The sequence below is a fragment of the Chroicocephalus ridibundus genome, chromosome Z, assembly GCF_963924245.1.
Source record: "Chroicocephalus ridibundus chromosome Z, bChrRid1.1, whole genome shotgun sequence".
Taxonomy (NCBI): Eukaryota; Metazoa; Chordata; class Aves; order Charadriiformes; family Laridae; genus Chroicocephalus; species Chroicocephalus ridibundus.
The window spans coordinates 83,266,347-83,327,294 of record NC_086316.1 but is presented as its reverse complement, the minus strand read 5'-3'; the positions used below and the strand labels follow the sequence as shown (position 1 = coordinate 83,327,294).

At 42.0% G+C, this 60,948-nt stretch overlaps 1 protein-coding gene across 2 annotated transcripts; it reads left to right on the top strand.

Moving 5' to 3' along the window:
- The first annotated feature begins 5,511 nt into the window (after positions 1 to 5,511).
- On the top strand, positions 5,512 to 58,321 carry SMAD2 (SMAD family member 2). 2 transcript variants are annotated; one of them, XM_063320335.1, is made up of 11 exons: positions 5,512 to 5,576; positions 17,138 to 17,430; positions 42,327 to 42,416; positions 43,587 to 43,780; positions 44,254 to 44,388; positions 48,045 to 48,119; positions 49,421 to 49,474; positions 50,568 to 50,780; positions 52,222 to 52,359; positions 52,523 to 52,667; positions 56,240 to 58,321. In XM_063320335.1, exons 2-11 carry the CDS (start codon positions 17,195 to 17,197, stop codon positions 56,361 to 56,363), a joined length of 1,404 nt encoding a protein of 467 aa, XP_063176405.1. In that variant the 5' UTR covers positions 5,512 to 5,576; positions 17,138 to 17,194; the 3' UTR covers positions 56,364 to 58,321. The 2 variants fall into 2 exon arrangements, with proteins under 2 accessions (XP_063176405.1, XP_063176406.1); XM_063320336.1 differs by lacking the exon at positions 42,327 to 42,416.
- The last annotated feature ends 2,627 nt before the right edge of the window (positions 58,322 to 60,948 follow it).

Genomic DNA, 60,948 nt, shown 5'->3' with positions numbered 1-60,948 from the left:
CTGCCCTGGGCAGGGACACCTCCCACCAAACCAGGTTGCTCCAAGCCCCAGCCAACCTGGCCTTGAACCCCTCCAGGGATGGGGCAGCCACAGCTTCTCTGGGAAACCTGGGCCAGGGGCTCACCACCCTCACAGCAAAGAATTTCTTCCCAATATCTCATCTCAATCTCCCCTCTTCCAGTTTAAAGCCGTTCCCCCTCGTCCCATGGCTCCCCTCCCTGCTCCAGAGTCCCTCCCCAGCTTTCCTGGAGCCCCTTGAGGGACTGGAAGGGGCTGGAAGGTCTCCGCGGAGCCTTCTCTTCTCCAGGCTGAACCCCCCAGCTCTCTCAGCCTGTCCTCCCAGCAGAGGGGCTCCAGCCCTCCCAGCATCTCCGGGGCCTCCTCTGGCCCCAGTCCAACAGGTCCATGTCCTTCCTGTGCTGCTCCTGCGAAACCATCTCGGAGGCTCCGCAGTCTGCTTAACTGCAACCTCCCCTGCCAGCCAAGCATAATTAAAAACTGTTTTGAGTTCAAGCAGTGTAGGACGTTACCGTTCCTTGGCGGGGGCTGACCACACCTAATGTTAGGCGTAAAACCGGGGCTTTGAAGCCGGGAGGCTGGTACGACATTGAGTTCACCGAGCTTACGTATAACATCCGTGATTGCATCTTGAGCTACCAAGCTCCCTAGATGGATCCCGGCCTCTGCCCGACTGCATGAAAGCTCCCGATCCATTTCAGCACGAAGTCAAGGCAGCAAAAGAATTCAAAATTCAAGTGTTTGACTACGCCAAAGTTGTCCCTCTCTCTCAACTCACTCTGCTTTCGGTTCCTCAGAGCGACTGGGTTTATGTGCAAATAGGCGCTGGGAATTAAGGTAGGTTAAGGCAGTTAAATCATTTACTCATCAGAATTACACAGCGTAAATGAGGAATGTGAGCAGATATATAGATCTTCGCATTGCACTGTGAATTTGTTACAGGAGATGTCACTTCTAAGGATTACTGCCTCTCTCCATTCCATCTGATAAATGGAAAGTACTTTGTAACGTAAACACCAACCAGTTTGTGCTATGATAGGTCAGAAAGGCACATCTTTGCTTTTAAGCACGTTATTTTGAATACTAGTTATTTCTTAAGTCCACTTTGACAAGGGTATAAGACAGACACAGCAGGCTTACATCAGGGACTGTCTTTTTTTTTTTGCACTGTGGGACTGTTTCCTTATTTTATTTTTTTTTTTTGCTTTGCTTTGAAATCTCCAAACAGCCCGGTCTTGAAAGGACAGTGATTTATGTAATATTGGAAACACACTTCTGCATTTCAGAAGAGGTAGGGAACAGATTTGAGTTTCAACATTTCAGCGCAATTTCGTTACCGAAAAGATAAACAGAAGAGCAGAAACATGAAATGCCTTTTTATGTATTTTACTGTTAACTCCCAGCCTTAAGTCGCGGCTTTTTTTTTTTCTTTTTTTTTTAAAGTTTGAGGAGTGCTTGGCCCTTTGCACGTATTTAATCTACTATATGCCGGTGTGACTGAGTAGAAGTTCCTATTAATTTTGGAGATTTTTATGCCTCATGCCATAGCTTCCTTTTCATTGATGATGTCAAAGCTCTTCTCTGGTCACTTTAACGTAATGCCTGTTGGGACAGTAGTTAGTTGTCTTGAAAATCAACAGGCTCTTCGTTATCTGATGGGAACAGCATAGTGTGGTGTCCTCTTTAACCCTCTTCCTGCCGCCACAAGAAGCGATAGAGTGTCAAGCTGCTTACAAACTCCATGTCATATAACGAGAAGCGGTTTAAGCCTGTATTTAACCTCCTGAGGCCGAGGGAGACACAATCTCGATCCTAGAGGAGTTGTTTCATGCTGTTACCTCCACGGGGGAAGTTTTTGCACGTGCTGCGGCGTTCCCCCCTGCAGCAGGCAGTCCTGCAATGCCAGGGAAAGGCTGCTTCCCTGCCATTTGGCTGTGAAGTAATGCGGCACGAAAGGGAATCTGTCCCCTCTCACAGTTTCCAGACCCGGCTCCTCTACGCGCCATTCTCTCTTTCATCATCTTTCGCAGATTTGTGGAAGATGAAAGCTACCTTCCTGTAAGTTTAGGGAGAAAATAACATGCTCAAATGGTATTTACAGTAAGCAGGGAAGCAGGACCGATGCAAGAGAAAGCACTTATGGAAGTATATGCTACTGCTTCAATAGAATGAGCTAAGAAATCTGGCAGCATTTAGCAGTGGGTCTCCATGGATTTATGGTCATTTTTGTCATATATTTTTTCCTGTCTTGAAGATGGTTGCTGATCTTTTTGTATCTCAACTCTGTTCAAAGCTCTTCCTTTTTTTTTTTTTTTTTTCGGTTTAACAGATCATTTTGACATACTGGCAATAATGACCTCAACACAAAAGCTATCTGCTCTGCCTCCAAGCCCTGCCTTCCTGGCATCGCACTTCACACTCGTCTCCACCTTCACACAGTGATATCTGATAGTGACGGGTCATTTAGAAATCCTGGGTGTCTTTGAAGTTATCTGATATTGGCGTTTATTTCTTTTACCTCTTAGGGGATTTGGTCACAGCCTTTGGGAAGTCAACACGTATTCTCTGTAGCGTAGTGCAGCCAGCTACCGTTTGTTTCATCATGTTTTCTTTAGATCTTAGATTATTTCCCCTGTTCTTTCTAGCAGACAGGTGACTCTGAAATACCACTGGGCTGTTTCTGTCTGTACCAGAACACCATTTGTGAGGATGTTGATTGCTCTGCCACACGTTAACGTACCTTGCGAGAGATGCTGATGCTCTTCCACTGCAGGTTCAAATCCAAATGGGACCGTCAACCATCTGTACCTCACCGCTAATGTCCAAAATATGCTGAGCTACACGGTTCAGTTAACAGTATCCAGCGTTGGAATCAGGGATTGAGTTTTGCTGTTCCTTTGTTTTTACCAAGCCAGGTACTATTTCTGCAGTTGCAGGTTTGTGGCTGGGAGCCCTTTCTGGAGCGGCGTTTAAGCACATCTCGCCTGGTTTCTCCACGGTAACCACGCTTCTCAGGTAACTTCTGGGCTCTGTGATTTCCAGCCCCGACGCCACCTTCTTCCATTTGCTTTATTTCTCCTGCCGCTTGCCATTTCCTCTCCTAAACAAAGGAGGTTTATGCAAATATTAGGGTTTTTTGTCAGAGTCCGCCAGTATCAGCTTGTAGACCTTCTGACCTATTTCAACCAAACCTAACAGAGACGCAGAGCTTTTGGAAATCCAAGGTCTGTCAAGTTTCACGGCAAACAACGGCTGTATTAGAAAAGAAAAACCTTGTTAGTGCTCCGCCGGGGAGAAAGGCAGCGAAAGCTCAGCCCTTATCAGCACTGTTTGGCTTCCTTGGCAGCAGAGCATCGGTGGGCAGCTGGCCAGCGAGCACACGCTTAGCCCTGAACCAGCCATAGCATGTGCTGCTCCGTGCCCAGATGGCAAGCCAATAAAAGTAGACTGGGGACATAGAAGGGAGCTTTGGATATATCAGGAGTCAGCCTCGGGGATAGAAGAGGAGAGGGGGCTGTGGATTTATTGCAGGTGAAGGTGAGGGGAATGTCTGACACCAATCCATAGAAGAACTGAGCTTAATTAACTCGCTATTCATAGAAAAAAATAAAAATCTCCCTGAATGCGGTGAAACCTCCATAAAGCAAGTGCTGCGCTGGCTGAATAGCCTGTGTCTGTTTCCAGGTACAACATGCCTGGAACACCTCCTTATCTTTCAAAAACATGATGGTAATCTGTTAGCAGCTCTGCATTGTCTGCAGCGGGTATCTTCTCCGTTTTGCATTAGTGTTTATTTTGTGACCGGCTTCAATCTCAAATTGATGGAATTGGGGGAAAAAAAATATAAAAAAATAACCGAATAAGCTGCATGTCTGCTTCAAGCTGGGAAAATCCAAGGACAGACGAGGCAAGAGGGAGATTTCTGCGAGTCCACATCTATCATTCCGTCAGAAGGGCGAAATGATGGGAGAGGTGCCTCACCTGGCTCCTGAGAATACCGAGCCTGTTGAGATGGGATACGTGCCCAAGCCGCTGAATCACAACACCGACATCACCGAGCGCAGAAACCGGCGTTTCAGTCTGGAAGAGGAGTGTGTCTCCGGAAAGCAAGCTGTCACGCTGGGGAGATGGGACCTCGGGTATAAGAAAAGTGGCCCGCGGTTGAGATATACGGGGATGGAATAAGGAAAAGTATCAAAAAGTGGAAGCAAAAAACGCCAGAGCATCTCCGACAGACTTCCAGCAAAGCGGGAACAGACCTTTTCACCCGAAAAAACCCCAACCCATTAAACTCCCATCTTGCGGCTTCCCACTCATGCTTCGGGGAACCTGCCGGGTATCACCTCGAGGATCTCCACAGACAAAGCAGCGATGGGTTTCGCACGCTGATGGTTCCCCAGTCACACAGTGGCAGGCAACAGGCTCTAATTTACCTGTGGTGAGCCCAGGCATTTGCTTAAGCGCAGGAATTCAGTTATATTACATCATTACCACACCACAGGTGGTTAAAGCTGTGAAGAGTCTACCGAAGGCAGTGGCTAAAAGAAACAAAACCAAAAAACAAACCAAAAAACAACATGAGGGGAAAACCACTCTTTTAAGAGGCAGTGACGATGAGGGGGGACCACTCTGGTGCCTTGAGGGGCCACCGGCAGCCCCAAGGCTGTTGCGGGCTTCAGGGAGGCTTTGTCTCGGAGTCACACCTGAGGGGACGGTGGGATGGCAGCCAGTCCCACGGCCTGAAGCTGTACGTCATGGCAGGAGACGAGGCCTCAGGCAGTTTAAATCTGTTTGGGGATGAGCAGAGGGGCCAGTGAGCAGGGCTGTGCCACCCCCGTGCCGTGACTATGGGGACCGAGGGGCGTCGTGCACCTGAAGGGCCGCTATGGCTCCCCCTTCACACCACCCCTCTAAGAGGAGAGGTTTCACCCTCCCGTGTCCAAACAGCATTTAAACTTCCATTGAATTACGGCTTTGCTGGCCGTTTGAGGGCAGCCGGTTCCTGAGGGAATTTCTGGCGGGAAGGAGCGCACTACTTTTTCTCAGCTCCCACCCGCACCCGGCGCGGAAGGTTACGGGACGCCGGTCTCGCTGCGCGCCCACGCCGCCAGTGCGGCTGCGCGCCTACGGCTCACCCAAACCCCCGCTCCAATTCGCCCTCCCCGATCAACCGCCCCCAGCGGGCGCCTGGGGCGAGGAGTGACAGCCGACGCTGCCAATGAGCGGCGCCTCCCCGCCCCCGCCGCGCGCGGCACGCAGCCCCGCCCACCCTCCGCCGCGCGTCCCTCGCCTTATTTTTTATTTTTTTTTTCCGCCGCCGGCATCCGATTGGCGGCTCGATCCGCCAATCGGCGGCTGGGGCCGGGCCGCAGCGCCCACCGCCCAATCCTCGCTCGATCTTTCTCAACTGACGGGCATCGCAGCCAATGAGATGCCCCCCTCCTCCCACCGGCGGGGGCGGGGGGCGGCGGCAGCCAATGGGTGCGGGGAGGGCGGGCGCGCAGGGGGGAAGGCAGCGCTGAGGGAGGAGGGCGGCCGCGCAGCTCGCCGAGGAAGAGGTTGGTCCCGGGGCGGTTTCGGCGGGCGGCCTGGCCGCGCCGCGGGGCAGCGGGGCCGGGGGAGGGGGGAACCGGGCGGCCGCTCGGCGGGAAGGGGGTGCCCCGTCGGGCCGTGTGCGGGGGGACACGGGGCCGGGCCTGGTGGCGGGGGCGCCTCCCCACGCCCTCCTCCCCCTTTGTTGTGGTGGGACGCTGCCGGCGATGAGGGCCCCGGCGGCGGGCCGGGGGTTGGGAAGGCCGCTCGCCCGGTCTCCGTGAGGGGAAGGTGAGGGGGGGGAAAGGTCGCTGTCACCCCTCCGTCGCCCACACGTCGGAATAGCCCCCCCCAAGGCGGGGCGGTGGAGTGTGGGAAGGGCTGGCTTGTGCCTCCCTGTGTGTGTCTGAGGTGGGGGGTGTGAGGGGAGGGGGAATAAAGTTCTGCTTCTCCTTCCTCGGCCCCATCCCTCTCTGCCCGGTCTTTTTTTCTTGCAGAGATCAGGTGTGCGAAACTCTGTGCCGGGGTGGTGGAGAAAGTTAGGAGCAAGTTGCAAAGCAGTTCCCCATCCCTGGAGGTGTTCAAGGCCAGGCTGGATGGGGCTTTGAGCCACCTGGTCTAGCGCGAGGTGTCCCTCCCGTGGCAGGGGGCTGGAACTGGGTGGTCTTGAAAGTCCCTTCCAACCCAGACCATTCTATGAAGCATTTAGGCTTGCAGACTTCACTTCAGCCAGTGCCCTTTTTTCTGTTCCTCTCCTAATCCAGAGCCTTGGATGTGAAATACACACTGGCTCCATGAGACACATGCAAGTGAGATGAGTGTTTTTGTTCACATCATTTGTTTTAATGCTGTAGCTGTCTAGGCATTGTAAGATATAAACAAGCATAGTCTTTTAAGTGTTTCGTCTACCTAGGTAAGCACATCGGAGAAATTGTGTTGTGATAAATGGCAGTAGCTGGTGTTACTGCAGGGTTGTAGAGTTCCTATTTGTAATTTTTTGTGGGGAGTGGAGGGGAAGAGAAAAAGTGTGACACAGTATGGTCTTTTAGTCTTCACTCTGGGGAAATAAAAGAAGGAAAAAAAAAAAAGTGGGTGGGTAAAGAGCCCTTGTGATAGTCTTGGAGAGCTGTTGAATTGAACAGCTGGGATTCAGGCTGCAGCCTAGTCTCATGTCTTTTTGGTTGTCCGTTACAGTTTTTGACTAACAAAACAAACAATGCCTGTGTGTTGTGCTCTTTTCAAATACTTTACAAACAAGCGGATAGCATTAAGAAAAAGTTTTGCTCATTGTGTTTACCAAACAACTGTTTCTGAAAATGCTGCTAGTGAATTCTGCAACCTGTGTATGTTGTGTGTAGAGCTCCTGTTATCACCGTTCCTGGTTATAAACGAGTCAGATTCCATCTGTAGCAAGAAGTTTATAATGACAGCTTATTAGGAGACCGCACATAACAGCAGGTTTGTCTGTTCTTAAGTGTTCCTCTCTTAGCCTGGAGAGCTGTACTTCCAAACTGATTCATGACATTATTTCTGTGGGGGCTGGACTCTGTAGTGAGAGACTGATTAGTCTTTGCTCTGTTCTCCAGCCTGGAAAAAAAAAAAACAACTCTCTTGTTGTTAAGGCTTCTATTAGCAGAACAAGGTTGCTGTTTAGACTTTCTTATGCTTTATCGCAATGTTGGAGCTTGCGTGGTGCATGAATAGATTTTTTTTTTTTTTGGGATGTGTGTGTGTTTGTTCTGAGGCGTAGCTTTAAAACTTTAGCGTTTACAAACTGTAGTGAATTAGAGGGGAATGACGATATAAATAGAAGGGGGGTTTTTGAAGTCCCTTCCCCCCCCATTTGTTTAGCACTATCATGATGAAAGATAGCAGTAGTTACAAATGCCTTTAAAAAGAGGAAGGGGAGGATCTCACTTAAGTTGGTTTAAACTTAACTCAAAGATGGATCTAAGCACATATTTAACAATATATTGGGCTGTTTAGTAAGTAGAGTAAGCTGGTATTTGATTGTTGTTCTACAGTTGTGTGGGGTAGACTCAGACTACACTGACAGTCACAGAAACAAAATTGTTTGAAGATCCATTTTTCTTTGTGGAAGAAGCTGTGTGTGTGTGTAATACAATTTTGGACAATAATTTGTCAACTTTCCTGAGGTTCTGTTTGGTGTTAAAAAGGAGAACACAATTCAAAAAATGAAGTTAAAAAAATTGGTTTCTTAACTGATCTCCTTTTCCTCCACCCAGAAGCTAGATTCACGAACGAAATCAAATCAGCTTGAATTACACAGTGAATCTCCAAATGAAAGGCCCTCCTGGGTCCTCCTCCATCTTCCTGTTCCACTTGATCTTTCAGAAGTGTTGAGCACCAGTTGATATAATTGAGTTTATTGGAGCTCAAAAAAAAAAAAATCTCTGCTACTGAGAGCAGCTTTAAAAAACAGAACTTGTTTCCATCTCTCTAATCCCTTTCCCACAAAAGTACTGGGAGAACAGGCTTTGTAGTAGGTTCTGGATAACAATGAGTGTGAGCTCTGCTTGAGACTGAAGAGAATTCCTAAGTTTTGTTTGTATAAAGAACAGTACGCAAAGTTTTAATTATTATAAAAAGTATTCTAGAGTTTTCAAATGTATTCAACGCTGCCTTAATGATTGTGCATGTAAATGCCCTGTAATTGAAAGCATCCATTTATGGGCCTGACTTGCTAAGTGAGCTGTAAATTCTGCTTTTCAGATTGGATTTAATGACTTTTATCATAAAGCCACAAACTGGTTGTGAACTGTGCCGAGAGGCAAACAATGCCTAAGCTTACTTTGCCAAAATATTTGTAATTGTTGATTTGTTAAACTGAATTGCTGCAGGTCATGCGATGGGATTAGTTTTTTTTGTAATGGAATGGAGAGTACAGGCAGCCCTGTGTTCAATACTCTCTGGGCTAGAAGAAATTGGCTACTGCAGAAAACCTTCCTAAACATTGCTCTCCACTTCCACTAGAGAAACTGTGTTGCAAACTGTAAGGCTTCATTCCAGATGACATTTTATTATGATTATATGTGTTTGACAGCCATAGTGTGAAGTAAGACCAAGAAGAGACTGTGAGAGAGCAGCTCCTGGGTCTCCTATCAGTTTAGTCTGGGCTGAAGCTTGATTTAATTACGCTGGAACAACACGAGCTTAACATAAGACGCTCTTTGGTGCAGAGTGAACTCTGCTTATCAAGGGGGTGGACGGCTGGCCTGTTCGAAGAACACTTGCATTAGAGCTGTTTTGAAAGCGAACTTGCATTAACTATTTGTTAAATGCAACTATTTATGGTTTAACAAAGTGGAGAAGCTGCTAAGTTATACAGTTAAAAAGTGAAACGGTACTTGGGTACCTGATAATCAGTTCTGTGGATATTCTCGTCCGGTTCAGCCCAGGAGTATTTATTTTCTGAAATAATGAAACACTTGCCTGTTACACCTGGAAAATTGTTAGTCAAAACAAATGAGGTGAGAAGAGTTTAAACTGCTTTGGTTTGGAGTGCTTATTCTGTGCTTTTGCAGGGCTATTAAGGCTTTTTAGTTTTAAGGAGAAATACTGTGAGGTTGTTAATAATACTAAGTAGTAGAAGTTTGCTGCTCTTCAGAGACAGGTGGATTGGCTGACTGCAGGTTGTGGTAATTTTCCTCTCTTGTAATTTTAGGAGAGTTGCTAAAATACATCAGTCCTATTAGTAGTTTAATCAGAGGTCAGTAAAATTAACCTCTCCTCTTTCTCGTGTCTCCAGTTGCGTGCAGTTTTAGCATACTATGAATGCATGTGTTAATACAGTGTGCTAATTTTCTAATAGCAATATAGCTTTTCATTATTACATTTGTCTGTAATTTGCAGTAATCCTTAGTAACAGAAGAAGCATTGAGCTTCTGAAGCTTTCATAGCATCTTGATCGTGCTTAGTTTAGCTCAGTGTATGAGAAACATGAGTTTTCTCATTTGATTCATAATCAAACTTCACGAAATGAGTGAGAGGAAGAAAGTCTACTTTCAAAGTAGGTGGGTAATTCTGTTTTCAATGAGCTATATAAAGATAATACAGTTATGCAGAGTTTCAAGATGCATTGCAATACTGGCATAATAAATATTAATGTGTAAATTGATTCTGTATATAGGCAGGTTACAAAATCCTCATTCTAAAGCTGACTCGGAGGAAGAATTTTCTCTGCTCCAGCCCTCCCAGATCAGAAGTAGCCTGCCTTGAACTTCATCGGCTGGTATCAAAGCTGAACTGGGACCTTGGCTTTACTTCTCGGAGCTTTGGCCTGCGATCTGGCCAGATGGAGCCCCCTGGGAGGGAGCTCTTCAGAGCCACTCCCCACTGCTGGCCTAATTGGCTGGAAAGCTGAACTGGGGGGTGGATCTGAGGATGTTGCTCAGCAGGGCTGGATTCCCCTTCCCCCAGCTCTCCACCCCCACCTTCCCCAAAACAAAAAAAATCCAGGCACCCCAAAAACAGTGAGGGAGTACTCAAAGCTGTCCTACTCTGACCTGAATGTGAGGAAAGAAGGGTGGGCGCCATCTGAATTTCTCGTGTTCTTCAGAAAAGTATGTATGTGGCAGTAGGTTTGAGCCTCGCCAGTTATGTCAAAACTGGGCATCTTTAATACGTGTTTGTAGGGGAAGAAGAATGAATTGGTCCTTCTGGAATCTGAAATGGCAGTTTTTGGAGGGGTTGTGGGTGCAATAGAAGAAGTGAAATGTCTTGTCTGTTCCACTGAGTGCGTTGACTAGAGCTTATTCTATCTGAAAGGGAAAAGACTGGCTTTGATTTTAGTTTGAACTTCATACGCAATTCAGGCTTCCTGCGAGTTGAGCTCATTAATACAGGGGAGAACTTTCTCAGATTCCGCTGAGAATAAACTGTCTCCTTGCTGTTTGGAATAACACAGCCTAAAGGATCCAGAAGCAGATCATAAATTAGTTTTGTTTTGCTTCTGTTCAATGAAAGATGAAATACTTGTTTTATCATTTCTGTGAGTCTTAATGACTTTGGGTAAATATGGGAGACATATGCGGTACTGCATAAGCTATGCCTTTTTAAACTTCAAGTCTCAATATTGTTTAGCCTAACAGTCTTGATACTGCCTTAAATAGACTGTGCTTCAATTAATGTTACTTTATTCTGAAGCCACTAATATTACAGGGATGCATGCGGAGGGAGAGGGTGGATATTCCCTCCTCTTCTAAAAGATGTGAAACATTGCGCCCTTGGTGAAATTGATACAGAATCTTGTCCAAATTCCGGGATTAATGAAAAAAAAAGCACCTTTTTAAAAAAAAAAGATAATCACAAAAATGAGACTTAAAATATAGGGAGGAAATGAACTTGTAGATTCTCTCAGATGCCACAAATTATTTTCCTCGATCTTCTTTCCTTGGGAGCTTAACTTCTGTCCTCTTTATTCCAGAAGAGCTCTTGCAAATGAAATTCCTCTAAGCCAGAATACTTCTAGTAAAAGCAGGAGAGATCAGATTTCTTTATTTCAAGTTTAAGATGAATAAGCAGACTGATATGAAATATGTTGCATAAGGCTTTAGAATAAATTAGCCAGAAATCACTTGATATTTTTGGTAGCACCAGTGTGTTTATAGTATGTTCCAGACACTCAGGAAAGGAAAATTTCCCTTGAAGATTTTAGTCTGCTAGCATGATGCCCTTAAGGTTTTCTTCATCTTTTATGCTTAGTTATTGCTGGGATCATGGGCTTAATATTTAATACTTGTTCCAGAGAACCACAGTAGAATGGAATAATAGCAGACATGACTCAAACTGGGACTTCAAAAGTTGCCAACTATGACACTGTTTGACCAACTATAGAAACATGTGTGCATCAGGAGGCAGAGATACACTATGGGGGCAGAGATGAAACAAATACCACCAAAATTAGGCAATTTGTAAATTTTCCAGTATTAATCTGTTGGGAATAACAACACGTGCTCACTATGTTCCAGCAATCCAAAGCAACACTTGTACCTCTCTGGTAAAAAGAGTGAGTATACTCCTCCAGTGTTCAAAGCTGCAGTTTTAAGGCACAATCCAGGGAATGTGGAAAGGGATAAAACAGCGGAAGTTTTCAGCTCTGTATCTCACTGCTGCCTTGATGCCAGTAGTTCAACTATAGTTGAGCTCAGAAAGGGGTCTCGAAAATCTCCCTGTGGTTACTCACAGAGTCCGAATATGTTGGTGTGTTGTAGTGGGAGTGGTACACAGGAAGGTAAATGATCAGATTTGATGTTCTTGAGGTTGTGACGTTGGGCCTCAGTAGAAGACAGTGATCCAAGGAGAGGCAGCGCAAAGAGTCAGCGATGGCAAAGCACATTTAAAGTCCTGAAAAGCAAAGGCCGTAAATGAATACTTAGTTTTTAGAGGTGGTTGGCTGTAAGCTACAAGGAAATCACAAAAACTATATCGCAAGGAAGAAGGGATGTTACATATTTAACGTATTTGATCTGCAGCCGTTTTAGCTGTGTGGAAATGTTTCTTGCAGCGTTGGTGAAGATTGTGCGTTTGGGGAAAAAGCATTTTATGTGTTTTTATAGATGAAGAAAGTGAACAAGGAAAAAGACCAGAGGAATGTTTTTAGCAAGAGGCTGCTGTCAACAGTGACAGTGTATGAGAGGATGGTTCTCGAGGAACAAAGATCAAAACTCCTTATATTACTGTATCAGTTTGAAGGCAAAAGTTACAGGTGATGAATTGAAATGGGATTTGCTGGTGAAAAATGAGCTGCAGCACTGACTCCTAAACCCATTAGTATAAACATGGTGTCTGAGACTGTCTAGGTGGATACAGTTAGAACACAACACAAATTAGGGCTCCTCATTTTTATTTGAGCTCCTGCTAGATGTTCAGCTGCAGACACGTGCTGTCTGCCTCCTATCTCCAAATTCCTCCGGTGTAGATTTCTGGGTTTGTACTTTTAATTAAGATGTTGAGAGCTTTAGGATAGTATGACCAAAGAGATAAGTGAAAAGATAACCATAGACTGATACAACTTTTCTGTGGTCTCTAGATCAGTCCTTATGTAGTGTCTTCGAGTACTTGTAATTTAATTGAAGGAGTAAAGCTCTTTTAGGGCTTGGCATCTGTCCAAAGGAACTTCCCAAACCGTATGAGCTGTGTTCAGATGCTTTGTTTGTGATAAAAGGCTGATAGTCTCTATTTGAGGGAGGGACGTGATTCAAGTGTACAGAATCATGAGGCTTGTGGACGAGATGAATGCAAACAGTTCTTAAGTGGAGCTTGCAGTGGTAGAACAAGGGCTGCTTTCTGATGGTAAGAAGAGATCAAATTAAAACAGCTAAAAGTACTTCTTTAGGCAGTGGGCAGTTAAACTCTGGTGCTGTCTGCCACAAGAGGTTGTGGAGGCAGGTTCAAAAAGTGGTTAGATGAGTTTTGTGGACAACAGGTCCATAAACGGCTCCTAAAAGGGAACAGGTAGGAATGTAGCCTTTAATTTCCTGCTGTAACAGTTTAAGATGCTGAAGGATTACGAGGAAAATGGGCTACATAAAACAGCCAGGCTCGTGTGCTTTCCTTGAGTAGCGTATCCTTTTGCTACCTTTGGAGACAGAGCGCTAGGCTAGATGCACTGACCCAGTAGGGTATTTCGTATTAATTTCTCTATTGCTTTTTCCTTGCCTAATTTGCGTTTATCAAAATTGCTCAGAATTCAGCTTTGCACTTTGCAGTGCCTCCTCTAGGCTTGGAGCAGAGTGCCACTTTTGCATAAATTAAACTGGCTGAAATATCCTCCTATGAGTACTCCTCGCAATCAGCTGAAACATTAAGCTGAATGAAGTCCTGTCCTACTTGTGTCACATTGTCTCTGCTCAGCCTTTGAAAGATCCGGGGCCGCTACTGGAATAACTTAATGAAATTCTTATTGATACTCCTGGCAAATCCCTGACATGGCAAAACAATGGCTAGAAGGAAGAAGTTTAAGCCTCCCAGACTCTTAGTCTGCAGCTGGGGTGCACGTTGTGTGGTTTTTTTAAATAGCTGCTAAGCTGTAATAATCGTTGTAATAAAGGGCTCTTTAAGCATGTTCCTTTGTGTGGTTTGGGTTTGTTTTTTGGTTTTTTACAGCTAATTTTCACAGGGGTAGCAGATCAACCTGTGCTACAGAAACTGTATGGGCAAACATCTTTAAGGGAACTGGTTAAAACTAAGTATAATGTCTGGAAACTTCTCATTAGTTAGGTCTGAGCTGACAGTCTTTTGGAAATGGGAAAAGAAAGATTTATTTTTTTTTTTTGGTTCTTGAGTATGTCAAAATAGTATGAGAGTTCAAATAAAAGGAATAACTGAAATGAATGGGGTTTCTAAATTCTTCCCTGCTGCAAGACTTAAATCGCTCAATGTGCATTTGAAGCAGAAAGGCAAATCTTAGTTTAAAAAAAACCCAAACAAACAACAAAGTACCAGAGCATACAGAAAATGATATATAGATCAGTGTTATGTCTTAAGGGAGAGAATAGTGCAAAATTGGACACCTCATCACGAGGGGTATTGTAAAGCTGAAAAATAAGATAAAAGCATGGAGAATGTTTAGAGGGCCTGGAAGAATAGGCAATTTACCTTCATGGTAAATGAGACCCTGCTGAAGTGTGTGTGTCTTATAAGGCTGACAATCAAAGGAGTATTCTGGGGCATAGAAAGGTGTCAGAATTGAAGCTAAAGAACAGGAAATACGTATATTATGTGTCAGTGAGCTCAGTAAACGGGAGAATTATTGGTGTGTGGATAAGCAACAATACTGGTACTTGGTTGCCTAAGTCTGTCAACGTTGAATTTAGTGTTCAGATATTACACCATCAATTGCTGGTGTTTAAAATGGGATCTTTGCAGCAAAATTGGCTATCTTTTTTGGTTGGTGAGTCTTTCTGAATTTTTTGCGTATGCCTCTGAAGCATCTAATGTTGGCCTTGCTCAAAACTTGAAGTCTTTTTTTTATAAAGCTCTGAGTGACTGCCATTCTCTGTTTCAGAAACCTAGTGTGAGCATTTCTTAAAACAGCAGAGGCTATGGAAGCCTCCTGTTTTATCCCTGGAGCTACTCACTCTTCTGCATAAGGGGTCTAATGTTTTCACTCCTGAAATAAATTAACTAAATTGAAGTATGTGCCCGGGTATGTACTTTTGTATGATGTTGACATCAAGTACTTACAGTTCTGTGTGTGTGCCACTGCAACTGGTTAACCTGAAAGAGAACTAACTCGGCAAAGAAAACAAACCGTTGATCAGTTTTTATTTGGTTATCCAAATAAAGGATTGCTTTCTCTAAAGAATAATGCTCTGTGGAAAGGTATTAGTGGTGGTGCCACAGGAAAGAAAGGAAGGAGACCTGGGCTTCCTGTGGCAGGAAGCTGTTACATTGGCTTGGTTCCCTCTGAAACCGTACCCCAAGTGTCCTATTCAGTGTTTAATTTGAAAAAATGTTGGATATTGAGTTTATTTTTCTTGTGTTTGCTGCAGCCAGCGTGCCAGTGCAATGCTTTTGCAGCCTGCAGAACCTGCAGCCTGAAATAGTGGGGACAATTCTGTAATAATTTAATATTACTGAAAGAATGAAAGTTCTTTTCACATTATAGTCTTGTGTGAAAATGAATGCTTTGACTTTTTACCGAGGCTTCTACTGACAGGACGAGGGGCAGTGGTTTTAAATTGAAAGATAGTAGATTTAGATTGGATATAAGGAAGAAATTTTATATGATGAGGGTGGTGAGACACTGGCACAGGTTGCCCAGAGAAGTTGTAGATGGCCCATCGTTGGAAATGTTGAAGGTCAGGTTGGATGGGGCTTTGAGCAACCTGGTCTAGTGGAAGGTGTCCCTGCCCATCGCCGGGGAACTGAAATTCGATGATCTTTAAGGTCCTTTCCAACACAAACCATCCTATGATTCTCTGATTTAGGATACGTTATTTTGAATCACTTGCATAAAGTTACCAATGTTAAACTTGAGTCCTTGTTAATTGGAACTTCTGCCTCCTTGACCCCAGAAGACTACAATTCTTGCTTCAGTCATATTTTTAGGTGCTCGCAGAAGCTGCTTCATGGAGGTATAATTTAGTTGAAACTGAAATGTCATTCCTACTGAATGTTGTGTTTTGTGGAAGTTGAAAAGCTATGATTTAAAGTTACCTGTAGAATATAATTTAGTGTTTGTTGACTTGTTGGTCCTCACTGAAACCGCAAAGACATGACAAGGCATAAATTAGCCATGAATAGTGTAGCCTGAAGTATCCCAAATCAGCCATGCTGTTTTGCAGATGGGAAATTTCAGTAAGATGAAGTTGATATATTTTGGATAGAAGTGAGGAGTGCGCCTGTACGGAATGGAGAGGCGTCTAAGCTGTCTTTGAAAGCTCAAATTGAGTAGCCTGAAGGTAATGTTAGCTCTTAGCTAAAACCAGGTATTTTCCATTGATTGAGCTAACTTGTACAGCTTGGAAATAAGGTGACTTTCTGCAGTTCAAATACCCATTTGCTGCCTGGAAATAAGGTGTGTTTTGACTTCAGTGCCATGCTTCTAGCCATAGGACCATTATGTCCTCAAGCAGTTTCTAACAGCTGTCTGCCTGAAAAAACATGGTTGATTTGGGGCTTATGCTTTAATACCTAAAACTAGCCTAATAGAACTTGCAAAAACAAGGTGTTTTGTTTTTTTTTTTTCCTAAATGGCTATAATTTCTCTTTTAAATGATTTGAAGTGCAAATTGCAGTGAATGCTAAACATAGCCTAAGTTTCAGCATCACTTCTAATCTTTCATTTTTATATAAACATCCTGATCAGGTAGTTGACACTGAATGAAAGACTATCAAAATTGAAAGCAGACAGGTCTACTACTCGGGTGCCTGCAAACTAAGATTTTAATTATCCTTCCATGAAGTTTGAAAGACTTGATGATTTTAAGTACTGCCAGTTGAGAAGATTCCTTATCTGTAGGCCATTGAACTAGAAAGACGGGAATAAGCTTATTACCAAACTTATGACTGAATTTCAAATCTGTGCCCCCAGAGGAACCAAATTGGTAGTTATTAAAAACATGACAAACAAAATGAGAAAAGGCTTGTGAAATGGCTGGCTGTTGGAAGACTTCTGTCAAGCTGTAATGACTAAATGACATTCCAAACACAATTTTGCTTGCTAAATTAATTTGGAGACGGGCAGAACGTGTGTATATGTGTATGCAATTTGTCAATCACTTGTGGAAAATTTTAATAAATGACTAAAACCAGCCAGCCTAGGTGCAAAGCTAGGCTCGAGTTAACTTCTGTGTTTTCTGGAGTTGACTTGAGGAAAAATTAAATGTCTGATCCAACAGTAACCTTAGTGCGTGCTATCTGTTGAAGGCTCTGCAGCAAACTTGCTTTTTAACTTTATGGATGAAGTAGCTAACCGTAATGGAGACTACTTCTGAACTATTATCTCTCTTATTTTGGGATGCGGTGTCCTATGGCATTTGGTAATGAGAGATCCTAAGCAAAATTTTTGTTTCGTGTGAAACCTCAGTGCTAATGTGTCTGTTTTGGTTTGTGTTTTTAGGGATCAGACGGGAATCTCTAATTTATTACTTGCTGAGTGTTCTGTCTGGTGAAAGTCATGTCATCCATATTGCCATTCACTCCACCAGTTGTGAAGAGACTTCTGGGGTGGAAAAAATCTGCTGGTGGCTCTGGAGGGGCTGGTGGTGGTGAGCAGAATGGTCAGGAGGAAAAGTGGTGTGAAAAAGCAGTGAAAAGCTTGGTCAAGAAGCTAAAGAAAACAGGACAGCTGGATGAGCTTGAGAAGGCAATTACCACTCAGAATTGCAATACAAAATGTGTGACGATACCAAGGTAAGTGCTGTTGTGTTTGAAATCGTTGCAACCATGTAAGAAATGACTAAATGGATGTTTAGGCTGTCCTGTGAACAAGTGACTAAAAAATATCAGTTGCATGCTTTTGATTCTTTAAAAATTCTTTAAAACCTGTTTTGGTTTTGTATGGTGCTTGCTTACAACTGAATCACATGCTTTAAGTCACAATTGCTAATAATAACTTCACATTTCAATTTTCATTACTACGTGGATTCCAATTTGTACATATTCCGGTGGTGCCTAGAGCAGCTCTTAGTTTGTAGCACTGCCTTATGCTTTTATTTAATAACCCTGTCTATAATTGGAGGGGCATACTTGAACCTACATTTCCACTTAAAAAACCAAAAAAGACTAGTTTTTCCTTGGTCAACACTTCAGTCATCTATTTGCAATTGTATACGGTAGTTTCATTTAAGTTGTGCAAGCTGCATCCAGTCTCCCTTTCAAAGGGAAATTTTATCTTTGGAGACAGGGTGTCTGAAGACCAGTTTATTTACTGTAATTATTATTTGTTAATGAAAGTGCTTTTTGTTTGATAAACTGGAGTACTTCTAGAACTGCTCTTCTGCTCCTGATGCGTATATACATTTAGGTGAATGACTTGCATTCTACCCCTTTGACTTTCTCAACTTAATTCATAGCAACTGCTGTGCGAGAGGCAAGGGTTATGTTTGTAAGTATAATGCAGTATGCTCTCAATTCGTGTCGTACGGAGTTCCCATTAAGGTGCATGTGTAAGCTCATTATGTGAGACATAAGTATCAAAATCACTTCACAGGTGTGTTTTTTCTATGAAAAAGGTAGAGAATATGATGGCACGGGAATATTCTGGGCACTTAGCCCCTCGTACTTAAAATAACTTCTAGGGGAGAGAAACCGCATCTGGTTTATGACCTTAATTTCTGTATTAGAGCGTTCATCCCAGCTACTTTTAAGCTTTGTATTAATCATAGCACAAACTAGTTTTGACTGGTGTCAGTAATGATTTCCACATACCAAATGTGTTATAGTTGTTATCTGATAATGGTTTTAGTATTCTCTTTTAGATTTGACACAGCTTTCTGGGAAAATCATGAGTATGCTCTGAAAGAATGACTACTCTAATTCTGTTTTTTCTATTCGCACTTTATTTCTAATGCTGCCCTCTGCTTGTGTTTTCTTCCCCAGAGCAGTCCCCAAATTCTCTGGGTTTCCCTTCTGCTTTCTCCCTTTTGCCAGATGGAAAACAATAAGAAATAAAATACTAGTACTTTCTTGTCTTTGTGTATTTTGGTAGACTAAGACTGGAACCTGCAGGGATAAGTATTTCTTGACTTGACGTGAGATGACTGTATGTGTTTAGGAAGTCTTCACCATGACAAAGACAAAATGCTTAATTGGAAGGCGTTTCATATGACAAAAGCTAAATATGCCACACACAGATTCACTTGGTATAAAATGAGTATCTAACTTTTAGAGCTCTTAGAGAGACTTTCTAAAGCTGTCCTGCCAGGTTTAACATTGCTGCTTCAGAAGAATAGCTGTTCAAATTTAATTTTGAAGATGATGTTAGAAGATACAAACAGTATGCGCGTTTATCATTGTTATCCTAGTCTACTAGTCATCTGTATTTGAGTATCTCCTCCTGCTTGGGTGACCTTTTATGTTCAAGTAGGCATAGTAAATAACTCTTTACAACAGAATACGAAGCTCTGTCAGACTCTGTATAGCCTTTGTGTTGTGACCAGAGGTTCTTGCTGGGCTGTGATGTGCTGTTCTCATCCATCCTTCAGTCAGCTGTAAAAAGGATGGGACGCAGGTTTCACTGAATTACCTTAGGAGTAAGCTTGTAGCTAGAGAGCTCTTCGAGTGGCGTTGTCTATTACACAAGGTTTAAAATTAAACTAAGAAATGGCTTGCTGTTAAGGGGTGAGATGATATCAGGGTTGCCGGCAGTGCTACACAGAATTCTTGAGTTTCATAGTTGGCTTTTGGACTGTTGATATTATTTCACTTTGACAGCAGTAGTCTGGGTTCCCAAGAAAGAACAAATGTCAACTCAGTACTGTAATGACTTCTGGAGATTCTTGTTCTTGGATTTAGTAAGTTAATGAAAGTGCTGCTTGAGACCCACTTTAGTGAATGTCTTAAAGATCTGCAAATCAGCAGGGTTAAATAATAAAATGCTGAATTTGAAACTTTCTTTTTTCTTCGGAGTCAGCAGGAAGTTTGAGGTGCCAAGCTGCTGAGATGCAGTTCTGATGTGACAGCTGGGCCAACTTTCCAAATGTTCTTTTGCGTGCAGGGAGGGGTTTTGTGTTTGGGTTTCTGTGGTGTATTTTTCTTTTTTTTTTTTTAAACTATCTTTAGATTTAAATTCTTTTTAACTCGGTGTAGATATTTATGCGCGTTGTGGGATGCTTCTGTTGACAACTGTGGCCATTATTCCTTCAACAGAAGTTTCAGTCGTGGCTCCACAAGTTTCTGGTCCCCTTGGAGATTTCCAGAGAGTTTGCTACTACTCCAGAGAGTATATTTTTCACCGAAGCAACTAAACACCTACAAACTTTTCTCAAATCTGAGAGCAGCTTGGACAAAAGTGGAATTCAGTTGCCTCTTCAGAAATCTGCGTGTACTTCATGTCATTGATAATCCTGCCGCGATTAGGATTGCTCTGTTTCTGTGCTGTTTGTCAAGGTGACTACATACTGAGTGAGGCCGATACTGCGTGTGCTATGCAAAAGCTGCTCATGTGGTAATTAACAGAACTTCTTACGCAGACTTATAGAGGTTCCGAGAAAGCAGAAGCAAACAGATGGAGTGGGTGTTGGCATCGCACAGCAGGGATGCTTAGCTCTTCATAAGTGGGTCAGTAATCTAGAGCAGAGGCTAAATAAGTACAGAGGTCCTTTTGACACTAGCCCGCTAAGTAATTTGTAGTTATCTTGCTGAATCCTCCCAGCAAGCCAGTGGGATTCTAATCGCATAATCCCTGTGTATCCTGAAACTAAATGTTGGCACGTGAGTTCACTTTTCTAAAATACGGACTGAATTCGGTAGAATTAAAGATTCTGTCTTTATGCTTTCCCTTGCAGTTCTGACGCAAAGGGAGCACAAGAGGCAGTCAGTGAAGAAAGAGAGCACGAGCATCCGTTTATATAAGTCGTCTTCTAATGGAGCAGTTTCTTTCTTACTAGCATGGATCCTTCTGTCGAAATGAATACTTCGTAACTAGTGATAGCTGAAACCCAAGCCTTTAACAAACCAAACCATGCCATGTAATGAATAGTCAACCGGCAAATTCATAGTGTCTCTTCATTATTTAAAAAAAATCACTCTGGTGGTGACAGTACAGAATATTGGAATCCAAAGTAGGGAAACACAAATCAGTAGTTTCAGTGTTGCTCTGTTTGGTGTGATCAGCTGTGTGGTTTTTCTGTCTTAAAAGGCGTATAGATGTGCTTCATGCTTTCCTCTTGCTTCTTTTAAATAAGACTCGCCAAAATGCATCTGCTTTTCTAAAATCCCTGATAATGTACAACTAATAACAGAGTTTAGTTGTGGCAGGTTTGGGATAATGTTGACCTGGACTGTTGTAGCTCCTATATTTTTAAAATTAAAAAAAAAAAAAAGGAGCATTGAGTTTAGACCTCGTCATGATATCTTATGTTCCTCTAGAGCATACATGTCTGAAAACCAATGCAGAACCATGTCCTTCATGAGCTGTAACTGGGTACATCTGTATCACGTGTGGAATTCTGCTTCCATGCCAAAGCTTGGGTAACGTGACAACTATAATAGGGTCTGGCCTTATATGAAGGATGAGTAGTATTGGAGATGACCTGCCTGTAAGGAGTGCTCCCCAGGTACAGCTGTAGTCCTCATTTGTTGCATGTTGTAACCCATTTGCTCTTCCCCAGGAGATTCCATCTTGCAGCATGCCTGTTGCTGAACCCGCAGAGCACTGCTGTATCTCATCACCTTGCTGGCAGCTTCCCTGTTCCACTGCTGCAACAGTCTGCACAACGCAGTGCTGAGCTGAGCCATATCACAGAATGGTCAGGGTTGGAAGGGACCTCTGGAGATCATCTCGCCCAACTCCCTGCCAAAGCAGGGTCACCCAGAGCAGGCTGGACAGGAATGCATCCAGGAGGGTTTTCAATATAATATCTCTCGAGAAGAAGACTCCACAGCCTCTCTGGGCAGCCTCTTCCAGGGCTCTGGCACTCTCAAAGGAAAGAAATTTTTCCTCATGTTCAGATGGAATTTCCCGTGTTCCAGTTTGTGCCTGTTGCCCCTTGTCCTGTCCCTGGGCACCACTGAGAAGAGCCTGGCCCCAGCTTCTTGACGCCCACCCTTTAGATACTGATAAGCATTGGTGAGGTCCCCTCTCAGTCTTCTCTCAGCCATTCCTCATCAGAGAGGTGCACCAGTCCCTGGATCATCTTCGCAGCCCTCTGCTGGACTCTCTCCAGCAGTTTCCTGTCCTCCTTGAACTGGGGAGCCCAGAACAGGACCCAGTGCTCCAGCTGTGGCCTCCCCAGAGCAGAGGGGGAGGATGACCTCCCTCGACCTGCTGGCCATGCTCTTTTTAATGCCTCCCAGGAGACCGTTGGCCTTCTTGGCCACAAGGGTGCATTGCTGGCTCCTGGGCAACTTCTTGTCCACCAGGACTCCCAGGTCCCTTTCTGCAGAGCTGCTTTCCAGCAGGTCAGCCTCTAGCTCAATGTATAGGTGCATCTATTTTTCTCTTCCCCTAGATGCAGGAGGATAAAGAAGAGACAGGTGGCTCCCATCAGTCTCAGCATCTCTAGTTTTTGTTCATTTTATGTTTGCATAGTGAATATAGTTTTCGTGAGTGCCCTGACAAAGGCTATTCATAGCTGGGAGGAAGGGGGCAACTAAAAGATGCGTCCGTAACAGTATACCTCTATTGTCTCTTTCCAGTTGTTTGTGTACTCATCTTGGGACTGTAAAAGGGTTTGATACAGTGTCAAACAACTTCCTGATTGATAACTTAAACCTTTCATCTCGAACAGATAAAACTTTTCTTGACGTTAATAGTAGTGGTTATATTACAGTTATTACGTAAATTTGCATTTGATACTATGCGTGGAACAGTACTTAACGCTTGAACCTTAGCTTTCATAGGTGTTCCTGAGTTTCTGCAGAGGAGGTAAATTTTATCACTGCTTTATAGTGGAGGAAACTACAGCGCAAAAGCAAAGCGGTGTTGCACGTTGATGAAAGGTGATCTGGCAGATTACTGGCTGAAGTAAGGTATTAAGACCAACTTCCTTAAATCCCAATTCAGAGATTCTTTGCGGGGTTGCTAGTACCGTGCAAGTGCTTTTGAGTCTTAAACGAAATGCAGCAGTTGCTTCCAGAGAGAGAAGGGTAATATTGCGGTCAAACCCTTCCTTTCCAGCCTGCTGTGCTGTTTGAGTTTCAGAAGGTACTATCTGAAAAATGGCTTTTCTTACTAAACAGTCCGAATGTATGTAGAAAATGTAGTCTTATTTGTGCCCTCTGCCCTTCTTGCTTAACACGAGCGTAGCATCCCCCTGCTGTGTTTCCTGGTTTCCAGAAGCTTATTTCTGCTTTGTTTTCGGCAGCCTCCAACTTCTGACTTAAGCAAGAGGGGCTCAAATCCTGCTGTTGTTTGATGAAGAGTGTAGCTGATTGGTGGAATTCGCAGTCAATAATTAGGCTTCTGAATCACCTGGCTTCTGCTTCAAATATGAGATGAATTCTGCATTTTTATTTTTATTTTTTTACCATCCAGAGGCAAAGCAGAAACCCTACAATGGGTTCCAGGGTTTGGGGAATACGGAGGATTGTGGGAGTGCTGGGAATGCAAAGCAGATAACTGTAAGTGAAGTAGTTGATTAACATTGAAATTAGGAGCGAGTTACTTACCAACTTCACGAACACTGGTGTCTCTTTGAGCTTATTAGGGTGCAACAGTAGTATTTTAAAGCCATACCTGTTGCATATCTTTCACATCAGCCAATAGTGAAGGTTGGAACCTGTTTAAACTGCTGTCATGGAACCAATCACACCTTCATTCTCCCAAGGAAATAGCACGGTGGTGATATTTAATCATTGCATTCAGAATACCTTTTTAATATTTTTTTTTTCCCCTTAAGAGCGTAAAAATGTAATAGTATTTATTGACTGCTTCTGAAGGCTGTACTGTTTTGGGAATTTTTTTCTGTATAGCAAAAATCTACATATCCCTGAGTTTGATGTTAAGGCTGCTTTTGATGTTAAAGTGACTAATGCTATTGACACTTGATTTATCGTCTTTTACGTGCTTAACAATGTACAGGAAATAAATCCAGCACATCTTAATTTTGTTGTGTTTCCCGTGTATTCTGCAAGGATTCAGATACTTAAAACTGCAGAATCTGGTGAAAGTTCGTCAAACAGGTGAAGGCAAGACCATTCGACAAGGTTAAAATTCTCTAAAGAAACTATGAATTTCTCTGTTATGCTGATGTTATTCCTTCTCTTCCTTTCCTGCAGCTCTTCATTCCCTGCAGTGAGTTAGCACTACAGATAAGATAAGCAGCCTAGGCATAGCTTATGGCACACTTTAAAATTGCGTTCTGAAGGCTGTCTCTCTTAGTTAATACGTGCTTCCATACTTGGAATTTATTGGTGCTGCTAGGAGTTAACAGCAGAAGTAAACTGGGCAAAGACAAGACCTGTATAGAGATGGGACAGCTGGCTTGGAACCAGTGTTTGAGAGGAAACAAATCTTTTAAAACGATGACATCTTCACACCTCTTTCTTCATATAACTGAGTAAAAAGTAATTTCTAATTTAGGTGTAAAGGACACAGTTGTTCTTGAGCATAACCTGTGCTATGTTAGCATGTCTTTTTGAATTCTTTGGGAATATTTGTCAGAAAAGTGATTACATAGCTGCGTGCAGTAACCTAGTTTTAGGGATGCTTTTGATCACCCCTAGAGCAGAGTTGTCAAGCTAATGTGGCTTCTGGAATAGATTGTTTTCAAGCTTTAAGATCTATCCCCAAAATAGGTTACTTACCAGAGGATGGTAATACAGAAATCCCTTTGTTCCTTCTCCGGTTAGAGCCATACGAGAAGGGTGACTTCAGCAGTTACGCTGCAGGTGGGAGGTTCCTCTGGACACTGGTTTAGGAGAGTTCCCAACGTCTGCTGCTAAGCTACGAGTGAGGTAGCTCAGAGGATCACAGCAGGCAGTTGGATTGGCACACTAGATCCTGAAATAACATTGTTATCCGGACAGAGGTGAAGTCTGTTTTCCCAGAAATGGAACTTGGCACTGTCTGTATAATTCACTATATAAGATGGGGATGGACATCGATTCTTAATCATAGCTCAGAAGTTGAGAACTGCTACGTATAAAGAACATCCTCAGACCATATACCGTGTGTTTCAATCTGGATGTGTTCACTTAGATGTAAATTGGTTCTATAAATGTTTCAAGACTATCGCTGAACGTCTTAAGCTTTCTAAAATAAGTATAGATATTTAAGACAGTACATCAGAATACACTAAAGCACTGTTTTTATTGCTGAGATTACAGGAAAAGCGTGCTTGTAAATTGTTTGTTGATAAGCTGAATCCTTTTCCTCATGACAGGATTATTGAGGATGAAGCAGAGCCCCCTCTGCTTTTCTCTTGTTGGAATTTCAATAAAAATAATGCTTTAGAACACAGCCAAAGAGATCTTTCCTGGAAGTATGGCAAGAGACGGCTGAGATTTTTGGGGAGTATTGGCCAAGATTTGCTTCAAAATCCCCCTGATCTTCCTTGTGATAGCTGTGTGCTGTGAAGACTTTGGATGTGTTCACTGGAAAGGTGTAGCAGGAGCATCAAATTGCCCTTGCTCTTCTCAGGCCCGTAATTATGGTGGGACTTGAATGTTTCGTCTCTACATTCTCTGTAAAAGACTACAGGAAGTTTTTTGGCGCTTTCTAAAGCGTGTGGCACCAGGCTCTGGCGTCTGCGGGGCAGCGAGGGCAGAATGCTGCTGTGCTTTGCGGTGGCTTGCTGTCGTGTGCGCGACATCTCTTCATCTCAGAACTGGCCCCGTGCGTACATACTGCGTAGCTTCCTGGCTTCCTCTTAGTTAATGGTGGTGTGCAGTCTGAATATCAGGCACCTGTTTGCCAGGCGAATGGAGTCCACCTGCATAGCCTGAGCACAAAATGTGAAAGCGTGATCCTACAAGAGAAACAGCCTGGTTTTGCTGAAAGTGGTGAGTTCAAAGCAGTCGACTTTTGGGGTGTGTCTTCTAACACTTTGCACTGTCTTCTAATCTGCGTTGAGAGTTTCTTTCAATTTTATGATGACAGATATCACCTGGTCCCCGTTCTGTGGTGCTGTATTGTACACAGAGAGAACGAGAGTCTTCTGAGAGATTGCACTAACTTCCTTGGGGTCTTTCTCAGAGCTGGGGTGGCAGAAACTGGCACCTGGTTTTCCAAGACCATCTCCTGCCCAAAAATAAACGGGTCCAGCCCTTCTTAGTTTCCAAATGTTGAGGACGGTGTCATTGTAGACAGAAGGATGCTGGCCCTAATTACATATATGTAAAGTGACATGCTTAAATGCTAGGTTGCAGAACACTTGTAGATGCTGCATGAACTTATAATGGGAAATAAAAATTTGTGTCAAGTTTGGCTTCAAGTCTCTATAGTTAGAAATTTAATTTCTAATCTTGAGGTAAGCAATCAGTAGGATAGTGTTGGTGACACTGCCTTCATCTGTTTGAAACATACTCTTATGCATTTCTGATCTGGTTGAAGGTGTCCCTGCTCATTGCAGGAGGGTTGGACTAGATGGACCTTTAAAAGTCCCTTCCAACCCAAATGATTCTATGATTTCCTTTAACTACAAAACTATCTTAAATCATAGCCTCCAGTTACATTTTGCTTGCTTTCTCCTGTTTGATTCATAGCATCAGTGTATTTGATGTATAGGGTAGGATTCAGGATTAATATGAACCTAAGAGAGGGCGCTTTTTTTTTTTCTAACAGCATATTTTTCCTCTACCAGCACTCCTACTTGAGTGGCCACTTAGCAGCAAGACCTTATTCTTAATATCTGTATGCAGAAGAACATGTATGTGTCAGTAGGGCACTCTGTATTACAGCAGTCAGGGCCTTGCTGTAGCGTAGGTAAGTTATTCTTTAGAAGATTCATTTGAAAACTCAAGTTTTCAAGCCTTTTAACACAGTGTTAACTGAAAGTGGAGTAGTGTCTGCATTCAAGTAGAATTGAGTGAGGTTTTATTTAAAATACTGAAATGTAACTTGGTTCGTTGCACAGCTGTGGCTGATGTTGAGGACTGAGTTGCCATAACTAAGATTAAGCTTTAGTGTAGCCATATAGTTCAGGTTGCAGCATCTTACAATATTGATGTCATCCCGAAGAAGGAAGTCTGAGAGTATTAAACAAAGAAACTTCGGGCTGCCAGTTTTAAGCTCGTGCAATTCAGGAAGCCACGTGACTTACCCACAGAATTTGTTACAGAGTTGGTATGCCAAGCAGAAAGTATTGGCATGTCATTTGAGGTAGGTCAACATGTAAAAATATAAGTGTGGAAGACGCTTAGCCAGAGCAAAGTGCTGTGTAGGTCAAAGGAGCTTGCCTCTTGAGTCAGGAGAAAAAACTGTTGGATTTTGGAGACTGTATTGTATACTAACTGGAACACTGGGAAAAAAGGCTTGGGGGATGTGGATTCTGGCCTTGGTTTTGCTGCATTTACCAGGTAACCTTTAAGTTTTTAACTTGCTGTGATTTTTCAGTCTATACATTGAGATGAATTTTGGTAAGATGTATGATAACGCCACCTCTTCACCTCTCTGGTGTAAGCTGAATTATTTGGTTAGGGAGTGGAAGTTTAAGGCATTGCTCCCATTGGAGCATCAGTGATATGCAAAGCAAATTTAGGGGTGAATAGTTGTTGGAATTTGTGGAGGTTCTTTAGTTTCCAGATACTGTGGCTTCTCATTAGGATTGCCTTAATGGTAAGAAGCAGGAAGAGTCTGAATCAAAACTAAGGGTTACAGCTTGTTTGATTGTTATATGCCATTAACGGTTTGGCAGGTTAACAACTGATGCTGGGGCTGTTGAATTTTAAGGACATGAAAAATAGCTACTTGTGATTACTTTAGCGACATACCTGCCCTGGATCATGGTACAAAGCTCTAATTAGGAAGGAGAATATCTACATCTGACACGTCATGTTACTGTTAAGACGCCATGTTAGTCACTCGAGAAAAATATGTTGACTGTGCTTTATTGTTGATATTGAGCCCCAAGTTATCTCATAGATAGTACTTATATTTCCCCAATAAAGGAATTGGGGCTTTACTCAGCCCAAGTCAATGCTAAACTACTCTCTGGTTTACTGTGGTAATTAGTGTCTTTAAATCAAGCCAGCTATTCAGTGTGGCAAAGATTCCTCTCATTATATTCTTCTTTTTGTAGAAGTCAGCCAATTTAGTTTTCTTGGTACTGTAACAAAACACCCGAGCGCTGTTTTTACTAATGTGAATGTTTTATGACAACCAGAGCAATTTTACGGGGGGGGGGGGGGGGGGGGGGGGGGGGAACTTCCCAATTGTGGAGCTCGGGCCGTTAGTCTAGGAAGAATTTATAGAGTAAACAACATACTGCTGTTCTTTTACTGCTGCACCTTTCAACGCAAATAGCTAGTTAGCGGGTTCCCTACTGATTTAATCCTGCTTGTAATCTACACCTGCTAATTTAATAAAAGGAGTGTCCCGTGTCTTGTTTACTACTTGTTTCTGTTCACTTACTCTGACTTGGTTGCAGTGCTGATTGGTGGAAAACTTCTAAAATTTACTATATACAATGCCGTAGTCTCATCACGACCAGCTTTCGTTGGCTTCTGTCATGCTGCATTGTTTGAAGCAGACCGGCAGGATAGCAGAGAACAATCGGGAGCTGGAGAAAATTCGCATCTCGCTGCATATGCTTCAAAATTGGCAGAAGAACAATGAGTTTGGGGAAATCCCCTTGGACAAGTGCTGCGCAGTAATCTGACTTCAGCCTTTGTTCAGAAAAGATCCCCCAAATTGTGGCTTTTTGTATTCCAGAACGTACAAGCGAGTTTCAGTAGGGCAAGAATTGAAAGTTTTCGTTTAGTCTTTGCCTATAGTTGTAGGTAAACTGACCATTTCTTTAGATGCTTGGGTTTTTTTTTCTTAAGTATTGGATAGAGAAAAGCCTAATGGAAAAGAAGCAAACTCTGTGTTTTGCTTAAATACAGAATTTCAAAGTTACTGCTTAGTTGAATTGGCGAGTTACATCCCAGAACTGGTCTTCACTTCCTCTTAGTTTTGTGGGAGGCTTCGGGTCAAGTTCCTCTGCTGATACTTGAAATAATTTCGACTCGTGCTGTAGTTCTGAAATTTTGAGCGAAGAACGTGGAATCTTTCGGCTTCGTGGCATGGAAAATGGTGTTTGAAGTGATGTTTGACTCTCAGGTGCTTGGTTGAAAGTCTTTTTTTTTTCTTCAGTAGGTAACTCAAATGTTGATTTCATGGACTCCAACTGCAATTCCCAGAAACACCTTCTGAACTTTGCTGTGTTTGTGTAAGCCTACAGCAGTGCACCAGAGCTTATTGACAGGTCTTTACATCTTTTTGTAATAAATCTCCTCTTCTGTTATGGTGGGGGGGGCGGAACTCAGGTGTGTCCATTCGGATGAATTCTGCAAAGCTAATAATGAAAATAGCTTTCTGGTTCATTTGTGTCTAAATTTTGAGTGTCTGATGTTTTGCATATGTCCCATGTGCCTGTCTTGCAGACTGGTGCCTTGACTAAGCACAGTAAGGAACTAAAAATCAGTGTTTTGCTGTCCCCTGTGCATTTCGATGAGATGAATGTAGTTGGAAGACAGCAGTGTTTGTGCCTGTTGCAAGCTGCATTGGTGGAGCTGTTTTAAAAATGCTGTAATAGTCTGCTCAATGACGGGAAGACGCTTTTACTGGAGTTCCGTGTCGGTGTGTGCGTTCATCATTTCCATGTTTTGACCACAGACATTCCAAGGAGGATTTAAGTAGTTCTCCTTGCAGCGAGAAGCCACATAACTGTTTACTTGAATGCTGACTTTTCTTAAACTGCAAGAGGGTAGATTTAGATATTAGGAAGAAATTGTTTGCTGTGAGGGTGGTGAGCCCCTGGCCCAGGTTGCCCAGAGAAGCTGTGGCTGCCCCATCCCTGGAGGGGTTCAAGGCCAGGTTGGCCGGGGCTTGGAGCAACCTGGGCTGGTGGGAGGTGTCCCTGCCCAGGGCAGGGGGGTGGAACTACATGATTTTGAGGTCCCTTCCAACCCAAATCATTCTATGATTCTGGTATTCTTCAAGCAATTGAAACTCTCATCTTTTTGGCTGCAGTAGGACGAAGAGAGCAGGGCAACTGCCACCTCACCAGAGGGCAGAAGGTGGTAGATAAGGGTTAGGTGGAGTGAGGAAAAGAAACTGTTGGGTGTCCTGGGAAAGTGCTTTAACTGTGAAGCAATTGCATGTGAGGCAAGAGCGGTTGTGGGCATCAGCTTCAGATGCGTGTTCTGGGTGTGGGTCGTGAGCAAGATGCCGAAGAGTTCAGGACTTGTCTGTGATCTTAACGCTTACTTTCTGTCTAGCTCTAGGCAGCAAAGCTCAGGAAATAGATTGTGATTCTTGTCATAAGGGTGTCCCCTGCATACTCAGGTTTTTCTGTCAATAGTATGTAATATGGGGTCCCATATTGAGTTCTGGGCCTGAGGAGAGCAGAGGCTTGTAGTTAGGCTCCTCGGCTATTAAGTCGCTTTCTTGATTTTTGCCTTTGCTAGGCACGTAAGGCAATATAATATCTCAGCAAACACGCAAAGTTCATCTTAAAAATAAAATACTAGGGGTTTTTTTTGTATCTGAACACTGAAACTCTTCAAACTTTTCTATGGCTTCCTTGCTAATTGTGGGTTTTCTTCAATGTTGCTCATAAAATGTGGGCATTGCTGTGATGGCAACGTCGTTGTCTGACTTAATTTTTGTATTTAATGATGTAACAGTCACAGCACAAGTACTACTCGCTCTCTTTCCCTATATGTTGTTTGGGGAAACTTCCTCTGTGGCTCAAACCTTAACTTGAAATATCTTTATAGGAAACACTGCATACCTTAGATATCTAATACTTGCTGCTGTTTCTTTGAATTTTCATATCCCTCATTTTTAGAGATAGTCTCTTGTTAGGATATAGATCAATTGTATTCTCCGTTTCACTGATATTTTTTTTTTTTGCTAGGTATACGTGGCTTGGGCTGCAACGGGGGTCGTTCTAGGTGTAGTGGCATCCCTGCATTGAGCTCTTTACTTTATGTATCTTGTGTTCGTTTGTCTTCCTGCGTTTCTCGAGATTGGCGTGTAATTCATAGGGGAAGCTGCCCAGTTTGGAATGAGGTATTAAAAGATCCTGTAACTGTTGTTCTAAGAGTAATCTTTTTGCCAAGTTATCATATTTTTTCAAGGAACACGGACAAGATAAATGTCTTGCAGAGCTAATCCCTCCCCCTCACTACCCCAAATACCCACTAGTTTGAGAAGGTTAATCAAAATGTCACATCTCTTTTTCAGCTGTCCATCAGTTGCAAAACAGCCCACTCATGCGGTAGCATCAGCCGCTCACCCACTTGGAGGATGACAGACTACTTGAGAAAAAATTATTTGACTTAGCCCTTGGTAGCTGTACCTGTTAGCTTGTGGGAAAAGCTTTCACTGCACCTACTATGACTAACCGTGGTTACAGAACTGGAGATAAAGGTCATTTTTTAATGTCTGTCTGGTGCTAGTCCTGAAATGTGTATGGCGAGCTCTGTTTATGTCTATTTGAGAGTATGATCTTCTCTGAGATTGCTATCTTCTGTTAACAAACCAATTTGTTGTGGATAGATCAGCCAGTATTGTGATGGATATGCCTTTATAGAAAGATACTTTGTCCTTTGATGCTCCTCATTCTGTTTAGGTCTGTCAGGGATGATACAGCATGTTAATCTGCGAAACTGCATTGGGTGTCATCTTAACCCACTGCATGGCATTACTTACTCATACAAAAAAGAAAAAAAGTAACCGCATGTGGTGTGAAATGAAATTAAGATGAATCCGTTATTCATTCCTTATGTAACTGGTAAGTAAGAGGAAGGTATTTAACAGCTTGACACTGCTCCCGGTCTGGAAGACCGTGCTAGTCATCTGTCTCTAGTTGCAGCATTTCAGTGGTAATTTAAATATTAGAAAGGAATTGCTTTGATCAACTGTTTTCATAGGCATGGCATAATGAGTGTGGAGGACAGACAGCGATTTCTCGGCTAGACGGAGTTGCTGAACATACTTGCTTCATAGCTGCACGCTACATGATGTGGTGCAACATCTCACTACCCAGAGCTCTGCTTCTTTCCCTAAATGGACGTTTTTGGAGTCTGTCTTCCTGGTTAGGCTTCCTTTCCTCTGATAGAGTTTTGATTCTTTATCAGAAGGTCGTGGTTTTGTGTTCTCTGGAAAGCTTTTGTCAGAAAGTCTGAAGATGTTTTCAGGCGTGATGTTCTCAGATGAAATGCAGATAACTTATCTTTAATGTGAGTTCACTCAGACACGTAATGAACGCGGTACTCTCGGCTATGGGAATGTCAAACTTGCAAATTTTTATCCCCGTTGAAGTGCTGTATTTATGTTTCTGAAGGTACTGTGATATAGTGCAAGATAATATAGCAATCAGAAAACCTTTATTGGGTATAATAGCTTAACAAATGAAAGCAGTGTAGGAATTCCAAGTTATCATTTCAAGAATGTCATGTTAAAGTACAAACACCCACATCCTCCGAGCTTGTGGGTCCACATGGTACTCTCTTTTTTGTTTTTAATTTGTTGGGGTTTTTTGTGGTTTGTTTTATTTTTGCATTCTGCCTCGTTAGTCTCTGAGGAGCTGCTGTTGTGAATGCTGTTGAATACTTGTTGCCCTCACTGGATGCAGGGGCGTCTAGAAGTCACTGATTTTGATGGCTTTTTTTTGAGGGGAGTAAATCTGTGTTGTGGTTCATTTTATCTCCCGTAAGATTGCTTCAGAGTTTGTGAGATACAAACTGCAGCTGCTGAAAGCTGTGATGTTATGTCGAGAGCGGGGAACTTCTAGGGCAAGTTTCCCAGCAAAAGCTGTTAGCTCATGATTTCCATAGGCTGCTTTTGCACGCTCCCTGTCTTCAGTCTTTTTAGCGTAAGACTTGTGGCCAACTCCCTGCTGACTCTTGAGTGAGGCCGAGCTTTATTTCGTGCCTTTTATTTCTCCGTCCTGAACACCATCTCATCGCTGCTTGACCTTGCCATTTAGAAGCTTACAAGTTTGCAAGCTGCTCCCCCCCCTGACTTTGAACAGGGCGTAAAGACTCCTTGATAGGATCTGCATCTGAACAGACCATATGGACAACAAGAAAAGAAATAAATATTTTACTTCTGCTTGGTTTCCATGGCATCCCGGAAAAATTGCTCTTGAACTTTGAGGTGCTATCCTTCTGGCATCTCCTAGCATCGAGAGAAAAATAAAGGTAACGCTGATTGTTGTTGGCTGCTTTATTTTGTCTGACAGCACTGGGCTGGCATGTCAGGATTTGGGAGAAGGGAGGAGGGTGAAGTGCTTTGAAGAGGCCTGCCTTATATCTGTATTTTTGCCTTTGTAGGCAGTTTGTTGCACATGTGACCGGGAAGAAGTGTGCCTTTAGAAAAGGCAACAGAAGCATATACTGTTCATCACGATGACTTGCTGGCCTGGCACGCTGCAAAACTGGAAGAAACTAGCTACTGGCCCTGAAATGAGCAATGGGCAGCTCAGATGTTAGGCTATAACAGAGTATCTTTTGTACCTCACGTTCCACTTGTGCGTCCCCTGTGGACATCCTTAAAGTTTAAGCTGAAGTAAATAGGAGTTGTTCAATGACTTTTTTTTTTTTCTTTTCCCACAGTGTTAGAGAGGTTAATTGTATCCTGTGCCTCCTGCTTTTCTGGCTGTTTTGATGTGTTAATTTTTTAGCATACATCCATTTATAAGGAAGGTTACTTAAGTAATTTTCTTCAGTTCAGATGCTGCTTTTAGTATTTGATGTAATGATTCTGCATGTGTTGTATAAAATTCTATGTAAACTTTATTCGTAAAAGGGTTCTGATTATGAGAAGTTGTGTAATGGTTCCTGGTTTATATTCCACTAAATACATACATACATAAACATTTCTTTCTTGGATGCAGTGTGGCCTGAATATGGTGGGGGGGCAGGGAGGGAGGGAGAGAAGGTAGAGCTACTGTTTTGAGCAAGTAATCTTTCTGTGTTGCATATGCTTGAAGGAAAAAAAGAAAAAGGAAAAAAAAGCTTTTGGATTCTGGGGGAGAGGGAAAACCAAGCTCTCTCTGCTGTGTATATAAGACCGATTGCTTAAAGAAAAGTAGATTTAAGGGGTTGGAGATACTTGTGGAAGAACTGTGAGAGCTGAGTGCCTCACTTGCCAGTTTTACTGTTCTTTTGTTGAGTTTGTAAGGAGAGATAAACCTGTGCTTTCAGTTCTGTAAGAGCTTTCTTTTCTGGAGCCCAGGGCTCCTTTTAGACATGACTTAATACCTTTTTCTTAGACTTAACAGGTTCCGTTTCTCCTTTGAAGCATGGGAGAATCTGTTAGCAAACTAACTGCCCACCTGTACTTAATACTGTGCGAGTATCCATTTATTCTGGTTGCTGATACTGCCCTTTAACAGGACTTTCCTAGGGGTCTGCTTTTCTACCCAAACGGTCTCCATGGAAGCCTCCTCCTAAGGATGAGTGCCACTGCGATCTGTGTAAATTGTTCTTTAAGAATTCACGCTTGTGCTTAGTCTTTGGCATTGGTCAAGGTATTAGCTCATCCCTCTAGCAGGTGCCTAGGAGAAAAATCATTATTTCGTACTGAATTACTGAATCTTTACACTTCCTGATGCAAGAAAATGAGATCAGGACCTCTGTGTTGCTTCACATCACTCACAAGCAGGAATGAACTGCTGTAGCTTTGAGTCGTGCCATTTGATGAATGTGGACGCCTGGTTATATACATTTAAGCGAGTAGATGACATTTTGTCACCGTAATACGGGATGATGGAGGTGCAAGTAAAAAGATTGGTCAATTCTGCAGGGACGCAAAATGATGTAAGATTCAAAGAGGAGTAGGGTAGATAACTCATGAGAGTAACTTAACATTTGCATTGTTATTGCAGATCTCTCTAAAGTTTTTGAAGTGAGCAGAGGGCAAATAACCTTTTCCCTGCCACCCCCAGCATGGGGAAAAGAAACCACAAGCAGCGTTCATTTCAGTAGTTGAGACAACGAAGGCTGGCCAAACTACATTTTACAGTAAGCTTTTGTTCAGACAGCTGGCTATGCAGCTAGTTTGCAAAGACAGGCAATATAATTAGCATTGCTACTGCCTGGTACATAGACATTTTGGGCTGTAATAGGGAGAAATGCTAATTGCCTGTATATAGAAAGGACTGTCAGGTCAGAGTATAAAAGCAGCTGCACAGATTTTCATTTGAAACCCAGAATTGAGGAAATCATGACCAGGTAGACTTGGTAGCAACTGTTGTCTGTGCTGAATACCGTACTGTATGTAAGCCATGAACTCTCTTAATTGCTGATTTTGATCCATCTATATTATCCCTACGCCTTTCAAATCAGTCTTTCCTGTGACTGTTGTCTTTGAGACCCTCTCTGAGCTAGTTCCAAAGATTTGGTAGGTCTCCATCCCAGCTTTATGGCTTCTTGAACCCCAGTTGCATCAGGAAGAAGATAACTGGTATGAGAGGAAGGATTCTACTCTTTCATCCATCAGTTGATCCTTTTCTCAAAGTCACTATCAGTGGAGTGTAAGGGGCAGTGTCTTCATACGAGTGCAAGTTCAATCCAGCTACACCAGTGATGAACCAGAGCCTAAGTCGATGTAGCGGTGTTCCTGCCTTAGTTTCCTGCTTGGTATGTTGCTGCATAAAGTGTAGGATCTGAGAGCTTGCATAGCAAGATCTTAAAAATCAAAACAACAAAAAAAATGCCCCAAAAGTTAATATGCAAGGTACAGATCTTTAGTCTCTATAGACTGTAACCTGTTTTCTCAGGCAGATTTTTACAAAAGCAGCCATGAGCAAAGTTAAAGCAATGGCGTTTGTCCGTTTGTTATGAGAAAATGAGATTCCATAAATCTAGTGACCACTTCTTACTGCTGTAACTCCATTTTGGATAGCCTGGTGTAGCTCTTCAAGCAAATTCTGCACCTCTTTTCTGCCCCCTTGACAAAATATCTGTTGAGGTAGTAAGTCCTGTCAATTTTGGGCTCGTATAAAGCTGTGTGCCTGTGCTAAGTGACTTCTCTGGTTCTGATCTTTTCTCTTATTCCATTTTTCTTATTTAGTCTTTGAGTGAAAACGTGCTTGAGTGAAAGGCTTGTGATTATAAGATGCAGGAGCAAAACAAATGGAGAAGATTGCCTTGAACATGGACTTGCAAACTTGTTAGTGACTGGGGATTCTGAAAGATGTGAAAGATTCAAGAAAAAGGTTGGGGGTTCGGTGTAATACTTCACAAAGAAGCAAGTTTAAGTGGCCAAGACCATTCTGTAATGATTCCTGTATAATACGGGCTTTGACTAGTGAGATGCAATTTGCATTTCAGGTTTCATTTGCCATCTTTCTAGTGCTACCACTTCAGGTAAAGAGGAGGCTGTCAGCTGAACTCTGTGCCCTTTTAGAGCTGTTCTACTTCTTTGCAAGACTTTGAAGAAGAAAGTGGAATTGTAGTTATGTATGAATTGTGACAGTATTTAACAGCTTCTGTATAGAGTTTCTGGTACTTTGTATGTAAATATTTTTGAAGTGGTTCTGCCTACTTTCATCTGATGTCGTACTTTGTTGCAAGCACTTCATTTAGTACAAAAAGTATCTCGAGCGTGCAGCATTGCCAATGCTGTAGATAGTGTTAGTGGTAGGAAAGTTGCTTTGTTCATTCTGTCTCTCTAAAAGTTGGTAATAAATTCATAGTAGCAACAACCTGCAATATACAGACACCAGCCTAAGCATGCGTGTAACAGTTCTGGTGCATATAGGGTGCTGCTTAAAACTCTGCTACCCTCAGGTTCTTTCAGCTATAGCCTCAAATAAAACAGCATCTCTATAAAGCAGAGTATTATTGATGAGACCTACCACCTTTATTCCTAGTTGTATCTTCTGTTTTGCAAATGCACTTGGGGGAAAAAATAGAGAGACATCCTGGAGTGTGTGCAGTGCCGTGTGTAGGCAGCAGCTTGTTTGATGCTGTGGTCATGACTGCTTGGACAGTAATTGCACACGCTTGCGTGGATCTGTAAATCTGTGCTTCGTATTTGGCATTTTTGCTTTTAACTGTACATCTGGCTTTTAACTGGGCTGAGAAACTGAACCTAATTAAGCGGCCTGGGTTGAGTACCAACCTGAGGTGGCGTTATTAGTTGGCATCTGGATATCAGTGAGGGGGCTGCGGGTTGTTCTGTGTAGCTGCATCTCCAACTACTGAAGTTTCTAGTTCAGAATTACTGCCACCACAAACCAGGATGCGAATGGCTTTCTGTGCTCACTAGGAAGAGATCTTACTGGTTGGCAATGATCGTCTTCTCCTGTTCAGCCTTATCTTGTTCCTTTTTTCACCTAGATGGGTCAACATCCTTTGCTGCCTAGCCATGTTGCAAAGAGAAGAATCTGGTTTTGGGCAGTGTGTTCTAGTTGAGATGATGTCCATCTATATTTTTTGGACTCTTGAATGTTGCTATAGTGTTTTACTTTAGACTGTTTCATCCCAGGCAATTTATATCTGGTTATTACGGATTTTGATACAGACTTCGATTCCTTCAATAGGGATATAATATATTAAAGCAAGCCATCATATCGCTTATGTGCGTGGCACAAATCACGTCCATGTTCACCCTTCATGGTAGATCAATAATTCATCTGAATTTGAACTGGGACTTGATAGTCCACTTTTGTAGTAGACTTACAGGTACTATTGTTCCACTAAGACAGTTTGCACTGTTGATGCTGATTGGGAGCATCATCTGTGATATGGAGACTGGGCAATACAAATACTTTTTGATTATCTTTGCTTCGGTTTTTCCTGCGTCCACATTTTTCTTGTCTGTGTCAGTATTTTCTGTCTTGCTAAAGCAAGGCAGTTTTGGCACTTTGTCTCAAAATTGCGAAGCATTGCTACAGCTCTTTGCTGTTTAGGTAATTTCTTGCCCAGAGTAGGGTTTTTTTGGAACTCAGATTTTCCTGTTAAAGGAAATGATGAAATGGAAGAAGTGAAGGCATACTGTGTGCTGTTGCATGCTGATAGCCACATTAAAGATTCTTCTTGCCAGAATTGTACTATATCATCTGAGATGCTGTTCCTTATAAGCAGATGAAAAGACAGGTTCAAATGCCAACTCTTGCAACCCTTTGCACTTGGGGAGAGGCACTGACGGAGGTAGCTCTAATTCCATCCAGTAGTAACTTGTCTCCCCCTTTTTTCACCACATCAGTCCTCTGGCCAGTCCTGAGATAAGAATTGCGAGACTGAGTTGTCGCAGGTTTTGTGTGTAGCAGCTTAACCAGATGTCTGCAAGACTTTGACTTTTCCCTAAAAAATCCGTGGGTCTCAGATTAGTTGTTATTCCTTGTAAGTATCCTCTGAGCGTTTCTCCTTTCTCTAGGAAATGGTTTTCTTTTGTTAGAACTTCAAAACACCTGGGAGTCTGAGCCCGTGTGATGCTTTATGTCCCTAAAGTCCCTTATAACAAATTCACTTATTTTGTGGGGTCTGCAAAAGCAGCAAAGCAGTACGCAAGCAAGCTTGCCCTGGGAGTGCTAGAGGCCACGGAACATGGTGATTTGCTAATCTAAGCTAGCGTTGAAAAGATAAAAATATTAGCTTTTGTGTAGTTGACCTCGTTTCTGTCAACAGACAAATTGTTTTGAGAACAGCAGTGAAAATGCTCCTTGGAATGAAAGTGTCTGGTCTGGTGGGAGGAAGTATATTAGCTTTAAGCTTGTATTCTGGAGTGTATTTAAGTGCTGTCTACACAGGAAAGATTGAAGTACAGCTTGGATGCAGGAGCCAAATTATATTTGGGAAACAGTGATGGCTTACCAGCGCCGCAGTGTACAGCGAGTTCAAAACCAAAAAGCCCTGTTTGGTAAAACATGAAGCTTCAGGCGTGCTTCTGGACTCCAGTTTGAGGGCAGTCTGCTTTCTAAAGGTGAAATGGTGATATGTCTTGGCTGCCTCCCTCCTAATAAATTAAACGTGCCTGGGAATGTTCCCAGGCACCGCGGCCAACTGGCTCAGGACTGCATTGTCCATACTCTTAAACTCTTAGCTACCAGGGCAGGGTGGCTACATCTGAGCTGCCCAGTACGACTGGTCCCCGTGGTGTGACGACTCACAAACCTGGGAATTGTGTGGGAGATTGCTAACTGGCACGGCCCAGTGCTGGGGAATGTCCTAGCCGCTTTCTAGCGTACATGATCGTGTTCCAGGGCCTGGGAATGTTTCCAGACAAGACTTAATTTATGAGTACAGATGTTAGTCCTTGACTCTTGCAAATTCTTTATGGACTAAGGCATAGAAGGTCTCTTCACATCACAAGGGGTTTAGGATGCTTTGGAAAGGTAGGTTTAGGAGAGAATGCGTCCTATATATTTTGGGGTAATAATTCTGTACTACTAAAAAGTCTGTGCCTCCTCTCTCCCTTTTAGATGGTTTTACTGGTTGTTTAACTATATTTTAGAACGCGGACACCTTCTTTCCAGCCACTACCGCTGGTAGAGTAGACGTGTCTGCCCTCCGTCAGGCTTTCGCTTGTGTATGAATGAACATACTGTGGCCTTTCATGGAAGCGCTGTGTATGAATTATGCTCTTTATGGTTGTGAGGAGTTTCATTCTGATTTGGTGTGCGTGTGTGTGAATATTAAGAGCCGTAGTTTTTCTGTCTGGGTGAAGTGGCGGGGGGCCGGTCTTGCATCTTCTAGGCAGTGGGTCTTTTATGTGAGCAGGGGAGTGGGGAGACCATTTGTTTCTTCTCGTGAACAATAAAAGCTGTGTTGGGCTGACTTTATTGATCGTACAGGATGACTTCCTGCAGGCTCTTCAGTGCTTGATTGTGGATTATTGGAATCGGAGTATAGTCCTAGTGTAGATGAGCCAGTAAAATGTGGATATTAATCGTAACTCTAAGCAGACATCCATCCTGGAAGACAGCATATCATGTAAGCCGCTGAACATTGAAGCGCTTCTGCTCTAACTGAGGACTTTTTCTGTACCCCCTGGCCTGCCCTCCCTCCATGGTGTTTCATTGCCAACTATGGCTCAGTCATACAGTCGCTTCAGGATGCTGTTTGTCTTTCTGTAGGTTATGGAATATGCTATCAGCTTTGGTAGTTTGAATATTTATAGAGAGAAGAGGTTAGCAATACAAAAGACCGTTCCTGTTCATTGGGCTTTGTCAAGGGCTATGAAATTTTACTTTTGCATGTGTTGTCTTAAAAGTCTTGTGAAGCAAATGTGTGGCGTGTCATGCTTACACCAGTGATGCGCCCCGCAATTTTGGGAACGTGTAATCTGTGTGACAGCATCGGCTTTGGAGCGCTGCTTTGTATGAAGGATCCATTACTCAAAGGTAGTAAGCTGTCAGAGCTGACTGTCAATTAATATGCAGCAGGCTTTGTGTCTGCTGATTGTTCTTCTAATTTAATGTGCGTGATGATCTGTCTTACCAGCAGTAGTGGCGCATATTTAAGGACACAGTGCAGTGCAGGGAAGCTCCCTGGTGTCCCGCAGGCTGCCTGTGTGTCTTCAGGGCAGCTGTTTCAGTCCTCACACAGCTTCTTGCCGCCCACCATCCAGAAGGCATCTTAGGAATATGAAAAAGAGAAGTTGCAGGCTCTACTGATGCAGTGATGGTCAGTATCCCTCTTTTGCCCACTCTGTTTCTGCGATGCTGCCTGTGTCCGAGACGGATGTAACTGGATGGACGGATGTTCAGGACAGTTGGCTTTTTTTGAAGAGCTGGGTATGTCAGAGGAGGGACCTTCACGTGTGGCTCCGCTGCTCCCTCCTAGACAAAAAGACATCTAGTACAAAGTTTTACTTGTGTCCATAATCAGTAAAATGTCAAAGGCTGTACTTTATTTAACGTTTTCGTTCGTGATAAATGTAGGCTGCTGCCAAAAATTGCGCTCTCCGTCCTCCTTTGTGTAGCGCTTGGGTGGCTCCACAGTGAATAGAAGAACTGATCTGGCTGAAAAGTAACTCTGAAAACATTAATTTTCATCCACGTGTTCTATGGTCAGATGGCCAGTTCATTGATTGGGGCTGTTGCGCAATTGCATGGACTTCTCAACCTCCCTGGGATGGCGTTAGAAATGAGGAATGTGGGACAGGCAAGAGGACTTTTTCCTTCCCATTGCCAGTAGCCCACACTTAGGTTTTCTTAAAATCACCGTGCAATTTAGGTGGTGGTCAGGCCTGAAAGTGGTTTTAAGTATGGTCCTGTGCTGTCTCCTCTCTTGTTTCATAACACTAATGACTTGTCTCTGTGTAGGGGTGAGAAATTAAAAATACCTGCCTCAGTTTCCTTCCCTTGAACGCTTAAGCCAAACTTGTGAGTGTATCGGCTAAGTTTGGGAGCGTAAATTTATATAGCAAAGCCTATATTTAAAACCAGGAGTCTGGTGAGCTTGGATTCTTTTCTTTTTGTTACAACTTTTCAGAGGCTATTAACTTTAAAGGTGATATAGCAGCCAGTCAATCTTCAGGCTTCGTAATTAGGGAGTGGAGTTGTAAGTTGCTCACCAGCCACATTATCTTGATTTCTGAGGTGTGATGTCTGGTTGTGTGTTACTTATGTAAAATAAACTGTCTTCAGTGGTGACCGAGCAAGTCTGCGATAGAGCTTGATTTATGCTTCTGAAAACGTGCTGCGCTTCTCTTGCTTTACTTAAATCTGCCGCTGCTTTTAGTTCGTGTCTACCACCGGACGGTCTTTTTTTTCTTTACTGTTGCGCTCTTGTCATTGACCCAGTTTGGTAAAGAATTAGTTCTCTTTCCTTTCCTCCTGCTTCATTTAGCAATTAAAGTTTTGTTGTTCTATAGTTAAGTCTTAAAATACAATACTGTAAAACTGCATTTAACGTTCTGTGTTTTGTATACGGTGGAAAAGAGTATGTAGCTCTCTATTCAAGGAGAGTACAGAGAACAGTGAGAAGTATCAGCTACAATGTGCTTTTTTTCGGAGTCTGAATTTTACCGGTTTGGGAAAAGCAGCAAATTAGTACGTGCGTGGAAGAGGAGATTAATGCTAAAGTGGTGGTACCTGAAAGTTAGATTGTGATGTTCGGTTTTAGATACACATGGCCTTTGTTTGAAGTCTTAGGGAAGCTCATGTTTACAAGCAAACAAAAACAAAAAACCCAAGCCAGAAACTACCCTGGAAAACTGAATTTTGTTAAGAGCTAGGCTGAGGAAGTTTTGCCTGTTTTAAGGAACATTGCAACTGTATTGACTACTTAAAACCAGAGAACTTGTTCACCTTTTAAAAACATTATCATTTACCTTGAATCACGTGTTCCATTTTGATAGCCTCCTTCATATAGAAAATATAGCATGAGATGTCAGTTTAAGTGCAAGTCTAACGGTGCTCTATCTTCTATGTGAAAGGAAGTATTCTGTACATTTTTCCATGTTTGACATCATGGTGTTTTGAATAACCATGTTCCATATTCATATCAATTTTTTGTTTTTGTTTTCAATTTATGCACAGCACTTGCTCTGAAATTTGGGGACTGAGTACACCAAACACGATAGATCAGTGGGATACAACAGGCCTTTACAGCTTCTCTGAACAAACCAGGTGAATATTCTGCCCTCTCTCGCATCATAGAAGTCTTGTGGGAGGGATTGGCTTTGGAGGGTCTGTAATGGGATGCTTTAGCTGTGAAATAGACTAAAATGCTTCCTAGGCCTCTCATGGTACAGCATTTTAAAAATATTTGCTTGCCAGTGTAGAAATCCGAGTGTTCTCAGCTGATGTTTTGACCAATGAAACTCTAATTCTGGAATATTCCTTTTTCACGCCAGTGCCACTGAAAGAATGGGAAGACTTGTTAAAAGCAAGCTCTAATGTGATCTGGTATTTATATTAACAAAGTTGGGATACTTAATTCTTTAGACCTAATCTTACAAAGTGTTTAACCTGCTTTGTATGCCACAAGCTTTCAGTTAAATCTTGCTAATTGGCTCGGGTAGGAGCTACTAAAGAATTGTTTGTAAATTCTGCAGTAGTTAACGGTGGGCAAATTCTAAACCAGGGTCTTTATTTTTTTTTTCATGTCACATTACTTGATTTGTGTATTGAGGTTTGTCTCCCATCCCATAACAATCACAAACATCTGCATTTGTGTAAGCATATGCAGTCTGTCTTAAAACTAGCAAAACGTTTTCAGCTGGTAGCGAGGCAGATGAAGGCGAGAAGATAAACTGTGCAGCCCTTACAAGATGTGCATTCATGCTTTTTTGCATTACAGTTATACTGCCATGTGGATCACTTGGGCAGCTGACTGCTTATAGGCTTATTTGCAGTCCTGTGGGAATTCTTATGCTTAAAGCCATAAAGCATCCATGCCACAGCAAAGCCTTGAGGTTTAGCAGCGGAAGGGACTATTAAGTGTGTGATTATTTTTTTTCTCTTTATTTTTTTTTAACAACTGTCTTCTGCATTTAAAAAAAAAAAAAGTATATGAAGCAATCATCCTAAATACTTGGTTGGAGGTAAAGTGGCTTTTAATGAACTCTAAATTCACTGGCAATAATTTGAGCAGCTCAAAACTAAGTTAAGACACTGCTTGATACCATCCTTTTTTATCACATTTGAAGCCTTTTAACAAGAGTATAAATGTCACTAACAGTGTCAGTCCACTGAATTCTGAGAATAAATACTCATCCCATGTGTGTACACTGTTGCTTGAGTGATTACGAGACAGTATTCAGTCTGTAAATACTTCTCAACGTCTTTCCCGTATAGATCTCTCGATGGCCGTCTACAGGTATCTCATCGTAAAGGATTACCGCATGTTATTTACTGTCGTTTGTGGCGCTGGCCAGATCTTCACAGTCACCATGAACTTAAAGCAATTGAAAACTGTGAATATGCTTTTAATCTTAAAAAGGATGAAGTATGTGTAAACCCTTACCACTACCAGAGAGTGGAGACACCAGGTAGGAAGACTGCTTCTGACTTTCTCTAGCAGCGTCTGTACGTACTTGTTCAGCATAATGTTTTAAATGGAAAAATAAAAGAAAGATGATGCTTTGTCTTGCCAGGAGCACAAGATTTCTTAGAGATACAGCTTTTGAGAATAGCATCCCCTGGAAGTTTTTAATAATAAAGATACTGAAAAATCTTTACAAACGCGTTAAATACCCCCGATGAACACTTCCAGTACCGCTAGCAGTTTCCAGCTGGCTAAGTACGGTCCGGACTGAAAAGGAGAATAGGGATGATTTAACTTTGCTAATACGGAATAGTTTTACTCAAAAGATACCTCAGGAATCTGATTCCTCTAGTAACTAGTAGTACAATTGAATTGCAGTATTACCAGTAGTGAAGAGTCAGAAAACTTCAAAACACATTAAGAAATTGTTAGATGGTTTTGAGGCTCTTACTAATGCTTTGAATTTTGCTCTTCCAGTCTTGCCTCCTGTACTAGTGCCGCGGCACACCGAGATTCTAACGGAGCTTCCGCCTCTCGATGACTATACCCATTCCATTCCTGAAAACACTAACTTTCCAGCTGGAATTGAACCACAGAGCAATTACATACCAGGTATTTCCTTAACTCCCTCTGTAAACGCTTAACGTTGTGCCACTGGAACAAAGATGGGAATTTTGTCCTGCTGAGGGATCGAATTAATTGAAAGATGCACCAATAAATTAAATCTAGTTGGTGTTGTGTATTAATTCCAGTGGAAATACCTGAACGCTGTTGTTTGCAGAACGCGGTCCTGTGTGAAACCACATTGCTGTGGTTTCACAGTAGCTTACTTGATTTTAATAACTTATTTAAGACTCATAATGCTAATGAGTACAAAGTAGACCTTCGCCTTATGCTTTAAGACTGTTTTACCGACACACAGATGTTGCCAAATGCTGTTTATTGGAGATCGAGTAGTGAACTGCGTCTCAATCTCACCATGTGTAGTATGTGGAGAAAATTTTAAGTTGCGAAACAGTGACTTGAAAAGTATTTTGATTTGTAGTTTATAATTGATCAGCGACTGCTTTGTGTATTTGTTAACTATTGTGTGCATACAGTTTTGCCTTTCTAGTGTGAAAGAAGAACCTAACGATACGGAACGCTTCAAGAATTCCTCCTCCCCCTCTTTGCCTCTTCCCCACCCCAAAACAAATACCAAGACTAATCTGCCAGAGTGCACCCGAAAGCCTGTACCCTTATTGAAACATAAAATCGGTGACCTTTGTTTCCTGCCCCAGCTTCCTGTTTCCTGTCTCTTCAGGAAGTTGCCTGGAGTGTAAAACCAAGCAAAACTGAAGTTTTCTCATAAATGTTTAACGCGGCTATGTTACGAACAGGCTGAAAATTCAGAGCTGGGTTCTCCTGAAGAACAAGCTGCCTTGAAACTCAAATGTGTGCAATGTATAAATTGTATCTGCGTGCCTTAAACAGGATGTTACTTGTGTTTTCTTTAAATATATTTAAAGAACTGAAATGGCACCAAAAAACTTTCAGTGAATTCGATCTCATCTGTTTAATTTGTGCCACTTTTGTTGCCACCTAGGGACAGCAGATCTTTAAAGAGCAATTTTAAGGTGCTAGAAGTTGGTGTTGCTTTCTTAACTTAATGTATACTTTTTTTGACTCAATCTGAGGGCTTTTGATAGCATTTGCAAAGAACTTGCTGGAAAAGCCACAATTTGAAAATCCAGTGCTAGGGAAAGGAGCTAAAGCGACTCTAGGTACTTATTTGCAGGAAGTTTTGTTCAAGGTGATTGTGGGTATTCACGTGATACTCAAATGTTTATACAGCTCACCAAACCTTGCCTCCTTGTCACTGCCACCCTTCTGTTGTCTTCATATCATGGCGTCTTACTTCACTTGACTTTGCCAACTTTATCTTGAATACTTAGCAAGGTCATGATAACTCTTGTGTGTCTTGAGAACCTGCTTCAGAGAACAGTTTTGTTTAGCGGTAAACCAGACTAACAACCATGGTGGTTTTGCATCGCAGTGGTGTCTTGGTACTTGGTCTACGGAGAGCTTGGTTTCACCTACGGCTGGGAATCATAAAATCATAGAATTGTCTAGGTAGGAAGGGACCTTTCAGATCATCGAGTCCAACCATCAACCTGACACTGACAAAAACCATGTCCCTCAGCACCACGTCTGCCCGGCTTTTAAGTACCTCCAAGGATGGTGACTTCACCACTGCCCTGGGCAGCCTGTTCCAATACTTGATAACGCTTTCAGTGAAGAAATTTTTCCTAATATCTAATCTAAACTTCCCCTGGTGCAACTTGAGGCCCTTTCCTCTTGTCCCATCGCCTGTTCCTTTGGAGAAGAGACCGACCCCCCCTGGCTACCCCCTCCTTTCAGGGAGCTGTAGAGAGCGAGAAGGTCTCCCCTCAGCCCCTTTTCTCCAGGCTGAACACCCCCAGCTCCCTCAGCTGCTCCTCACCAGACTTGTGCTCCAGACCCCTCACCAGCTCCGTTGCCCTTCTCTGGACACGCTCCAGCACCTCAAGGTCTTTTTTTGTGGTGAGGGGCCCAAAACTGGACACAGCACTTGAGGGAAGAAGGTGATCATGAAGGTGCAGGTTGGCCTTTGGGGCTGTATCTTCCCTTTCAGGTTACGGATGCCCTGAGCTGCGTTGTCCAAACTTCTGGCCGCGTTCAAGCTCTGTTAAGAATTTTTAATGCCGCACTTGAGTATTTATTTCCAGCTGTGGTGGTGCTCAACCTCTGACCCTAAATCAGTATTAATAGTACTAGGTGGAGGAAATCTTCTCTCTTCAGAGACTAGATATGGAAAGTAATCTCTGCCAAAGAGCCCAGATTAGCAACTGGAAACAGGAGGTGTGTGTCGGATTTGAAGTGGTTACTGACCTTTTACCGTGGCTGTGGGTTTAGCTATAACAAATGATATTGGAGATGGGTGGAGTCCACTTTATGACAATGAATTCTATAAAAATGTTCAAAACAAGTATGACTTTTGTCGTCTTTACTTTGCTACTAAAGATTTCCCTGAACCTTGCTGTTAAATTCTCTCTTGAATTTTGTCCCGTCTATATTTAACACACTAATTTTACAGAATGAACCAAAGATATAATTCTTTTTGGTTCATTTTTATTTAATCAGCTGACTCCAGTTTCCTCTCGCTGACGTCCTTCTGGTCTTAGTATTTCGCTGTAAATCTCAGACGTGATATTGGATATAATTTGACTTTAATTCTTAAGCAAAAGGCTTTATCTTTAAATTTCTGCTGTTTGGTAATAATGTAATTAAATAAGTTTAATCTCTCAGATGTCTCGGAGACAATTCTAAGGCGATTGTAGAGATAGCTTCAAACACTTTCGCTAAACAAATCCAGGTTTTGCCTTTAATATATAGGAAAAGACACTTGCCCAGTTCAAAGAAAAATTATTTCCTGAAAGGCAGTTGGTTAGCTCATTATCTGGATTACAAAGTACGTTTTGAATGGAGGAAAGGAACAACCCTACTCTCCTGGGTTTTGAAGATATTTCTGTGGAATTAGACACAGTTTCTATTATCGGAATGCTTCAAACTTGTTACTTTGAGATGACTTCGGTCTGTGAAACTCCATCTTTAAAGAAAGCGAGTTACAAGAATAGCCGATTGTTTTAACAGGGCTTGGAGGTAATAATTATAATAGAGCTTGTGCAGTATAACTCGTTAGATAATATAGTTATTGCATTAATGAGTAAAATCAACTGTTGGGTATTGGATTTGGGGACTGAACTGAAAAATAACCTTTAAATCTAGCAACTTCTGTAAGGCGTGGGAGGGCATCTGATCTGATGGTTACGCTACATAAAGACAGCTCACTTTTTTTTTAATCACCAGATGGTTTTTTTTTCATTTGTAATTCTACTAAACGTGAAAGCTGTTGATCACAATTGCAAAATTGTTACTCATTGTAGTGAAAGTATCTTGTATAAAATGGAACAAACAAGGATTATCTGTTAAATATGCAACGTATTTGAGCAATTGACCGCCGTACAAGAGATGATACGTTTTCACATAGACAATAAGGCAGGTAATGCCTTTGAAGTCCTACTGGAAGGAAAAAGGGACAGCAAAATGAAATTCCAATTCAGTATTGAGGTATCGTTTGGAGCTTGTGAAGACTTGAGGACAAAAACCCCAAAATGCTAAATCTTATAAATTTCCCTAGTCATTGAATCTATTGAGGTGGATTTTTTTTTAATATTTTTTTTTGACAGAAACACCACCTCCAGGATATATTAGTGAAGATGGAGAAACGAGTGACCAGCAGTTGAACCAAAGCATGGATACAGGTAACGCTTATTTTTTTTTTTTCCACTACTTTCAAGGACTTGGGATGACTAGTCGTGATCCCTCTGCGTAGTGGCATCAATTCAGCCTGAACGACGATGGCAGGAACCCTCTGTACAACCTGGAGTTTTCTATTTAACATATCACGTGCAGTCTTGTGTGAAAAAATAATTTTTTGCTAGAGGAATGCTTTTAAAACATTACAATAAGTACATTTCATTTGTTTTGTAACAAAAGCATACAGGTCTAATTAAGCCTTCATCAGAAAGCCTTAAAATACATCTTAATAGTTGGCTGGTTTCAACTTACCCCTAACTTTACCTTCTGGAAACAGGTTCATTGAAGCAAAATGTCTGTTGGCCTAAACAAGTTATAGAAACGCTGCTTTTTTTGAGAACCTGTCTCTTAACTCCGACAGCCTTATCACTTCTGCCACGTTTCAAATTAATTCTTGTATGGAAGGCTCTATTGAAAGAGTAGAAGAAACATTAAGCATTTGTGCCTTCGTAGGAACGGGTTTCTGGATAATCTGGTTGGCCTTAGGCTTGGACAAAGCACAGTGATTGCGCTGGATAAGAACCTCCTGCTACGTGCTGGTGGACTTGAGTGTGTTTGGTTGGCTAATGATAGCAACCTTTTGCAGTTAAGTGGAATCGACTGCACTAGTTTCTGGAAGAACTGCAATATTTTTCTGCTGTGTGACAATAGGTACCTTTAATTAAAAAAGCCCGACATCGGTAGTCATTGTAGGAACGTTTCTGTGTAAAGCCTCTCTGTATTTTGCCCTACCAGCGCACAAATTGTGTTGGAGAGGTCGTGGTTTTCTCAGTTTTTGCCTTCCTCCTTCCAGGAAAGAATAATTTCCTCAAATGAGGAAATCCAGCTTGTTCTTTTCTAGAGATAAACCCTCTCCTTTGAGAATAGAGAGGTAATATCTTGATCATCTCGTCCGCTTTTGCCTAGATTTTTTTTTTTCCACTGAATCTGAGAAGAAGTCACCTTCTCACTGGAGAAATGCGTAAATAAAGTTATGTTCGCAGAGCGTGCGTGAAGTGAGAGCTCTGCCAAACGCAACGCTAAGATGTTAATCGAGTTTTTACGAGGAGGGGTAGGCTCCCAGGAGTCCGGAAAACTAAATGTAATCTTAATTCAGAATAAGCATGTGACATGCTGGAAAACCGGTTGTAGGATTTCTGAGCTTTCTTATTCCAAAGGATTTTAATGTAAAACTGTGTCTAGGTAATAGATACGTCTGAACTGACAAGAATCGTTTGCAATGAAACAATCTGTGTTGCTTCCACAGGATCTCCAGCAGAGCTGTCTCCTAGTACTCTCTCCCCGGTTAATCATAGCCTGGGTAAGCTGGAAATACTTTTAATTGTTTCTCCGTGTGTGATGACTCTTCTTTATATATATATATATATAATCACATTAAAAATGATGATGTAATTTAAGAAAATAAGAGCCGGTATTAGGAGGAGACTGTTGGGTTGGCTTCCTGATGATAAACATAATAGGGCTGGGTTAATAACTTGTTAATGACTACTCTGTTTCTGTATACTGTTGAGCTTCTAGCAAAGAGAAAGAACAATATGGCGCTATGTGCAAGAATAGCATTTATAAAATAAATAGTTTAAAGGACGCTAGCGTATCCGTAGTGCTGCCCAGACTGGCTGTCTCCCTTGTGTGTGTGTGTTCTGCCGCTCTTCTCATGGACTCTGTCGCCTGTGACCGCAATTGTTGTTGCCGCATGAGTTGCCCACCTGCTTTGACGAGGTGCCGTCACTGTGTGTCTGTGTTAACGCCTCGGGAAGATCAGATTCCCTTGGGTTGGTTTGAGGCATGGTGACAGGATGTGACAGGAAAATGCTGTTCGGAACGCTGAGTAAGTAATTAGGGTAGGTAAAAAGGGGAAGCGGCGCAGGAAAAGCTGAAGATGCACAGGAAAGATACTGAGCTCTAGTAGGGGAGAGTAAAAGGAGCTTAGAACTGCTTTTAGATGAAGAGACAGTAAAAGCTATAGTGTAATACAAGGGAACATCGTTTTCCTATTCTTTTTCTTTTGTGTGGTTCAGTGTTTGATAGTTTAATCTTTTCTTTAACGTTGCCAAAACGTCGGCGAGTTATAGAAAGGCAACAGAAATGTCTCAGCGTCTGGCACTCGCAGCAGCGTTACCTTAATCGTTTTACCGAGCGAAATGCAAGTACCAAACTACATGAGCTGTGGTCAGATTAGATCACCCCTTCTTCCACTCCTCCTTCCCTTGCGTGGAATATTGAATTCCATTCTGTTTACTGGGGTAGGTAAAAATGACAGTAAGCAAAATAAAATTTGAGTAGTTTGAGGAGACTACCGCTGTCGTTTCTGGAAGAGACGAATAGCAGGGCAGATAGATTTCTTTTCAGCCAAATTCTATCTTAAGCTTATTTTTTGACTTTTTTTTTTTTAGACTTGCAACCAGTTACTTACTCGGAGCCTGCGTTTTGGTGTTCAATAGCGTATTATGAATTGAATCAAAGAGTGGGAGAAACCTTCCATGCATCACAGCCTTCCCTGACCGTAGATGGCTTTACAGATCCATCAAATTCAGAACGATTTTGTCTAGGTCTGCTTTCCAATGTAAACAGAAATGCTACAGTGGAAATGACAAGGCGACACATAGGTAAAAATCTCCGATTTCTTTTTTTTTTAAACTATTTAATTTCATTTTAGTCATTAAATTCTCTGGAATGATCCGGGTAGGCTGGGCAGATCTGTGTTGGGATCCTTCCATCCTTGTGCAGCCAGCCGTTGAACTTGTTATATTCAGAGTTGCTTACGACTGAAATTTAAGCTTTAATTACAGAATATTAATGTGTTGCTTAGTTTACCCTAATTTATAAAATGCAGAATGGACATGGGTAGTACTTCTTGAATTCTTTTCTGAGATGGGAAAAGCTACCATTGAGATAACACGCTGTTTCGACATGATCAAGATTTTTTTTTTTAACGGTTAGTGAAGAATATTGTTTTCCACGATGCTGCATCTTGGATTTAAGTTTTTCATTAAACTACTTTTTTTCCATTTTTTTCTGGATTCTTTTATTTAGCAACACTCACAAGATTTTTTTTTTTGTTTTTACTTTTATTAAAAAAGTTCCACCTCTTTAATAGAACCTTCTGACTCCCTCTACTCCAAATCCAAATGTTTGTCTAATAAAATTGTAGATGTGCAGAAACCCAGGCAATGCCTGTGCTGACTGATCAAAATGGTCAATGATGAGGAAAAGCAAAAATGTAAGGATCTCTCCCTTTTTTTTTTTTGGAGAGCAGCTCACTTTTTTTTTTTTTTGAAAAATAATTTTAAAGGAAAAGGGGAAGAGAAACTATGTCCTTTAAAGGACCTGTTAATTATAAATAGTTTTCTTTGGGAGATCAGTTGTACATTATTTCTCTTGTGCTAGAAATAACCCAAACAGGTTGGTTTTTTTTCCTCACTCAGAGAATACAATCGTAATTTCAAAGTGAACAATAGGATTTCTTACGGGTATTTTTTTTTTTTAATAGGGCTAAACAAAAGTCTCGTTGGTTTTGTCCGGATAGTACAGAGAAGGGGCATGCAGTGGGTTGTAAAATAGTGTGGGTGCATGTAAACAGATAGTGTTGAAGTTGTGTACTTGTGTTCTTTTTTTTTTTCCGCCAGTGACCTATGCCACTTCACATACAACCCTTTAATATTAGCCCAAGTTTTAATTCTGTCGCATTTAATCTTTTTATTTCGATTTTGGTATTCCTTGAAGTGAAAACGTTATTTGGTAATGAACACAGCTGCCTCCCTTGGATTTGGTTACAAGCCGTTAACGTGGCTAGAAAATTCTATCTCGCTCTTGACCAAAACTTATTCTGCTTCTCCATCGAATATTGTGTGTTCGTGGGAGAAAAATGCAAGTTAATTGTGTTCTGCTCCTGCCACAGCTGTCAGCTCAGCAGTGTGGTCCTGTAGATAATTGATTTCTGTTTTGTTGTCAAGAAAAACCTTGGCCTTTTCTAAAACAAAATACTCTCTTGTTTGTTAATCGGCTTGCATCATATCATAACTAGAGTTCCTTTGAATTTTCCTACAGGAAGGGGAGTACGTCTCTATTACATCGGTGGAGAAGTTTTTGCTGAGTGCCTAAGCGATAGCGCGATTTTTGTTCAGAGCCCCAACTGTAATCAAAGATATGGCTGGCATCCTGCAACTGTGTGCAAAATTCCACCAGGTTAGTAGCTGACCAAAGGTCTCGTGCAAAAATATCCAGTGAATGTATTCACTGGGTGACATTTGCGTTCCTTTTGAGAGTTTCTTCATAGTTTTGGGCTTTTGTGTAGCAAACACAACTATTCATTGTTTGTACCCTTCGGACTTTTTCTTTTTCTTTATAGGATGCAATCTAAAAATCTTTAATAACCAAGAATTTGCTGCTCTTCTGGCTCAATCTGTGAATCAGGGTTTTGAAGCAGTTTATCAGCTTACTAGAATGTGTACCATAAGAATGAGTTTTGTTAAAGGATGGGGAGCTGAATACAGGTAAGAAAAAAAAAAAAACAAACCCAAACAACTTTGCTTTTAAACTTAAAGGTTTATCATCTTCCACTAATACACTACTTGTGGCTTGAAAGCCATATGCACAGGCTTCTTACTGCTAGTGTTGATAATGCTGTCTGCAAGTTAAACCCATATTTTTTTCCTTTTTCTCCCCCCCCCATCCCTCAGCTATGGAGCTCCTGTCCTAAAGAACAGTAAACCGATTTTAGTATCGCATTGAAGTCGGCTGTTGAGCAAGGAACGTCCTCAAAGTTCCGTTTCCTCGCTCGGTCCTGCTTGCTTATTGTGGTGAAATGACTGACAGCATCTAGAAGTGTCTCAGTTTGTGCTATGGGATTATTTGCTGCTTGTTCGACTTTCAATCATTTTGGTCTCTGTCCCGTTCTGGGCGGAATATAATGAGTTTGTTAGGTTGTGGTGCGGGATGCAGTTGATAGGACCCAACGGAAAGAATTGGAGTCACTTGGAGTGCATTCCGCAGACTAGAACAGCTGGAGAACACGCATTTAAGGGATGGCAAATATTTTTGGAACTTGTAGTGGAAAAAACTTTGCAGGAGTAAGATGACTGTGTTTATGTAGTGAAACTGCTAAAAACAGTTTTTTTGAGTGGAAAAACCAGTCTTTTATCTGCTTTTGAATAGATGCCAATTGTATTTTGTATTCTCTATTAGCACAAACTACGAGCTATGGTTGAGGACAGTGCCTGTTTTTAATGTAGTATGGGAATTCTGGAAGAAAAGGAATTGACTTCTAACTGAGCGGTATTAAAGATTTAATTATTTTGGAGAGCTAGAGGTGTGGCTTAAAACAAACCCCTTAAATCTCTCTAGAAACGGTCCGCTGAAAGAGTGAAGTCTGACATATCAGTACCCTCTTGCAATACATAATGATTTTATGTTTTTTGTTTTTTTAAATCCATATCATTTCTAAAGTTGAGTAATCGCATGCAGGTTCCACTTTGAATCATGGGCTTTTGGTTCTTTTATCTGCTCTTGAAATATATACGTGTAAATAGCAGTGCCAGTATGTGGGGGAGGCTTCTCGGCTAAATGAAGCCAATTTTGTGAAGGCCTAATTAGGTGAAATGAGAAATTTGAGTAATGGAATAAATTGGTGCCTCTTTGTTAGCAAGAGGTACACAAGAAAGAATCTGGCTCAAGTTTAAAGAACTGCTGGATTTCGCTCAAAAGGAATATGTATACACTTAAGCGTAATTAAACACAACATTCAAATCAGAGCAGAAGAAAGGCTTAATCAGTCAGATTATATGGAGACAACTTGAAGTGAATGGAGTGGAAGCGCTGGGTTGGAGCAGTGGGGAGGCTTTTGGTAAAGTTATTTTTAAAGAGGGAGAATGTTGGTTGTTAGTAGTCTATAAACCCGTCAGAGATCATAGGGTTGAAAAAGCTCTGCTGGAAACGCTGCCAGAACAGCGCAGAAACTGATTCCTGACATAATGCTGAACTAGTTTCTTTGCGTCTCTCTTCAAGATGGTGCTAATAAATTACTGATGCACAAAACTTGTAAGTTATGCTGCAGTTGTGATTAGATCAAGAGGATGTTGCTCCTGCAAACACCATCTTGAATTTAAATGCGTAGTCTGAATTGTCGAAGTAGACCGGGAAGCACTGGAAAATCCATCATTCTTGTTAAAACTTCTGTGCTTCGTTATTATGTCAAAAATGTTTCTCATAGAACAGGCTTTGGCAAAGCCAAAGCATTACTTAATTTTAGGCATATGTGCATAAACGTGCCGAATACAGCAAGGTGGTAGATTTTAGAAGCTCGGTGGACAAAATAGCTTGTAGCTTTTTGCTCGATACATGTTGGCTGGAATCGAGGATGGTGGTAGAAGGTCAGATCGGCGGTCGAGTGTTCGTGCTAGCACAGGAACTACCCAGGCCTAGGATTATCTTCGGAAGAAAGTTAAGTAGAGGTAATTACAGCAAAGAGACTTAGCGATATGTGAACTGGAAATCCATGGGTAGAAGAAGCTGAGTTTTTGCTTCGAGGTGGCTGCTAAGTCACTATTTTATCGACTTTTGCCAGTGGAGTGGAAAGCCAGGGCTGTCGAACAAAACCAGTTATAAAATTTTGAGGAAGCGTGTTGTGGAACACATTGTAAGGGAGTTGACAGCGGTGGAATAATGAACTTCCTTCTTTGGGAGAGGATTGGAGACTAAATGGAATTATATTTCCTGTGGTTTAGATTGTTCTTTTATTGGATCACTTTGTTTTGGCATAGGCATTTGGGGCTGAGATAACGATGTTTTTTAGAGTGCTGAGAGAGCGCAGACCCCGCTGCTTTCTTCTCCTAGAAAATGCGAAACCACAGACAACTTTTGAAATCCATCCTCTGCCTGCCTTAATCTTCCTGCCTTTTCAGTTCCTCTGTTTATATAAACAGATTTCCTTTAAAGCGAAGGGTTGCAGGGCCGGCAGTGAAAACGAAGGGGCTGGGGCTGTGTCTGACTAATCTGCTGCCTTTGAATCTTAATGCCTCCTTGCTTTGACTTTGGGATAGCTGGAATTACTAGGGAAAAACTGGCTTAGCAACGGTAGTCTTGCCAGTCTAGCTTGGGAAGACTCCCATGCCTGGAGTGGGTACAACGAAATAACAGGATTTCTCAGGCAGAGTGTGTCCAAGGCTGGCTTCTCTGCTTTGGAGATGAGAAGGAAGATTTTTGAATAACAGGTCTCTAAAACAAGGATATATGGGAGAGTAAATGAAGCTTCTATGGTTGTCAACCCTGCAGCTTTACCGAGTCTTTCTGTATGGTGTTTGAGGGCTTCCGTTGTGGAAAATTAATAGGCAAGTTTATACAGAAGACAAGGGAAACGCAATTTTTACTTAAATAGTTTGTCTGAGGATGTTATAGTACAAATCACATGTAGAAGTGAAAGATTACAGGAAATCGGAGATAAAGTTCGGTGTTCCTTTGAGATAGCATCAGTTAGCACAGTACGAACACGCGCTGTATTTTGACGTAGTGTTTCTGACAACATCTAGCAATTTCCTTATACGCTTATCTTCTCGGTTGCTCCAAAAAGCCAGACTTTATGATCATCGTGGTACTGTGCTTTTGGCCATGCCGAGGGTGCAGGGCTGAGTGTTTCCATTCTGTATTTCTCAGTAGTTGTCTACAAAACTCAAACCCAGTTATGCAGGCGGACCCTTTGAAGGTTGAGATATAGCTGCACACAACCGTCTGTGAGGTGAACGTCACCTGGGTCGGACAATCTTCAGTTTTGAATTTCTTTTTAGAAGTAAGGCTCTTGGTGCAGCACTTGAAGTCAGTGCTGCAGCTCTTATCTCTCCAGAGCAGAATATTCTCAATGTGTTAGGGGCAAGCGTGTAATTATTGATGTGTCTTATAGATGTGAGGTGGTTTGGGTGGTTTTTCTTCAAAGACTGTCTGAAAAACCTTAGTAAAAGTTATGGTAATGGTTACAGATTTTTTTTTTTATGGAAACACATTTGATGGTACGAAGGAGAATTTTATGTCAGCCCAATCTGCTTTCTGACTTCCTTTATTCTTCTTTATTTTCTAGGCGGCAAACAGTAACAAGCACTCCTTGCTGGATTGAACTTCATCTGAACGGACCTCTACAATGGTTGGACAAAGTATTGACGCAGATGGGCTCCCCTTCAGTACGCTGCTCCAGCATGTCGTAAAACTCCTTCCTCCGTTACCAGTGGGCTAAATATCGAGTCCAATCAACAGACTTAATATAACAGCTCGTCTGTCGTAGTATTTGTGTGTGGTCCCCATGAACTGTTTACTATCCAAAAAGGTTTTTAAAAAAAAAAAAAAAAAAAGAAAAACAGCACTTGAGGTCTCATCAATTAAAGCACCTTGTGGATTCTGTTTCCTATACTCTGATACTAGATGAAAATTTAGTGTATAGAAATACCTTCTTCAGAAAGAAGAAGGGACAGTTCTAAAGACTCTTAATGGTGTTTTTATTGGGTATATAATTGAGTGTCCTAATGGTTTATCAATAACATGAATAGCTAAGTATATGTACAGGTAACGTATCATGATCTCATATATCACAGTATTGTGCTGTTCTCCATTTTAGTTCCCATAAACAATCGTTTGGTTTTTTGATTGGGGCAAATCTCTCATAAAATTCCAAGACTCTACTCCTTTATTCTTTTATATTTTTTTATATAAGCAGGTTTTCGAGTTGTCCTAAACATAAAAAGCAGACTTTCCTTGTAGAAAAGCTTAACTTTTTTGCTGCCTTCTTAAAGAAAAAGAAAATCCCTCCGTTGGAAGGGAAAGAAATGTCTTGAGATTCATCTGTGAAATCTTAAGACACTTTATATGCTTAATGGGGCCTAAAATGAATTCATATTATAAATTCCGAGTCTCCATCACACTAGGAGTCTACTTTTCCCTACCCATCTGAGTTGATGCATCTGTTGCCAGCAGTATTGCTGGCACTGATGTAATTTGGGCCTTTTTTTGTACCTTGAATCCTTGAAATCAGTGGTTGTTTTGTTGTTTTTTTTTTTTTCTCATGGAATGAGAATTTACCGTAGCATTGGATACTGGATTAAGTACGCAGGGTTATTGGCTTATCCCTTATATCTGTGGGTTTTTGTTTTGGTTTGTTTTTTTTTTTTTCGTTGAACAGATGTCACTAAAAATCATGGGTTTTAGTTTTTGGAGCCAAATACCTTGAAAAAGCTTTTTTCCCCAGGGTAAACTAGACTCTTTCGTATAGGTTTTAAATAGATGCAGCTTCTTAACATATTTCAGTAACAGAATTTAAATTTCTGATCTGAGTGGCTTTGTATAGCTTACTTACATACCAGATCATACGCGTTCATTATGTCATAACGGGCCTTGTTATTAAAAGTAGTTGCTTCTGCAAAACCTCTAGGATAGTGGTTGCTGAGGTATGACCAGCGAAGGAGGACTTCTAGGTTCTTCGTGACAGTGCATGTTATTGTGAACCCTTGGACACTACAGCTGCACCATATTAAAAACAAAACAAAAAAAAAAATAAAAAAAATATTCTGAAATATATTCTACAAATAAGTCTGGGTTGGGGAAGGGTTGGGAAACTGTATAGAAGGGTTATTCTGACTTGAAAAATATACATCTTACTAACAATCTTGTGATCTTAGCTGTCTGTCATTCTTTTGTTATTGTGGCAGTAGCAGGATTGCCTTTTGTCTGTTTGGTTTGTTTTCCGCCCCCACCCCCCCCTCCCCACCCCCCGCATTGTTTCATCCATTTACACTAGTTACTGTACTTTGTAAGTACAGCTAGTGAGAACTTAGCTTTGAGAACAAAAATGTGGCCAGTGTTACAGCTTTTAATCAGTTGACCGAATTGATGATAGCGATGGATATTTTTTATGCCGTAATGACTAGGGCATAGAAGCAATACCAAAAATCAAGCCTTGAAAAAGCGGGCCAGACACCTTTTAAAAAAAAAAAAAAAAAAAAATTAAAAATAAAATAAAAAAAAAAATAATTGGCAAAGCAGTTACCAGTTTGTGATAGTTTTACCAGTAGACTAATGTATTGGTAGAACTTGTGAACCTAAGAAATAAGCTTCATGCGTGTTGCATTTGCCTAATATGTGAATACACTAATAAAAGTTTTAATTCTCATGATGGTGGCTTTATTTTTTCTTTATTAATCGCTGTGTATGTTTTCTGTTGAAGGCTAGGAATCATTCTAACCCCCCCAAATAAACGGCACAAGCGTGTTGTGGCTGGAAAGGTACCGTTTAGATGTTGAAATCGCTGCTTCTACCACCGTCGTAGAGGTTCTGGATCTGTGTGTGTTTAGCGATAGAGACTTCTACTCCAGATCAAGTTTATGAAAGCAGTCCCTTTTTTTTTTCCCCCCCACCCCGTCACAGTCAAATTACATCCTGCTAGCTCAGATGTTTACTTTCACCCCTGAAACAGTTAGATAAGAGCCGCTCGTCTGGGTGAAAGACTCCGTTGCATTTGTGAGCAGGTTGCGACTTGAATGGCTTGGGTGACCTCGTTCTGTAGTCTCCTTACTCTGGATTTCGGTTCTTTCAGTTATGGCGATATTTCTCGCTTTGCCTTGAACACTGTAATAACCTTGAGTGTACCCTTTTTGGTTTTTTTTTTTGTTTTGTTTTGATGCGCACTTCCAACTTGGGTACAAGGACACTGCAGCCCTTATCTGTTGACCTGTGGTGCTGCTTGTGTGCAAGGCCATCTCATTCTGCGTAGAAGTCACTTTTTTTGCCTTCTGCTAGTACCACTTAAAATATTCTCTCCTGCCATTGCTGTTTCAGCCACAGCTGAGTGGAACGAGGGAAACTTATCTGCATTCAAAATATTTGCTTGCCTGTATTTCATTTAAATCCCTTTTTGGCAGTTCTTGAGTAACTTTAACCTACTCGTGTTTCTTAATCCAGTGCCTTTCTGACTTATCCCACTGCTGTTCTGCTCTTCCTCAAAGCCTGACCGGTGCCTGCTCAAGCATCTTAACGCGGAATGCCTGTGGTACGTAAGGAATGTGACTTCATCCCTCTTCTGCCAGTCAAAGTACTGATGTCCAAAGTACAACTGAAAAGTGAATTATTATTATTTTTTTTTTCCATGAGGCCGTTCTGGTAAATAAAATACTGGCCAAGCAGGGAGTAATCAACTGGAGATACTTTAATTATGGGCAGCCAGCTGCTTATCTGTATCGGGAATCTGGAAAAACTCTGTGTGTAGCTGTTGCCTTAAGTTTGGAGTGGGATTCCGTGTGCCTGGGTTCTGATCTCTCTCTCGTCACTAGCCCTGTGTGGGCATGATTTTCGTAGTCCTGCCAAAGCCAAGCAATCAATCAAAAATCAGGTAGCCGGTGTAAAAACCCGAGCCTAAAAATTACTTTTGAGTTGCCTTTTAGCGGCTTGGATGCGCCGAGCTGTATTTCAAAACCCTCCCCGCTCCGAAGAAAAACCCCAGTTGCGTGTAGAAGTTCTTCCAGTTCCAGGGCTGGGGTTTGAGGATGATGTCGAATACTTGGGAGTCTTGCACCTTCGATCCGTGAAAATTGATAGTAGAGCATCATCTCTGTGTATTTCCCCCTTCCTTTTGTGCATGTTTCCCATCCAGGTGGGCAAGCTCTCTGCAACAGGAATTCTCCGCTGTTACTCGAGCGTCTTGCATGGACTCCTTTGGCTTCCAGGTGCTGTTATACAAATCTAGAACGTGGTGAGAGCTGTGGGGTGTGTGTGGTTTCTTTTTTTTTTCTTGGCCTTATTCAGGATGTTGTGCTTAATCGGAACTTAATCTCCTCGAGAGTGATTGCAGGCAAACAGCATACGTGGTTTAGCTTCAGACTCTCCGGATAATCGGCAGGGAGAGGTAAAGTCTTGAATTGGAGGCTCTGATTGCTCTCGGGTAGAGATCCTAGGCTGTTGGCTGAGCTGCCTGATATAAATGCATAAATTAAAGATGACTGTCTGCCTTAAAGTTCTTGGGTGCTATCAAAGAAGTCAGATGTTTAGGAATCATGGCTTTACGCTCATTTACACCGTCAAAACTAGAAATCGCAACTGCTCGGCTTTACTGAGCTTTCCGTTTTCGTGTGTCCAACTTGACGTTTCGTGTTGAAGGAGGAGGGTGTGACGTTTCGGAGGGGGGATTGATAATCATCTGCAGCTCTGAATTGTTGGCGCGGTGAAGTGTAAGTGTTTTTGTTCTAACCTTCAAACTTGTCACGCTTCGTTGTGGTTACGGCTTTTTTTAGCGTTGCAAAGTGAAATTTTCCTGCAGCTGGGTTTTGAGTTAAAATATTGTGAAATCCTGTATTTCACTAGACTCCACCCACACAGTGTTTTACTTGAGCATGAAGCAGTGTTCCGTTTCCCAAAACAAATTTGACTATAACCTGATTTTTGGGGACGCTGAAGCTTCAGTCCTAGCTGTGAGCAGTCAGGGAGGTACTGTCTTCGTTAGAAGAATTACACATATTGCAAGTAATGTGCTGGCTGTATTAGAAAGTGCTTCTAGAAGGATCCGCGTGGGGAATTGAATCGCAGCTGGTCTGAAAGTTTATTACTACTAAGAAAATATTAATGAAATGTGTGTTTTCCTGAGCGCTTAAGCTCGGCTGGTAAATAGCCATCATAAACTGGATTAAAGGAGGCCATTTAAAAATAGCCTTCAGTCATGTAGGATCCTCTTTTCCTTATCTCTTCCGTAAAAGGTTGCCGTTTCTTCTTTGGGAAAGCGCCGTTCGTGGGGTAAGTTTCTAGCACCAGATT

Coding starts and splice junctions, on each gene's coding strand:
- SMAD2 (XM_063320335.1), top strand. CDS start 17,195: ATGTCATCCATATTGCCATTCACTCCACCAGTTGTGAAGAGACTTCTG. Junction 44,389..48,044: donor ACAGAGCAATTACATACCAG/GTATTTCCTTAA, acceptor TTTTTTTGACAG/AAACACCACCTCCAGGATAT. Junction 50,781..52,221: donor AATGACAAGGCGACACATAG/GTAAAAATCTCC, acceptor ATTTTCCTACAG/GAAGGGGAGTACGTCTCTAT.